This window comes from Chrysoperla carnea, chromosome 5 (assembly GCF_905475395.1).
Source record: "Chrysoperla carnea chromosome 5, inChrCarn1.1, whole genome shotgun sequence".
Taxonomy (NCBI): Eukaryota; Metazoa; Arthropoda; class Insecta; order Neuroptera; family Chrysopidae; genus Chrysoperla; species Chrysoperla carnea.
The window spans coordinates 18809979-18882067 of NC_058341.1; the positions used below are offsets into that span (position 1 = coordinate 18809979).

General features: G+C 28.4%; 6 protein-coding genes across 9 annotated transcripts; 5 read left to right on the plus strand and 1 right to left on the minus strand.

Moving 5' to 3' along the window:
* Window positions 1-12315: 12315 nt before the first annotated feature.
* On the plus strand, window positions 12316-29249 carry LOC123300614 (G-protein coupled receptor dmsr-1-like). Its single transcript, XM_044883209.1, has 4 exons — window positions 12316-12343; window positions 14691-15037; window positions 15119-15453; window positions 28511-29249. Exons 1-4 carry the CDS (start codon window positions 12316-12318, stop codon window positions 29247-29249), a joined length of 1449 nt encoding a protein of 482 aa, XP_044739144.1.
* An 888-nt stretch (window positions 29250-30137) lies between these two features.
* Window positions 30138-33141, minus strand: LOC123300615. Its single transcript, XM_044883210.1, has 3 exons — window positions 33001-33141; window positions 32257-32938; window positions 30138-30193 (listed from the first exon to the last, which is right to left on the minus strand). Exons 1-3 carry the CDS (start codon window positions 33139-33141, stop codon window positions 30138-30140), a joined length of 879 nt encoding a protein of 292 aa, XP_044739145.1.
* A 1327-nt stretch (window positions 33142-34468) lies between these two features.
* On the plus strand, window positions 34469-39462 carry LOC123299845 (cyclin-K-like). 2 transcript variants are annotated; one of them, XM_044882236.1, is made up of 4 exons: window positions 34469-34609; window positions 34970-35076; window positions 35800-35925; window positions 37867-39462. In XM_044882236.1, the coding sequence occupies exons 2-4, from the start codon at window positions 34971-34973 to the stop codon at window positions 38172-38174; spliced, it is 540 nt and encodes a 179-aa protein (XP_044738171.1). In that variant the 5' UTR covers window positions 34469-34609; window position 34970; the 3' UTR covers window positions 38175-39462. The 2 variants fall into 2 exon arrangements, with proteins under 2 accessions (XP_044738171.1, XP_044738170.1); XM_044882235.1 differs by lacking the exon at window positions 34469-34609 and adding an exon at window positions 34787-34900.
* Window positions 39463-43111: 3649 nt separating this feature from the next.
* On the plus strand, window positions 43112-45075 carry LOC123299848. The gene is made up of 3 exons (XM_044882239.1): window positions 43112-43377; window positions 44335-44472; window positions 44856-45075. The coding sequence occupies exons 1-3, from the start codon at window positions 43257-43259 to the stop codon at window positions 45026-45028; spliced, it is 432 nt and encodes a 143-aa protein (XP_044738174.1). The 5' UTR covers window positions 43112-43256; the 3' UTR covers window positions 45029-45075.
* Window positions 45076-49643: 4568 nt separating this feature from the next.
* Window positions 49644-52209, plus strand: LOC123299847. 2 transcript variants are annotated; one of them, XM_044882238.1, is made up of 4 exons: window positions 49644-49738; window positions 50485-50632; window positions 51002-51199; window positions 51517-52209. In XM_044882238.1, exons 2-4 carry the CDS (start codon window positions 50488-50490, stop codon window positions 51666-51668), a joined length of 495 nt encoding a protein of 164 aa, XP_044738173.1. In that variant the 5' UTR covers window positions 49644-49738; window positions 50485-50487; the 3' UTR covers window positions 51669-52209. The 2 variants fall into 2 exon arrangements, with proteins under 2 accessions (XP_044738173.1, XP_044738172.1); XM_044882237.1 differs by having other exon boundaries at window positions 49654-49738; window positions 50471-50632.
* A 16320-nt stretch (window positions 52210-68529) lies between these two features.
* Window positions 68530-71445, plus strand: LOC123300026. Of its 2 annotated transcripts, none has more exons than XM_044882484.1 (3): window positions 68530-68811; window positions 70517-70724; window positions 71265-71445. In XM_044882484.1, exons 1-3 carry the CDS (start codon window positions 68781-68783, stop codon window positions 71278-71280), a joined length of 255 nt encoding a protein of 84 aa, XP_044738419.1. In that variant the 5' UTR covers window positions 68530-68780; the 3' UTR covers window positions 71281-71445. The 2 variants fall into 2 exon arrangements, with proteins under 2 accessions (XP_044738419.1, XP_044738418.1); XM_044882483.1 differs by having other exon boundaries at window positions 68544-68811; window positions 70517-70720.
* The last annotated feature ends 644 nt before the right edge of the window (window positions 71446-72089 follow it).

Genomic DNA, 72089 nt, shown 5'->3' on the forward strand with positions numbered 1-72089 from the left:
CTCGGTCAATTGTTTGTTTTCGCTTGTTGGTTTTTTTTTTTTGGGCAAATTGTAAAACACTTAAAAAAAAGATTATTTGTGCTACAACATTTTTCTATAAATTGAATTGAGAGTATTTCAAGTACTAAAAAAAAAATCCACAAAATAATATGTAAATGAATCAAATTTCTATCGCCAGTATCTTGAAAACTAAGCAAAAAATTCTAGTACTATTCTATTTGAAAATCTAAATGCAAATCTTGACCACTGTAGAATTTATCCAATTTTTATTGAAAATTGCACTGTACTAATTTTAATTGCACTCATGTAAATAAATTGTTCTTTTTATTTTATGTTACATCTGTCATAAATGCAATGCAATAAAATAAACATTAATAGAGCATAAATAAATGATATGGGTGAATAGAAAGGCGTTGATATCACGGGGCATACACCCCCTCCAATAATCATCGATTTTGCTTATAAAAAAAAAAACATCAAAAACTGAAGAAAGTTATATAAATATTATCCTTGATGACTTGTCGATAATAACTCGATACCCCCTCAATAATTTCATTCTGATAGCGCCTCTGCTTGGCTATCAAATGCTTCTTAATCTGCTATAAAACTTATCAAGTGAATGTCATTTACATTAATTTTATAGTATATCTATAGTCGCAGAAACGAAACACTAAAAACGATAAAATGCTGTTTTCGGGATTCGATTCACTAGAATTTGCATAAATAATATGCATTTTATAATTGCATTTTAAATTAATCACAGACTAAATTCACAATTCGGTTAATAGTGATGTAAATGATTAAAAACTTGTTACTGGAGGATTTTTGAGGTCGCCGAACACGAATATCGGGACAAAATCGGGCACCACTTACCTGGAAAATCATTATCACCAGATCATAGTCGCGATATTCCTGATCAGTAACGAGTTTAGACCGGTTATATAACAAATTTCCAGAAAACTCGTTTACCCTGGACACTATGTATCTCGGAGACTAATTCTGTCGCGGTATTCATGTTCAACGACCCCAAGATGCGATTTGCATATTTTTAATTTCTTATAAATCAATTTTGGCCACAAAATTTCTTGCCGCTTGAACGAACCGAATGCCAAAAACCAACCGCCTTCAAATCCAACTAACTGTTCAAATTTTTCGAACTCCATTGCTTCGTTTCTGCGACTATTAGTATAACTTTACATACAGTTTTTAAAAACTTTTCAAAAGAGAAAGAAAAACGCCCTAAGATAAAATTTTCGTAAAACATTGTTCGACATAATGATTTTAAGAATTGAATATTATGTATACAATTTTTTTTTTAACAGTCTGTAACTTCCGGCGTACAATTCTTAATTAATTTCGTCACACGATGTTTTAGAAAAAATTTTTCTTCGGGCGTTTACGTTATTCTTATGAAAAGTTTTTTAAAACTGTATATAACTTTCTAATTATGATGAAAAAAATAAAACAGTTTTTTTTTTAAACTTAGATGCGATCTTTCCTTTTTTATCAAACTTTGCAATTTTTGTAAAAGTTATTTTTTTATTGGTAATTTTCAAAACGAGATATTTATAAAATGGCCCACTCTGAACATAAGTCAAAGTCAAAGCATTCTGTGTATCATTAAAAAACAGGCAAAAATAAAACACTCATAAAATTTTTATGATCGATTTAAAAAAATAAATTTTATTTTTAATATTTGGAACTTTATTATTTATAAATTCATAAAATTATGTTATGACGTAAGATTATAAGTGTCATTAGTAAAAATGATATGGTAAAAAAAAAAAACAGAATTATTTAATAATTTGTTTTACGATTAACATCCCATCATTCGCACCGTGCGTGAGTTTTGTTGGAGGCGTTTCCATGGTACCGATACACTACTTTAATTATAGAATTGTATGGACGCATATATAATTGTATGGATTGCATTTATGACTTATATTGAAAATTTAATATTATTGTCTCACAACTTGAAATAAATAATCATGATAATTTACATTTGAAAAATAATATTTGTGCAATTTGATTTCATTTTTAATGCATTTTAAGTTTAATTAGTTAGTGTTTTTCAATAATTTTACATTTCTATAACATTAACATGTAAAGAATTGCAAATTAGTCATACCAGCGTCCTTTATGTCCAAATTTTTTCACTGGAAGCGCTGGCATCGATTTTATTGACCCTACCATGACTACGCACACAACGAATAGAATGACTTTCTGACGATAGACGTATTTAAAATGAAGCGGTAAATAAATGATGAAATCAAATTCTTCACACTTGACAATTTTTGTATATTATCTTCACAAATATGGTGAAGATAGAATCCTTTATCATATTCAGAACATAATAATCCCTTCAGAGCATATTGAATTTAATGGGTAGTAGCGGAAATGACAGTTAGTCTGATGGAATAATTAAATATACTTCGTTATAATACGTACAAAACATTACTAAATACGTATTATTTATTAATTAAATACCTGCCCATAGTTAATTAATCGAGTGTATAGGTATAATAGTCATCATTGTAAATTATACAGGATGTATGGGTAATTCGATACAAAGATTAAAGGAGATTATACTATAGGGTTCATTTGCAAAATATTTTACCATTAAAACCGGCATGCAGTCGAAAATTTATGGTATTTGAGTTGATTTTTAATTTTTGTTCACTTTTCTATACTTAAAATTAAAGAGTTAAATTACCTAACTTACTTGAATCTTTGTGAGTGGTTTCCTTTTGACGAGCCTACCAAATTTCCTCTCTACGACTTTTTTGGAAAGTGTTGAGCTTTCGAATGAGCATGATATGATGATATTTGACACTTTGGGAAACACAATCCACACCCGATTTTAGCAAAAAGTAAGCGATTTATTTCATATTCCTAAATCTGTTACATCTTTGACTGTACTATATGTAAGTATTCAAAAGCTCTAAAACACTAATCTAAACAATTACATAGCTAGAAAATTGTATTGTTTAAGCCAGGAAGTAAAACAGTTATCCTTTAAATCTCAGTATCCCTGATATATTAGTTAAATTGAAGAAATCCTTTTATATATGTGTTTAAGTTGAATAGAGTTTTATTGAACTTGCAACATTCAAGGTATTAAAGTGTAGTTAATTTAAGCTACTACTGGACAATAAAACTGGACCCATTCCTTGTTATTTTAAGTTATTACAGGTTTGCCACGGATAATGGTATTTCCCATATTATCAATAAATAATATTATTTATTTTAAAAATTTATTAATTTAGCTGGCGAAATTTAATAACTTTTTACCACAAAATGGCACTGTTGTTCAAAAACCATGGAGTTTTCATGCAAATTAATTACTTTTGTCTAATTGCTTACGAATATTGGTATCTTTATATATTTGTATCGAATTACCAATTACTCTGTACATGTATTATATCAGAATTTAGTCCCGTTTAGAAATATTGAAATAAATTTTTGGTATATTCGTTGTGTGCGTAATCATGGTAGGGACAATAAAATCGATGCCAGCGCTTCCAGTGAAAAATTTTGGCAATAAAGGAGGCTAGGTTATGACTAATTTGCAATTCTTTACATGTTCATGTTATAGAAAATGTCAAATTAAAATTATTGAAAACACTAATTAATGAAACTTAATGCATTAAAAATTGTGAAAAATAGAAATCAAATTGCACAAATATTATTTTTCAAATGTAAATTATCATAATTATTTATTTAAATTTGTGAGACAATAATATTAAATTTTCAATGTAAGTCATAAATGCAATTCATACAATTATATATGCATCCATACAATTCTATAATTAAAGTAGTATATCGTTATGATGGAAACGCCTCCAATAAAACTCACGCACGGTGCGAATAGGTGTTCATCAAATCATCGATTATTCAATTTACGTTTGCCCGTTCGTCTGTGCGTATCTGTATTCAGCTATTATAGGTAAATCAATTAGGTCATGGATCCGTAGGATCCATATTTCGATACGTCAGTAAACTTTGTGTTTAGCTTGATTTCTAGAGTTGAACTATTTGGATTTTTTGTTTTTGTTAGAATTTGCTCGAGAAAACATGAAATACCTATAGTTTATCCGTTTAGGAGCCACGATACACAGATACACAGGCACGTTAAACTTATGACATACCTCTTTTAAGCCGTGGGTTAATAAAACGAGCATACAAAACTTTGGAAAGTATTTGTTTGTAGCTTACCTAAAAGCTTTGGAACATATATAGAGAGAAATAAAGTAATATTATGAAGTAGGAATAATTTTCATTAATTATATTTACGTCAGTGACGGCCCAATGAGACTGACGGCACATGACACTGAATGAAAATGAAATAAAATTATTTTTATGAATATGTATTTGAAACCTTTGTTGATAATTGTGTTACTAACAAACAAGGGCCATTAGGCACAAAGACTAATGAAAATAATCACAGACAATGTATAGAAGGTAATACTAACTGTACCTTGCTTGCTTCGCTTTTCCCTACCGCATTATACCATAAAATTGCATTATGCATTATTATAAAGCAAACGATTCATTGAGTATGCTGGCCGAACTGATTTTCGGGTATAGTTGAAAATATTAAATTGTTCATCCCCACTTTCATTCCCCACATTGCGCCGTGGATTAATAATAGATAAAAACAATCTTTAAATCGGGATGTACACAAACGCAACTATATCGAGTGTGGAAAAGGGCAGCACAATGCAAGCCTTAAAATTTACCAGGACCGCCCATGATTATCATTATTATTTTTCATTAATTCTTTATGACTTTTCTCTACATATGAATTTAAGTTTTCCATCATATTTTATCTTTGATTCTTAACTCAAACATATAGATTAACGAAAACTTTATCATTAAATCGTAATAAATGATAGACTATAGATATAAGGTGATCCATTTTTAATCTAGTCAGACATTTTCTTCTAAGGAGTATATTTTTTGTGAAATGTTTGTACTAAGCTTAGGTCATACTTTTCAAATTTGAGTTCAAAGTTAACCTGGGGTCATGGTCTCAAAATATAGAATAATGGTTAATGGTGGCGTAAAACTATCAACATAGATGAAAAACTTAACCCAAAATAAGTGGGTTTCAAAAAAAATTTCACTCAGATCGGATAAAATTTGGCTATGATATAAAAAAAAACGATTTTTTTAACTTAATGACGTCATCAAAATCCAAAAAATTTAATTTTGCTCTATCACATCGAAATGATATCCGATTTTAATAAACCGAGTATGTAATCCCACTAAGTATGGGTCATACTTTTCAAATTTGAGGTCAAAGTTCACCTACTTTTCATAAGTTACAAGATTGTAACGTCATCATCACAAAATAAAGCATAATGGTTAATGATGGCGCAAAACTATCAACGTAGATGAAAATATTGATCCAATATTAGTGGGTTTCAAAAAAAATTTCATTGTGATCGGATAAAATTTGGCTGTGATATCAAAAAAATTGTTTTTTTTGTATTTTATGATGTCATCAAAATCCAAAAAATTCAATTTTGCTCTATTACATCCAAATGATATCCGATTTTGATAATCCCAGTCTGTAATCCTACTAAGTTTGGGTCATACTTTTCAAATTTTTGGTCCAAGATAAGCAATTGACACAGGTTTCAAAAATGTGGGGTCCAGAACTCAAAATATTGCATAGAAGTTAATGGTAGCATAAAACTAACATCAATAGGGTATATTTAATGAAGGGGAAATATGTCCTTAATAACAGAGCCCCGTACCCACGAGTTATTGTATTATTCAAAGTGGAAAACTAACTTCAATTTATGTATTATTGTTTCTGTTGCATCGCAGCTGTTTTGTTTGTTTTTAATTACACCTAAAACGAACATAAATATTATACGTATAACACATGGATACATAATGCACTAACGGTGGTATTCATGACATTTAGGTGTCTGACTAATAACTTCAAGATAAAGCTTATTATTATATTCCTTCCGAAACTTCTCCAAGAATTTTTTAATTGGCGGGTTTTTCTTAAAAGTCTAGAATAATATATTTTAAAAATATCTCGACTGTGCTTAGTAAAATCTGGAAAGAAAGAAACAAATCAAGGAGTTTACATAGCTACTTTAACTGTCAGGATCCATTATTGGGAAGATATGAGCCGATATAGATTTAAATGGACCCGAATGTTAAAGTCGCTATGTTAATTACTGGACTTGTTTCTTGCTTTTCCGATTTTAGTTAACAAATGTATTAAAATAAAACAATTTAGTCTACCATGCTATTGAAAATAAAATATTCTTTCCTTTTGCTATTTCCAAGAAAAGCCGTATTTTTTAGAATGGTTTTCCGTACTGAATGCTAAAAATTACAACTCTTGTGTGTTTTTCAGGAAAAGCAGTTCCAAGAAAAAAGGTAGATATCTACATTCAAAGAGCTTTATAAAAGGTATATACTTTCTGCTATTCGTCGACAAATTACGTGTTTTTCAGATGAACTGGTTGATATTTTTCCATATAAAGTACCAATAAATGCATCATTCCCTAAGGGGTAATACATCGCTATAAGTATATTTATTTTATTGCGATTCTCGAGTTAGAGAAATGATTCTTTGTGTGTATACTCGGTTATGTTTTATTGATTTTTCATGAATGACTAGAATGATACCCACCCACTTCGCTGGGTTTTAAAGTAAAGATTGATAAAGATTGCTCTCGATTATTTCCTTTTTGTAACACTCGAAATAATGGTAAGGATTGTTTTACACAAGTAAAATATATGTATGGTTTTCTATTTTTTTAAATGTATAATAGCCGTAATTATTCATTGAGTATATCAGAAAAGATGGCCGTGAAATATTTTATATTGACTATTATTACAGAAATCTGTAATTTATGGTAATGTTAAATGACTACTTTTACAGAAATCTGTAATTTATGATAATATCAAACTAAATTAATTTTTAAATTTTTTTTTTTATTAATATATCTTTATAAATTATATCTCATGTGTTATTCTGAAGTATGAGCTATATTGCTGTACAATTTCAATAACAACCATTCGCTAGTTTTAACGTGAAAGCGAAACAAACAAATTAACAAACACGCTTACTTTCGCATTAATAATGTATAGAGATAGAAGGAAAATTAATAATTTAAAAATAAATAAAAAACTGTACCAAATAAACGCCTGTTACGAATTTTTTTAATCGTACAATGAAAATGATTCGACCTCTTTGCTAGTCGTCATACTGTAACAAATTATTCGGAAATGTATCAGTGTCTCCAAGTGTATCCCTATTTTTTTCAGGCTCAAAACTCTCATTGATATTTTATAACCACTTCTCATTAGTTAAAACTTTTCTGTGGTTTTTTTCTAATTAGTTTAATTAAAAAAATTATATACTCATCAAAAGTATTAAAGGAAAATTTATTTATCAAATGAAACGCAATAGCTCACTTGAAAACTTGGACATAGATTTCTCACTCTTTCAATCCTCGATACAAAGCGGCAGCGGATGATAAGTATGTTAAAATTTTAAATAAATTACACAAAATAGGAACCGGATAAAAAAAGGCCTAAAAAAAATTTTTTTTTACGTGTTTTAAAAACGAAAATTGGGAAATTGGAAAAATGTTTTCAAAAAAATCTGTAAGGGCTTAAAAGAAGGCCGTTGAAGTTTTCGAATGATATGAAACAAATTTTAGTACGATGATTATTTCAGAAAATACAGCATTTTAAATCGAGAAATATGTTTTTTAATTGGAAAACAAACATCTTAGTTTAAAAAGCTCGTACGAAAATTGTTTTATTTTATTTTTGTGCGAGTCGTCAAAACAGTTTTCAAATAAACTTAATATAAAATTTAAAGATAGCATTTATCATCTTTTCAACCCTTCGTACAAGGCACAAAAGACGATAAAATTATTTTTGAGCAATAGATTCCAAAACTAGAAAGTACAAATTTTTCAATAAACTATTGCTTTTCCAAATTCGATGATTTTTCACAGAGATACAGCCATTTTTAACCCCCGAACCAAAAAAAGGTGTTATAAATCTGACAGTCTGTCTGACTGTGGCATCGTAACTGCTAAACGGATGGACCGATTTTTTTTTTGTTTCGTTTGAAAGGTAATTTGATGGAGAGTGTTCTTAGCTATATGCTTCAAGTACGAGTTTAGAGTTCCGTACTCGAAACAACTAAAAAATAGGCGATCTTCAAAATCGGTTCAGTTTAGAGAAGGCTTTAAGAATAAAAGTAATTTAATAGAGAGTGTTCTTAGCAGGTTTCAAGTGTTAGGAAAGGTTTCCATTCCCGAAAAACTTGTTGAGGGTTTTTTTAATTTTGTAAATTTCACTTGTGGAAAAATTTGAAAGTTTTCCTTATTACTTTTGATGAGTATATTTAGATTTTTTATTACCGTAGGTATTATATTAAAAAAATGTATTTTTTGAAAAATTTTGTTTGATGTACATACTTTAATTAGGAGTGACATGGACAATTATAAAAAAAAATTTCGTCAAATAGCTAAAGGTTAAATCAAGTTTATTTTATTCATTTACCGACAGGGTTTTCGAAAAGATTAATATTTCATAAAATAATCATTTTTAAAAACGAGGCTTATTTTCGGGTGATTACCGCTTTTCGGAGAAGAAAATCCTACTTCTCTTTATAAATCACGTTTAGTAATATAAAAGTGAAAATGGATCAAATTTTTTTTCAAAGAAAATAGCCTTGCTGTTATTTTAAAGAAGCTTTCATTAATGAAATCACTTTTTATATAAAATTATCCCATATGTCTAAATAGTAAAATAATATTAATATCCTATACCGTTTTGTTTTTATTTCGAATGAAAAATGTATCTTATGTAACCAGCTCTTATTTATCTTTAAAGCTATTGTACTTTCTGTTAAGGTAGTATTTCAGCATGGAGTGTCCCAGTTAACAACTATTTTTTAAAGGACCTCGCAAGATCGCTTTCTGTGAAACTTTTTCAAACCTCTCACGGCGACAAAACTTTTGATCGGCTTGTTTTAAATTTGACATTAACTTAGTCTTTTCGATATTTATTCGATATTGCTATACTCATAGAGATATGAAGATAGAGAACGCTAGCCTGTTAGTGGATGCGATATGCGAAGCGAGAGACAAGACTGCCAGTAAGTTCCCCTGTGTCCTTGTCTAATACATTTACTAATACTTACAAACAGGGGAACTCACTGACAATCTTCTCTCTCATTCATCGTATCGCTTCCAATAGGGTATTCCACTTTTTTTGAAAAAGTACTTCAAAATGTTGATTTTGCTAATAAAAAGCCACCAAAAATTTATTTCGGAAAAATACACACGCTTTCTTGCCAGAAACTTAAATTAAATTTTAAAACTTTTTTAAACTGTTAAAAACGCGGGCATCTAATTTGATGACGTAATATGGGTATCACTATACAAAGTAACACAAATAAGTTTGACAGATATATTCATAGACATCTGATTATAATAAATATAAATACTTATTATCTATGTATGTATTATAAACAGTTGTTTACACTGAACTAACTGACGGTCTATGACTCATACTGCTATGACACCACAGCAGGACTTGTCCGCGTTTTAGGTCACGTGATATACAGTTTAAAAATTACGATTTTTAATTTTAATATTTTAAAAGAAAAAAGTGCTTTTATGACTCAGAAATCAGAATATTTAAGTATATTTTTACATAAATTTTAACTTTTTTCAAAATTCATGATTTATTTTTGACTAACGATAATACCCTATTACACGCTAACAGATCGCTCACATTCTCTATATATAATATTCTATGACTATACTACCTTAAATTCTCCGTCTACTGTTTTACAAATTCAGTTTAATACCATCATATATATTTATATATATTCTGAGTAGTAAGCATCATAAAGTAAACACAAAGTAGACACAATTCCCTAGTTAACCTTTTTGTATCATCACAAATGTATATAATATACAACAATATTAACTTTGATTAGAATAATTGAAGAAAATCCCCTATGGAATTTGTCTTATATCGTTAGAATAAACAAGCAAACGAACTGTATGTATGTATGTAATGACCAGACATACGTATACGAAAATAGATATACATATTGTTTCAATTAAGTTGAGACAAATAATATAATAGAGAATATTCATGTATTTTTTTTTTTAATATTTTTAATTCATTGCTTACACCATTATAACAAAGTAAAAAAATATAAATACCGCTTAAAAATGCTGTATTTAAGTGTAAAAAACTATTTAAAATACATTATAATTTTGAGATATTTAAACGCAGTTTTCTAGCGCTCTCTGTTGATGACGTATAAGTACGTGATCTGTCAATTGGTGGCAGTTCAATGTATAATTTACACTTTAAAAAAATGATTTTACAACACAGAATTTACACTCGTTATTATTAAATTTTCTAATAAAAAGCCGTAGAATAGTATAATTTAATGAAATACCATATAAAATGTAAGTAATTAATATCATACAGTATGTCAACAAATTTGACATGCCCGTACTATGATGTCACGGCCGTATAAAAATTTGAATTTCCGTTTTAGAAATTTTTAAATGCCCTCACTGAATTTATAATTTTATTAATTAATTTTTTTTTAAGCTCATACATCCTTAATTTTATGTCACACAAACTAAAATCATTATTAAGGAGATATTTAAAAGCGCAGCTTATTAAGGCTTTTTATTTTGTCACCACCAATTTTTATAATTTTTCTAAACAATTTATCTCAAACGCTAGAAAGAAGTTCATTATCAAGTTCCTGCCCCGGTTAAAAAAACATAAATACGGGACTGTGATTTATCGGCTGTCGTCCTGTATAACATACGAATTCAGATTCAGAATAAGAAAAGTAAAATTTATATTAATTTAATGAAAAAATAATGAAAATATGATCTGAAAATCTACTGGGAATTGTAATACGATATGTACATAATAAATATATATCCTGTTTAGTTCTGAATTCTTAGAAAAAAACATCTGTATATTTAAAATTGTATTTCTAAGTAATTTATTCCTTGACAAAGTTTTCTTAAGAATTATAAATTACATTGTAAATTCTAGTTCAAGTCTTAAATTATTTGAATTTATTTCTGTAATATTTTGTAGTTACTTTTTACTCGACTGTCAAGGACTGGTTATGTTTTTCGCACTGGTAATATATTAATTGAAAATTTGCACAAAGTAAAAAAAAAAAATTCAGTTCAGTACTTACTAAAAAAATGAAACACATATAAGTAACATGGAACAGACTTATGGTTAATGCATCGGCCTCTGAAATCAGTGTGCTGTGGTTCGAATCCAGTTGCCGATAAAATTTTTATTTTAAATACAATTTTGTGAAAAATTTTACGTTTTTTTTACTTTTATATATTGTCTCATTTGATTCAATACAATTATGTATACATCTTACTCTCTTATTCTAAATAACATCAAGTATGCATATGTCATAAATCAATCACTCTTCTATCATAAGGTAGGATGTGGTTATTAAAATATGTCATAAATCAATCATTCTTCTGTCATAAGGTAGGAGGTTATTAAAATATGTCATAAATCAATCACTCTTCTATCATAAGGTAGGAGGTGGTTATTAAAATATGTCATAAATCAATTATTCTTCTGGGTGGTTATCAAAATATGTCATAAATCAATCACTCTTCGGTCATTATGATGGTGGCTATAATTTTATAAATCTATCTCATTCTTTTATAATTATCATATTCTCCTATTACAAAATATTAAAATTTGTACTTAAAAAATGAAAAATTAATTTTTACTCTAACTACATGCTCTTAAAATTTTAACTGTTTAATGAAATTTTACAACATTTTGTAATAGGAGAATATGTTATTACAATTTTATCTACGTTAACATGTTCTCCTATTTCCAATTATGTATCATCGTTCAATCATCTTAGAAAATATGAACCCATTTATTTATTTAATATTCTAAGTCCGTGTAATGTATAAATTAATGAGTTTTTTTTAGCGACAAATTAAGCGTTTCAAATAATTTTTGCGACATTCAAAATGTTTCATTAAAAGCAGATTCGATTTTGAATTCATTGGTTACGCACTTTCAACGCCAAAGTATTAAAATCTATGGGGAATAAGATTTTTAGAAATTGGACTGAAACCAATAACTTACTTCTCTTGTTCTGTGTATTTTCGATTTCCGGCACTGAGATGCAAGTGAACCCCCTTGCATCTCCTTCCTGGCGCCCATATGTATACAATATATGATTTTAAACCATATTTTCAATCAATTATTTTCATTTCCTGAATGATTGCTAAAACTAACGATGAGATGAGTAAAAAATTTAAACAAAAGGAAATGTATATAAAAATAATAGTTGAAAGGTTTTTTATTAAACGATGATTTTAAATTCAAATTTCAAACGATATTTTCATGTAATCATTATTTTAAGTATTTTCCAATAAAAGTATATATTATACTCTTCCAGTGACTGATGATACACAAACTAACTAAAGTGAAAAGTTCACAAAAAAGACAATGTATTTATATATAAAAATAATAATTCAACTTTAATGTATTTTTTATGTATTTACATGAACGAAAACCTTGTCGAAATGTCAATGATAAATTTTATTTTTCATTTAAACTTTCTGTACTTTTATTGTACACGCATAGAAAAGCTCCTATAAAAGTTTTTTTTCAATCCAGATCTTTACACCTTTTAAAATAGGATGTTGGGACAAAGCCACTAAACCCTTCAATTTTATTTGAAAAAATATGTTTCCCAGGCCCGTGCAAACGGGAGGGAGCGGCTTTGGAGATCAATTCACCGCCATTTAGAATCTCTCCGCATCAGAAAATATTTTATTGTATCTATCTTATGTGAAAAAGAAGCTTTGTCTTGTATTTAATTCTTCTTGGTGGTTAGGCAAAGGCTAAATCACTTGTGTAATATAAGTTGCCTATATATTTATAGTAAAATTTACATCTTGCTCATACAAAATTTTCACATATTGGATTTTATAATAGTTATGAAAACTGGACATCGAACATCGAATAAATTACAAAATTATTTTTACAATAAGCACACAAAGAAAACGGAAATGTAGGTCAGTTTTATATACTTAACAGATTGGACAAAAGTACTATAAAATACAGATTTTAAAAATAATATTTTCTTTAATATTTCTCTATTCTTTTTCTATCTTTATCTAATATAAAAGAGTTATCTATACAAGTATATATTTATCTGCCAACTAGATAATGTTATAATATGAAACTTTATTTCTTTTAAATTTACTTTGTTAGTTCGGTAAAACAATGGATATAATAATAGTATTTTTAATAAGTTGATTCTTTTTTATTATGCAAAGTATTTCAGAATAATATGACACTGTTTTGAGATAAATTTAAAAAAATTATTGATTTTTCTATTTGTAAGTACACCACCATTTTTCTAGTTGTTATCCAAAATCGGTTCATCTGCTTAAGAGCTATGATGACACAGACACGTTAAACTTACAACAGCCCTCTTTTAAGCCTGGCATTAAAAACAAGAATTATAAAACTTGAAAGTTTTTTGTTTAAATACCCTGAAAAATTTTAATTTCTTTACAATCAATTTTGTAAAAGTGTTTTCGGCATTATAAAACAGAGTGGCCATCACCCAGCACCCCAAAAGTTTCAACTTTTGGTCTGCCAGACGACGGAAACTCAGTTTTAGACAGAACCGGGAAAACTTTTCCCAATAATTATTCGTATTGTGCATGAGTTTTATTGGAGACGTTTCCATGTTAACAATACATTATTTTGTTAATATAATTGTATGGATGGACATATAATTATGTAGATTGTATATATGGCTTATTTTCACAATTTCGCCAAAACTGAAAGCGCAGGCGTCGATTTTATTGTCCCTATAATGACTACGCACTCAAAAAGTTCAGACATGCATCTTTGTGTAAAAAAGCTAACCATCTGATAGTTGGTAAGTTGATAATTGATGGCAAGACAAGAGTCTTATTTCCTCTGAATTTGACTGAAAAATCAGGCGTTTTCGATATAAGGGGAAAATAAGAGTATTAAAAAGAAGCATTTACGCGAATATACCGTCGGGAATTAAGGGGTTTAACGGGTTTAACGGTTTATCCCATTTCTTATCAGTCTATTATCTATAAATATATAGGAGACTTTCTATAGATATAGATAGTCACTCATCACGATATCTCTGGAACTATAAGACCTAGAGACTTGAAATTTGGCAGGAATATTCCTTTTGCCAAGTAGAGGTCAGCTAAGAACGGATTTTACGAAATTCCTCCCACAACGGGGGTTGCGGGGGTGTTCATGAATAAAAAATTCATATTTTTCAATTATGGCTTTTAATAGTTCAAAACTTGGTCAGAATGTTTTAAATTACATTTAGAAATTTTTTTAACCTTCGGAGGGTAGAAAGGTGTAGCGAGAAAGTGGGAAGGAAATATCGAATTTTTACAAATATACCTAAGTGGGGTATCAAATAAAAGAGCATGACGTGTACATTACAAAACTGTTATCCAACGCAAGGAAATGTGGAGGGAGGGGTGCAAGTGGGGATGTTGCCCAGCAAAGCGGGTAGTTCCCAGCTAGTTGAGAAATAAAATTTACTAAACTATAATAATATAAAATTTCTTTGTTTTCAGGAAATATTCAACACCGTATCAAACTGGCCGTAATAAACAATAGATCAGTTACCATCTTATACGAAAATGAGGATTTATCCTCTGATTCAACATCACAACCTTCAACTACGCCCAGCACAAAAATATATGACAAAAATCGGTTAAATTTATTACTAAATCTATTATTAACAATAATGGGTTCTTCATCAACAACCACTTCAAATCATAACAATCAAAATGGTACAACAATAACAACCCATGTACAATATTTACCATCAATATTTAATCTATCCAATGATATCTTTAACTTGTCACGTGATGATTGGGAAACATTTATGAATAATATAACTACTTATAAATCACAAAAAGTTTATACCAATGAAATTACAACGGCTGCATCACGTCATACAAACACATATTGTAATTCAATTTATTTAGATTATGCAGATGATTATAAAAAAGATTTCCATGGATATATATCAATGATTATATGTATTTTTGGTACAATGGCAAATTTAGCAAATATGGCGGTGTTAACACGAAAAGATATGGTTGGTGCGCCAATAAATCGTGTGTTAACTGGTTTGGCTTTTGCCGATATGCTGGTAATGGTGGAATATATACCGTTTGTTTATTATCATAATATAATTTTTCAATCACGGCGTGATTTTACATATTTGGGTGCACTTTTCATTTTATTTCATATGAATTTCTCCAATATCTTGCATACGATATCGATCTGTTTAACGATTGCATTGGCTACATGGAGATATATTGCAATTAGGTAAGTTGATTTTCATATTTAGATATTATAGATTAGAATAAAGTACAATAAAAGATGTTACAAAAATCGGCTAATAAAGCTCAAAAAGCGGCTAACCTCATGGAATGTGTTTCTTAGGGATCAAATATCATTAGTAACGCATGAGTTTAGTGGCGCAAATGTTTTTATTTGTTAATAAATAATAAATTTTTAATTCAATGAAACGTTCAATGTTCGAGTTCATTAAAAAAAATTAATAATTAGGCAACTTGTATGACGTAAATGGTAAGTATTTGTCAAATAAACGAAAACTATTATACATGTATAACGTATATGTAATTCAAGTTGCCTATTTATTAATTTTATAAGTCAACTTGAACATTAACCGTTTCATTGAATTAACAATTTATTGTTTATTAACAAATAGAAATATTTGCACCACTCATGCGTTACTAATGATATTTGGATATTTGGCATCGAAGAAACACATTCCATGAGCTTTTCGTAAAATTCGAGCGATTTATTTCATTTTTCATTATTTATAACATCTGTAACTGTATACTAATAATACTATAGCTCTACCCATGGGGAATTCCGCCGTGCGGTTAAAACAGCCTAGAAAAATAATATATAGTACTTAATGCATTAATTATTTTACCTGCAATTCCAGTCAAAGTCGATATAAGGAATAAAAAGAAATTATAATTAATTAACAGTACATTTTTCTCATTACCTCTTTATAACAACATACATAAAGATAAAAGTACTATGCTTGCGGTGAAGGATCAAGGAATGAAAATTTCAAAAAACATTTCCTTATTTTTAATATTAATAAAGAGACACAGATAAAAGATAAAATTATGAAAAGTTACTGCTTTAAAACACAACATTCATTTATACAACAACCACGAATATATGAATAGCGTCGTTTGCTTCAAATTATCATTACTGGGAGAAACATGAAATAATAAATAAAATAAAACTTAACTGCATAAAATAAAACTTTCATATCAACTTACTAGACGAGGAAATTCAATACAAAAAACCGTCAAAAAACGGGAAAATTTCCGATGTAAGATGAATCGAGATGCGGTTTTTTATAACATGTATATATGTAATACAGTCAAACCTGGATAAGCGAGAGTTCAAGGGAACACAATCTCATTCTCGCTTATATAGAGGTTTCTCACTAACCCGAGTTTCTCGCTAATACAGATACATGGGTAGCGTTTCTCTCTTATAGAGGTACGCAGCAATAACAAGTCACAGCAAGTACGAATGTAGTAAATATGTAGCTATAATTTCTCCTAAATAATATAAATAAATAAAGCTCGACTGTCGCTTATAGAGGTTTAGATAAGTAGCAGTCTCTTACAGAGGTTTCTGTTTCTCGCTAATAGAGATTTTGGGAGCTTAAAATGACGGGTCCTGGCTATTACTCTCACTTATAGAGTTTTCTCACTTATCCAGTTCTCACTTACCCAAGTTTGACTGTATATATCAAGGTATACTAAGTTTAGTACCAAGTTTGTAACGCTTAAAAATATTGATGTTACGAAAAGAATTTTGGTATAGGTGTTCATAGAATCATCTAATTAGTCAATTTTTGGTTGTCCGTCCGCCCATCTGTGAACATGATAACTCAAAAACGAAAAAAGATATCAAGCTGAAATTTTTACAACGCACTCAGGACGTAAAAAGTAAGGTCGAGTTCGTAAATGAGCAACATAGTCAATTGAGTCATGCAATCAGTTAGAGATAGAACAAAAGTTTAAAAATTAACTCACTCAATTGTTTATTTTCACTTGTTCAGCGGCAATACTTAACCATGTAAGGAATTTTCCAATTGCCTCAAAAAATTTATCACAATAAATACATTTTTTCATGCACAAACGCAAACGTAGAAAATTATCTACCAATAATCTGCAATATTTACAAAGTTTATAAATACTTTATTCAACCTAATGCTAAAACCGCATCTCGATTCCTCTTACTTGGGAAATTTTATAGGTAAAATGCTAAATTCCCTCGTCTATAGATCAACACTCAGAATGAGGTTTATATGTTAAAAACCGTCCGTGTCGGTCAAGTGTGATTCGACCCTGAGTAGATTATGTTCCTTAGGCTTTTTCTAAAATAATGAGTATGGACATCTGTTTATTTCGATATATGAGTTTTTATGTCCAAATCAAATGGAAATTGTTACCATCTATAGATACGCCGTAAAACTGCATCTAATTTTATGTTTATAGGTATGAATGTAGATCATTCTAATCGGGTTTTCGATAATTACGTTCAAAAAAATTACCGAAGGAATTGAGTAACTAAAAAATAATTAACTTTTGAGTTTTTTCAAATTACTTTCCAAAGGGCTAGAACAAATTTTGGTCATAGCAACTTATCTGATGTGATTTTTCGAGATAAAACATTTTATTATATCTCAGTTTCTCTCCATTAAGAATGATGAAAATGGAAATACAATTTTTCGATATCTGCCTTGGTTTTCGAAATATCTAAAGCTAAATCTACCGTTTTCTAATAATTATTTCTTAAGCACTCAAACAAACAAATAATTGAGAAATATGAGGTTGAATATAATAATAGTTTTGTGCAATTATAATTAGAATAATTTTTTTATTAAAAAACTTTTAGTCATGGGCCCTTGAGTACCTCAGTAACCACGGTTCGTTTTGCTTTGATTTTAATAAAATAAATAAAAGTTATTCCTTTATATATCTATTGTACGAGAATGACAGAATTATTTCACAACTCAGTCCAACTTCACCCAATTCAACTTTTCAGTTTTATAAAATGCATTAAAATAAATTTTATTTTTGTTTGAAATTTTACATTAAAATCATTTGCATGTTTTGTAAATGAATTTATATTATTAATAAATAGTTTTAAAGTACAAAATGGGACAAGTACCTACTCACAAAATTATTTTATTACGAAATAGTTTTGCTATAAATTTTAGTGGCCGACCGAATAAAAATACAATTTTTCGATATCTGCCTTGGTTTTCGAAATATTGAAAGCTACATAATAAAACAAAGTTTTCAATTTTCGATACATTGAAAATTACTCCAGATATCGAAAAATTTTATTCTGACTTTTCGTAACATAATTCACCATCAAAATTGGAAATATATATACATATGTTAAAGTTGTGTCCCGTCTACCGTGCTCATACTCATACATCCTTAATTAGTCGACACAACTTTTTTGTTTCAATAATTTGTTAAGGCTTTAACTTTAATTTAAATAGTTTTTTTTTAATTTCCACTAACTAATAAGTAGAAATTGTATCATCCAATAAAAAACATTGGTAAATTAAAAACGTTTTAAGAAATAATAAGCTCTAATTTAACATTAACTGCTTTCCGTCATTTAAATTTAAAAGTAGGTAAATAGTTGAAATGCTATTTATTTATAACAACTAATAGAGACAAGCGGGCTTGTTTAAACTTTTAAAACTTTTCTATAAAACATTAAGCTCGTTTTGATTTGTAAATTAGCTTTCGATATTTCGAAAACCAAGCCAAATATCGAAAAATATTATTCGTGTTTTTCGTATACATTCATGAAGTTATAACAAAATTAATCATCAAAGTTGAAAATAACTTCAACCCTAAATCTAAAATTGCTTTAGCTCTCGTTTTATCTCAAAGTTTTGTTATATCTCAAACGGTTTACAAGATGGGTCCTACGAACCAGAGACTTTGACCTCTATGCCTTATTTACGAATTCAAACTCACGTTTTACGTCCGGAGCACGCTTTCAAAATTTCAGCTTGATAACTTTTTTCGTTTTTGACTTATCGTGACGGATGGACAACCGGAAATGGACTAATTAGGTGATTTTATGAACACCTATACCAAAAACTTGTTCGTATCGCCAACTAAGCGTTGCAAAACTTGGCACTAAAATTAGTATACCTTGATATATATTTCAGGTTAAAAAAAATCTTTCGTAGTTTATATGTTGTACATTTTGCTGCATTCAGATATTTATTGCTGAATTTTCAATTTTTAAAAAAAGTAAGAAAGTTTAAATAGTGAAGGATTCATGAAATATTGTTATCGAAATTGGAGCATGTTAGTATACGTATATAATTCTTTTATCCATAAATAATACTATAGTAATAAGCGGAAGCAATTGTAGGTAAATTGTGTTGCATATCTATATCCAAAATCAGTTTCTTGGCACGGAATTATGTGTCATTAATAAAAATAAAAAAAATATGGGATACTAAAGAAGTAATAAAAAATATACAGAATGTTCGATTTACATCTAGGTATATAAATATCACGAGTATGACTGAGAATACATGCGTTAAGCAATGCATCCAAGTGAGAGGTATTATATACATGTGTTGAAGCTTCGATATGCGTTGAGATAGTTGTAAGACGCTTAGAGAGTGAGTTTCTTAGTTAAATAGATGAACTACAACAGATAAGCCACGATACAAGTCACTTTTTCAATTTCATATAACATCTATAATACCTCTTACTTAGATGCATTGCTTAACGCATGTCCTTTGTTATACTTGTGATATTTATATGCCTAGATGTAAATCGAACATTCTGTATAGCACGAGTATAATAAACTTTTTCCATTCAAAGAGTGTTATTTTATTATAAAATACTATTTATAAAGTAATATCATAAACGGCTACAGTTAAAGAGCGTAGGTTTGGTCTTCAAATGAGCGCAAACATAGTATTTATTGGCTTGGAGGTTGCGGGTTCGAATCCAGGCAGCGGCTTTCCACCACATTTTTCGTGATATATAAAGGTGAAAACTTTTTTAATAATCACACTGATTGATATATAAATGTATCTTGTGCACATATAACAACCTGAAATCGTATAAATAATTTAACTTTGTTCTTAAATTACATTTTCTAACAAAAAGATTTCATAGAATTATGGTTTCATTATGATGAAAAAACTTGTTGTTGAGAATAGTATCATTATTTAGCAATAAATAGAATTAAAAGGTTTTATATCTCTCTATAAACGTCTAAACTAAAAGATAAAATAGAAACCTATCAATGTTACAATATTATTTTTTAAATAAAGTTATAAATTAATCAAATCTGACAACAGACACAACTTTATAAACTAAAACCTGAAAAGTACAGTTCCCAATACACAGAGTGTTCTATTATTGACTGCACAACTGATTCGCTTCCTGAATAAGCTGAGAAAAAAAAGAAGAAAATGTGCCCTATCAAATTTGGATCTGAGGGCTTATTTACGAAATAATTCACCTACTCTTAAATTAATAAAAAATACATTCATCAAAATAAAATTCATCCAATAATACTACTTATTGCGGAATGTGATGATCGACTTGTTTCTGATTTGAAGAATGTTGCACGCCTACATGCAAGCCAACTTACTGTAGATATTTTTGAAATCTAGGATTAACAATATAGGGCCTAAATTATTGACCATTTATACCGATAGGCACCTACACTCAATATAATTGAACCATTCAATACAAACCTTTATTATCATTTCAAATTCGTAATTACCTTACGTTTTGTATTACACTTAATTGGCATTAAAATAAATTTGAATTTTCCTAGAGTAAAATATTGAAAATATAATAGTTTCCTGTTTCCAGAATAAATAATATATAATATATAATTTAGCAAATTTCTATTTCTATATTTAGAAAACGGAATGCAAAATGAAAAATCATGAAATCCCACATCGGCTCATAGTATAAGAGGAATAAAAACACAGTTTTTTGATTCGGAACGCCGTCATGCTCAAACAGCGGTCCAAATTTACTTTTTAATGAAATTACATATTTATTTTCGTAACAGAACTGCTACTTCCGTAGCAGCTTATTGATCTATCCCGAAAGAACAACTATCTTGTAAAAAAATTTCAGTACATGATTTTACGCCTTTTTAAGGCTAAAAAGTGTGAGAATGATAAAGGAAAAATAATTTTCAAATAGAAGTTCCATTTTTTTGCTTCAAAAGACAATAATTTGTTACAAAAAAATACACAAGGACTTAAGATAAAAATTTCAGTGCAATGATTAGCTCGTATACGCGATTTTCTTATGAAAAAAAAATAAAAAACTTTCGATCTTCACTTCAAATCTGCATATCCAATTTAAAGGGATAACATTTCTCGACCGTTCAACCCTTAGCAAAAAGTGGCAAAGGATGGTAAAAATAAACGACAGTTTAGCAAATTCTAAAAACTGTTGTGTTTTTTAAATGTAATACTATTGATGAATGTATTAGCAGTATGAAATAAAGTTAATTAATGTAATTAGTATCAGCTTTATTAATCGAGATTATATTATGCAAAACTAAAATATCTACTATACTACGGTAATATTTAGGTCAAGTGGTATCCAAGGCAAAGGAACATTGAAAGAAAAGATGCTAATTTATGTAAAGTTTTTATTGAAAATAAAAGAAATAAGAAATTATGAGTTTAAAAAATTTTTAGTCCCTCAAAAATGTAGAAATTTTGCAACGGCTAGAGATTACGTTAGTCACACAGATTACGCTAGCCGGAAAGCATTTTATACCATAATTTCCAATGTTGATTTGAATACCATAATCTGCCATTCGTCATTCGAACAGTACCAACCAAAGTCGGACTTGATACAAATACTAAACCTCCGTATGATTAATACTTCGCCAATTACCGAGACTCCGCTGATAGATCATTTAGATAACAATCTTGTACTATCAGCAACCTGCGTTTAATTGAGAATCCATTCAACTGGCAAGTCTACATTCAATGACCCCTCTAATTTCAACTTGATATTTGTACCAGCATCCGCCTGTCTTTGACTCCATCCAAAGGCCAAGATTTGGCTAATAGATTCTTTTGATATCACCTTAAGATACGAGTATTAGGTTGATTGAAAATTCGTCTAAATGTCAAGACTAGGTTGATGGACTATTCTGATACAATTGATGTTTCTCGTCTGAAAAATCTGTCTGATACTAACTCGACTCTATATTACAAGCATGTCGAGATTCGGCTAGCAGAACGTTTTAATATAGTAAACTATATTAAAATTCCTTCAAACATTTTACAAATCGACTTTCTTATGGATCACTTGTTTGTAGATTGTTTTTTGAATGTACGACAAAACACTTTTCTCGAATTCCTCATGAGGTATAAATTCTATTAAGAAACAATGCTAATATAAGTAATAATAGAGGTTTACAGCTACTCGACTATGAAAACGGCCTAGTTTATTTATAGCTATTTTATTTTATTCTTTTCATTAAATTTATCTGTTATAAATTTGAAATGAAAGCACTTGTCAACATTGGCTCGAAAACGACAGATACAGAGAGCCGTCACAAATTTCAGAAAAGTTGTTTGATATTTTTTGAGTGGTAACTTTTTTTGGAAATGGAAACATTTCAAACAAGAAATGAAAATGTTCGAAATCACGGAAGCTACAACATTTGTCTGAAGTTTTTTTTTTATACATCACATATTTTCACAACTTCAAGTTGCTTGGACCAAACTTATGCGGTTTGACACCGTCTGAAAGGATTAAAAAAATTCCTGAAATGTAATAAAAAATCTAAAGTATTTTGCTTCATTAGCTACTAGAATGCTAGAATGAAATATGTAGGTACACACTACTCTTCAGGGTATTAGTTTTCAAAGATGTTGTCGCATACAGCGGTAACTGCAGGTGACAGTAACAGCTATGTGCATCTTAAGGTACGTAATGCATAGACTAGCACGAAACGGTGTGTGAGTTCGGAATATAAAAATGTGAATAATTTTCCAAGTCTATTTATTGATTTTTGAATTAAGAAATTTTGGAAACAATTCGAACAATCATATCAACAAGTAAAATTTAAAAAATTTTAAAAACCCCCGACAAATGCGATTTATTGCTTGTAAACAGATTTTTGGAAAATTTGCTATAAAATGTTCTCAATCGAGTCGGTTCGACCGTTTAGGGGTACGATGCCACTGAGAAACACACAGACGCACAGATAAACACTTTAAACTTATAACACTCCTTCTTAAATCAATATCAAAGAGATGGTCAAGGACATCAGATGAAATGAAAAGGATACTTAGAGAGCTATCATTTTTTAGGACAAATTTTTGGAAATATTTTAATTGAAATTGAAATATTTGAGTTGACTTTGTTCTTTAAAATTATTGTTTTGAATTACTTAATTATTTTATCATTTCACTTTTCGAAATGAATTGAACCAGATTTATTTGACCACTCATTTCCATAGAAATGATTTATGTCATGCCTTTTCCAAATTGAATCGATTTTGAAGATCATCGCAAATTTTTTAGTTTTTTCGGGTACGGACACATAAGCTCGCACTTGAAACATAGCTAAGAACACCAAAAAAATTCAAATCGGTTCAATCGTTCAGGCGCTATGATGCCACAGACAGACAAACACACAGACACACACATAGCGGTCAAACTTATAACACCCCTTTTTTTAGTTCGGAGGTTAAAATTACTACACAGTGAAACATAACACGAAATTTTGGCTTACATGCAGAATGTGGTATGAGAGAAACTTTTTGGTCTGTGCCTGCACACTATTTCACTGTGCCCCGACTATTGTTTTATTGTACTCCAGGCCTAGAGTCAAAATTTGTTACCAAGGAAGTTTTACTCGTTCGCTATCATGTCCTGGATTAAATACAGATGGTGTAACTTAAGAACCTATTAAAATAAATAAACAAACAAGAATATACTTTATCCGTTCATTTCGATACTAAATATAACTTTGTTTACTTTCGTCAAACACGAAGAAAATTATTTTACCTTACCTACTTCGAATAGTTTAAAATAACCTACTTCGAATAGTTTAGAATAATAATTAATAGCAGCAGCAGCTGACTTGAGCTAAGTGTACAAAACTAATTATAATATTTTAATTAACTCGTTTTATGTGTCTACCTATTCGTTACTGCTCGAATGGGAAAAAGAGTGGAAAATCGCAGAAGTTGTGTAAATTGATTGGCAATACAAAATACTATGACATATAAATTTATAAATATTTCGCAGCCAAGTAGCTTAATTAACCAACCGTTCAATGAACAGCTTTTACTAAACGGTGCCTGAACGATATTCAGCAGTACAATTTCTCAAAACTCAGTGGGAAATCTACCAATTTTCACTTGTCGGCCAGTGGAGTGGCGATCATAGAACTAAGTGCACTGGGGCCTAGAACAAGAAAACCTCGGCTGCCCACAAGAATTTTTTTTTATTTTGTTAAGTGAGCGGTAAGAATTACAGAACTCTGAATTGAAGACTTCCAAGCCAAGCGTCTTTGATAAACATGTGCTATCTTAACTTGAACTTCATCGAAAGGTATAAAGATTGTTTTTTTAAACTCAAGTTTGAATTGACAAATGAGCTATTATAGAATTTATAATATCTCAATATGAACTGATATTGATTTTAACTACGATAGACAAGTGAAATTTACAAAATTTAAAAAGCCCCCACAAATTTTTCGTATACGGAATCCTAAGCTTACACTTGAAACATATCTTCCAAACTGAGCCGACTTTGAAGATCATCGCCAATTTTTTAGTTTTTTTCGGTTCGGAACACCAAACTCGCACTTAAAACATAGTTAAGAAAACTCTCCATTAAACTACCTTTCAAACGAAACAAAAAAAATCTAAATTGGTGCATCCGTTAGGCGCTACGATACCACAGACAGATAGACACACACATAGCGGTCAACTAATAACACCCCTTTTTTTAGTTCGGGGGTTAAAAACGAGGCCGAATCAAACTTAAATTTGAGTGCAGTTAGACGTTTTTATAGACGAATTTTCAAAAGTTAAAGCACGCAAGAGCTTTTGAATTTGACTGAGAATTTTTTCATGTACATCGTTGTTTGGTACATGAAAAGACGGGATGGGGGCGTGCTTTTTAGCTCTATTTACAGCGGGGCCCTTGCCCACCTAGCTACGGCACTCCATGTCGCTTACTGACTTTCAATTCAACCCGATCAGCGTCTACTTTAATGGTATAATTTGTTAACATAATATTATTATTAAAGTTTTGTTACCTACTCAGTTAAAATAGTTTATGCACGTATCAAATACTTTACCTACCTCAAGGCATACTTTTACATGTCTTATAATTTATACAGTTTGTTCAGCAGTACAGTAAAATATGAATGAAACCGCTCGCATTTTACTAAAACCTCATGGAATGTATTTCAAAGGTTTCAAATATCGTTAGTAAAGCATGAGTTAGTGGTGGAAATGTTTCTATTTGTTAATAAACAATAAATTTTTAATTCTATAAAAACGATCAATGTTCACTTAAAAAATTAATAATTAGGCAACTTGTATGACGTAAATGTTAAGTTTTAGTCAAATAATCGAAATCTATTATACGTGTATAACGTACTTGTAATTCAAGTTGCCTATTTATTAATTTTGTAAGTCAACTTTAACATTGATCGTTTCATTGAATTTCACAATTTATTGTTTATTAACAAATAGAAACATTTTAACACCTAACTCATGCCTTACTAATGATATCTTGGCATCTAAGAATCACATTCCATGAGATTTTAGCAAAATACGAGCGATTTCTTTCATTTTCCTTTATTTGTAATATCTTTTACTGTACTAATAGTAAAGCGAACAATAACGGTTTGTTCCATGCAACAGCTTCTGTTACCCGTAGGCGGATTTTTGATGAAAGCTCACAATCGTTATAAATTTAAGAAGTGGAAAAATTTTAAATTAAAAAACTTTTTTTTTTAATAAGAACTTCCTTTATACAACACATAAATTAAACTTTATAATATAATTTAAATTTCAACTTTAATAAGAAATATTTTATTTTTAATTAAAAATAGGAACTTTGTGTTTTCTCTTTAAAAATTCATCTATGACCACATCATAGTTCAGATCTTTAAATAGATCTCTTTCAATACTCACCACTTGTTTTATTGCGGGGCCCTTAATAAATAAGTAGCAAAATAAATGGTTTTAGCGAAAAAAAAGCACATTCAAAAAATGATCGATTTATCCAATTTAATTGTTTCTAAGCTCCAATGGACCTTTTTAATTATCCTTATTTGCAACTTTTTTTAACGAGCATAGATAGAAACGGAAAACAACATAGTAAATTTTTATAAATAAATGAAATTCTACTTCATATTTCCGATTCCGATAGCAATTTTTTACTATACAAATGTCAGTATAATTAAATAAAGTCACTTTATCTACGTCTTCAAATAATTAAATCTTGTATGCCACAAGCAAAAGTATACATTAGACAATACAACAATGGAATTATTTTACTTTAAAAGCATTTTGAAACAGGATGATTTTTTTTAAATTTTCCACCCTTGTCGGTTCATTCAGTTCATAATCAAACAGGAGTTAACTTTACTTTTTTTTAAGTGGAACTACATATTTTTTAGCGAATTTTCGAAGGAAATGGAGCTATTTCTTTTGTACTGATGGTGGAATTTACCTAATAGATGTCAAAAATGGCCCTAGTTAATATTTATGTATATACATATATATAAAATATAAATATAGATATATATTTTAATTTTTCGAGAGTTTTTATTTCGAAAACTAAGCGCCTAGAGAAAAAATCACGAGAGTACTTTTTTGCTTCAAACTGACAAAAAACACAAAATTCGATTTTAAGAAAAATATGTTATTTTTTCAATCTCTAAGGAAATTTGTAGTCGCTGAACATGAATCCGATGTCAAAAAAAATCGTCGAAGTGACTATCTATCTTTACTTGCATATTGTAAAAACAATCGACTGCGTAATCAACACTGTCTATACATGATAAATCAACAATTAATTCAATCAATTGTTTGTTTTGACTTGTTAAAGACTAAAAATCCATTCTGTTTTTAAAACACAAGGGCTGAAACTTTTTTAAAAATCATCGTGTATATTGTATACGCTTATATTATGATGCAATTCTCAACTGGCTGACATGTCATAGCTGCTACCTAGATACTTTTAATATACCTTGAATTCTACAATAATATTAACTTCTCATGTTTATAATAAGAACGTACTGGAAATCTAATCAAAAATATGCCAATAATATTACAAAAACCTATTCATTCTCTTCTTATAAATTATCCACCGGATATACACCCATCGTACTATGCAGAATATTTCTAAAAGTTATGTACCAGAATCCAATTCTTTAGGACCATGACAAGAATAAATCGTTTATGTATTTTAAATCAAAACGTTTATGTATTTTAAATCCAAAATCAATGAAACGGTTAATGTCAAAGTTGATTTACAAAATTAATAAATAGGCAACTTGAGCTACATATACGTTATACATGTATAATAGTTTGTGATTATTTGACAAACACTTAACATTTACGTCAGACAAGTTGCCTATTTACTAATATTTTAAGTGAACATTGATCATTTCATTGAATTAAAAATTTATTGTTTATTAACGAATACAAACATTTGCAACACTAATGATATTTGATACCTAAGAAATACATTTCATGAGGTTTTAGCAAAATGCGGTGATTTCTTTCATTTTCTTTCATTAGCCGATTTTTTTAACATATAAAAAAAGGCACGTTCCACGTTGACACATTAAGTTTCGCCACCGCTGCTATTCGCACCGTGCGCGAGTTTCGTTTTCATGACAACGATACACTACTTTAATTATAGAATTGTATGGATGCATATATAATTGTATGGATTGCAGTTATGACTTACATTGAAAATTTAATATTATTGTCTCACAAATTTAAATAAATAATTATGATAATTTATATTTGAAAAATAATATTTATGCAATTTGATTTCTTATTTTCACAATTTTGAATGCATTAAATTTAATTAATTAGTATTTTTTAATAATTTTAATTTGACATTTTCTATAAGATTAACATGTAAAGAACTGAAAATTAGTCATAACAGCGTCCTTTGTAGCCAAAATTTTTCACTGGAAGCGCTGGCATCGATTTTATTGTCCCTACCATGACTATGCACGCAACGAATAAGAAGACAAACATATTAATAATGTTATTAATTTTTTTTTTGTTACAGGTATCCACATAAGAATCACGTATTATGTTCGGATCGACGTTGTACCCATGCAATAACCGCATCATATTTATTACCCGTATTTTTATGTATACCATATTATATAACATTTAATGTAACATCCAAACAAATAATTGAAAATAATGAAAATGTAACGTTATACATTGTAGATATCAGTGATTTAGCACGTAAGAATAATGATCGTTTATTTATCGCAAGTTTTTGGTTATATAGTGTGATTTTTAAATTATTACCATGTTGTATATTAACTGTAATTAGTATTTATTTAATAAAAGCATTGTATAAAGCAAAACAGAGAAAACAAATCTTACGTACGGGTTACGATTTAAATGCACATGATGCAAAAGCAGCACTGTCATTTATTGAGAAAAAAGGACCAAGTAAAAGTGAACGACGTGCTGATCGAACAACACGTATGTTGGTTGCTGTGCTATTATTATTTTTAATTACGGAATTACCACAGGGTATTATGGGTTTATTAAGTGTATTATTAGGTAAAGATTTCTTTGTAAGTTGTTATAATAAATTTGGTGAGATTATGGATGTTTTAGCACTGTTAAATGGTGCGATTAATTTTATTTTATATTGTTGTATGAGTCGACAGTTTCGTACAACATTTGGGAATATGTTTAAGCCACGTATATCAAGATGGACGACAAATTTTACGTCAACGCAACAAATTGCACAACAACAGACGTCTGTACAAAATACATTTGTATAATATATTTTTTTTTATATTAATTTTTCTGTAAATAAAATAATTGAAATGAATATGGTAGGTAAAAGGTATCATCGCCAAATGGTTAACAGCGATAGATTAAAGCCGTTAGCAAAAGAGTAATTGTCCTTTATCCTCCTAGGACAATTTGTGGCCTAGGTCTTCCCGGTAATATCATTAGTTAGTTGCACAAATGTTTCTATTTGTTAATATATAATAAATTGTTACTTAATTAAATGAAATGGTCCGTATAAAGTTGAATTAAAAAAATTAATAAATAGGCAACTTGTATTACGTTTATGTTATACATTTATAAAGGTTTTTCGATTATTTGACAAACAGTCAGCCATGAAAAATACCAATCTTCAACATGTATAACATTTATGCAATACAAGTTGCCTATTTATTAATTTTTAAGCCATCTTTATATGGACCAATTCGTTTATTTAACAATTTATTGTTTATTAACAAATAGAAACATAAGTTTAGCAAAAAGTGGAAAGAAAAGACTTTTGAACTGTTGGCAACTTTTTCGTTTATGACTATTAATCAGTGGGAATTAATTACAATATTGTTGATCATCAGGCCATAATTAGCTCCTGTATTAAGAAATGTTTTTAAAATAATTTTATAACGATGTAATACTTTTTGTTTGTTAATTTTATGATGATAATAACGTTCTCTATAATATATTTGTATATTTCATAGTTTAAAATTCTATCACTAGATAGCATAAATAAATAACAATTGTATAATTCTTTAAGGAAAATTTATAAAGCTTTCCCGGCTTTTTTTATAAAAATATTTTTGATATAAAAACATAAATGTTTAATTAATATTTATTGGATTTTCCGTCCCATCTATCAGACTCTACCCTATAATATGTCTCTCTTAAAAATGTGGAGAAATTTCTAAATGATACATCTGCTCTTGATATAACGCAGCGTCTAAAAACAATAACAAATTTCATAGAAAAGTGGTAAACAAAATCAGAAGTTCTTAAACTAGTATTAGGACAACATATTTTAAAAATATTTTATGGTATTGTTGTCAGATCGAGACACATGAGATGAATAAAATATGATGTTTTATCTTTGTGAATTTTCTATTGTATTTAAAAATAGAAAATCACGGTGGAACGTTTTTATTTATCTTCTGTTGTACAGTGCTGCTATGTGAGTTTAATTTAGCGTTTCCAAGGAGTAAATTTTCTCCACATTTTTATTATACATTCCTTTAAGCTTTTGCGTACGAAATAAATTTTAATTTGTTTAAATGCTAATTGTAAACAAAATACAACGAACATATAAATTTAAGTTGCTTTTAATCTATGTAAATGAAAAACTTCTTAAAAATGTATCTTTATTATTAAATAAAAAGAAACCTTGTGTATTTATATGTGAAAAATAATCTTGTTAATTCTTAAAAATTTTATCTTGAGAATAAAACTTATAATACATAAAAAGTTTTTAAAAATTAAATTACAACGTCAATTAAAAACAAATTGCTTCAGAATATTTCATGTGCATGTTTATAAAATTTCAAAAAAAAAGTTTTCAATTGCTTGTTACAAAATTAGAATAAATGTGAAAGTTCTGTTTCGTTAACAAACATTTGCTCTATTTTTTTTTAAACACTATTTCGGAGAATTGCTTTAAAAAAATAACAACTTTATGAAAATACAAAAATCAATGTTAAATCATTGATTTAGGTCCAAATTATACCTTTAAATCGAGTAATAATTCGTACTAATGAAACATTAAGTGGGTTCATTTTCAGTAGTTTCAATTAAGACTACTAGATGGCAGTACACGCGCGCCCATTTTCAAAGGCCAATAAAAATATTCAAATTCAAATCAAATAAACCCTGCCTACTGGTCATAATAATTCGTACTAATTAAAATGAGTATCAGACTATTTACAAATTATCAATACAATCATATTTTTGTAAAAAACGGTCTGTTTCGATTTGATTATTTTCCAAAACGGTTCACCACAATCTTGTTTTGTCTAATCTTTCTAATAGTTAAAGGTATAATTTATTTAAATCTATTTATCAGTATTAAAAATAAAATATTCAAGAATTTTTAGCTGAAAGTTTTAATTTTTTATGCATCAGAGATTGAACAAATATGAATTTTTATAATAAATTAAAAAACCTTTGGTATATATATATTCATAAATTTTTATATATTTTCGTTATGGTTAAAATTTAATATAATTTATTGTGAATACTGGATTTTAAAATTGAAATACATTGAGCCCTACGTATTTTAATTTTAGAATTCATTAAAAAAATAAATAATAAATTGTTTAATGGTTGTGAATATAAGAACGTGTATTTTCTATTAAATAAATTTGGAAATAAATATATTTGTCTTTTTTTATTAAATTACACATAAAAATTTCAAAAAAAAAAATCACGAATAAAGATTAATCCGTATCGGGACCGCTCTATGTGATTCATCGTTCCAAAAATAACGTCAAAGTTCGAGTCCCAGTAAATATACTAATCCCAGAGCCCAACAGAAACATTGCACGAAGGTCCTATTATTTTGACTAGATATTTTTATTTATCCAATGAAACTAAGATTTTTGTTCCAGGAAAATTAAATCTTTTTAGGCCACTGGCCGATACTATAAGTCTACTTATGCCGAACCCTCGAGATTAGAAGAAAATTTTCGATCGATTTCAAATTGTATGTGTAGGCATAGTATTGAAAAAAAGAGCTTTCAAAGGATAATTCTAAATAAACCTTTAAAAACTTAAATATATCTGAAATAAATACTATTACTGGTATCGAAAAATCAATAGACAAAGAAATAATTCGAATAAAATATATTTTGATTGTAAAATTAAATTAACAAAAACAATTAGTCGATAATTAAGACTAGGCATAATACAGATAAACGTTTAATACAGATATAACAAAATAAACCGTGAATTCTAAAAATAAAAAACAATCCATTTTTTACTTTTTTTTTCTCATCAAAATGTCGAATGCATTACGTTTCATTTGAACTGTCGGAATTATATTTTTCTGTACTAAATCACTTCTAACGAATATTTTACCCATTAATGGCTGTAATTCATTTCGATTTGCTGACACCTCATCCAAATTTTCTTTATTTTTAATAATTTCATCCTGATCCACTGTCATATTATTTTTTATAAATTCATCTTGATCTATCATTGTTTTAATTTTATTTTCATTCTGATCTGCTGACTTTTTTGCTATTTTATCCATAAAATTATCCTTTATCATAAAATATCTACTTATATCCGTTGGCTTAGATGGTCTTTCCATAACAGGTGAAGCGACGGGATTGTATCCTTTGAGATTACCAAAAGAATTCTGCTTTTCTTGGAAAAACTTTAAATCGCCACGGAAATTATAGTCGAAAGCATTTGTAATTTGCCTCATAATCGTTGCAAATGTACTTTGATTCATTCGATTTTCAGATCGTCTAATAATATTTAATAAGTTTTCAAATTTTTCTGGACCAATTTCAGTTAAATAAAATTGTCTTTCGACGGTATGCAAGATTGTCTTTAAAAGCCTATATATATCGGGTTCATTTCCAAATTCAATTGATACATTCGATATTGAACATGAAACTGCATCAACGAGAAGTGTGAGAAAGTAACATAAATCGAAATTAATTAAAAGTTTCTCTGATACGATTTTATTCTAAAAATATAATAATGATATATTAAAAATAAAGGATTTCATATTCATATATAAAATCTTACTAGCACTGTGTAAGCTTGTTTCGCATTTAATGGTGTAAATAATGAAATTATTGGATATTCATTTTTAATTGCATAATCAATACTCATACGATCAATATTTATGTAATTTTCTTCATAAGTTTTAAGTAATTCCTCTGTCATTGTTATTTATTTTGTAACTTCGTAATAGTTTTTTGAGGTTCTAGTCTAACACTTTCATAATAGTCAAGTTGAATCGCGCCAAAAGTAAATTATAGAGAATATACAGCTTCCATAGACTTCAATATTTAATAGACAAATATAATTAACAAAAAAAATAATAGACTGAACATACTCGTAAAAGTAAATTGTCAAATAGTTCTGAAGCAAATTTTCATGCATATTTACTTCCATTAGTTTGAATCATTTTCGTTTCTCGTTTGAATCATCCGTAAGGCTCTTCTTGCTTCGATAATAGGTACATATAAGATTCATTACTGACACATTCTGATGATCTGATTACATATTATGATCTTTAAATAAACTTATAATCTGTGGTAAAATAACATCAATTAAATCTATCAATAATCATTGATTAGTAAAAATCAAATTTATGTGACTAAATAGTGCTAGTTCAACAAAAACAAAGCCATATTTATCAACTAATTTGGATTTAGTATACTTGCATGCCCATCTAGTTCGCGCAGTCTTGAACCCTGATCATGAAGGTTATAAAGAAGGAGAACGATCGCTACGTGTTAAAGCATTAGCGCGTCTGTCCCTGAAAATTTGTAAAATTTATAGTTCATTTTTCAGCCACCAGCCGCGCTGTCATCAAGAAGTAGTATCTGCGAAGTTAGCTGTTTATGAGTACAAGTAGATGAAGTTAGTTGCATAATGTACAAATTGATATATCATTTCAAATTAGCGCACAACAGCCCGCTTTTATTGATACTACTTAGCGGTCGCAGCGCCTCACTTATTTTATCCATATTTCGGGGACAATATTTTCTATAGCGATCGTTTTCCTTCTTATAACCTTCATGACCCTGATTGACTAAAAAACGAGCCTGCCACTATTGCGTAGTGGCTATGTTTATCCAAAAAAGTACACAAGAGAAAGTGGCCACCGAACGTATCACATGTTTTCTATCTTAGATTTTCTTTACTTGAATAGTTTTTTGACAACGGTCTGAAACAAAAGCAAATTGATGAAAAGGTCTATTATTATTATAGTACTTTTATATCTCCCCGATATCTCGAAAACTAAGTGAAGAATATTATTTTATTTTGTCGAATTTTTGTCATCACATTAAGATTGCGGTCCAAAACAAACAAACAAACTTCGAAATAATTCTTAATAAGATTTTAATAAGTACGTATCAAGATTGCATCATATAAAAAAATAATTATTATTGGTAGAGGGGTAATGGGAATTACAAATGTGTTAATAAACACACAGAAAGCATATTAATTAATCATTAATAATAATGGTGATTTCTGATTACTCATATAAAGAGGCTACATGATAAATCTATGCATTTCTAATTAAGTGTTTATTGGTTATATAAATTTATTAAGTATGTAAATAAAAGTTAAAATTTATTGAAGAAACTAGTACTTTACGAATTTTCTTAATTACATAATTAAGGTATGTGAAAGCTATAAATTTATGCAAGATATTTTGATAAGTGACTAATTGGAAAATTATTGGAAAACTCTTTGACGTTTAATGTGCGTGACGTCATACGGGATAATAGTGTCATAATAAGATAATTTTCTTAAATAATATTTTAAAAAATAATTTATATTTCAAATACAAATCACAATGACATTCTGTGACTTTCAGAATCCTTTTTTTTGACGATAAATAATATAATAACCTTAAAATAAAATTCTTTTGTGATTAAATTGTATACAAGTTCCACATGATATTTTATATGTAATATTTTCATATCATAGTTTAAAAATATTATAGTTTAATCAAAAAATATTAATTATTTTATTATAGTATGGATGGAATCGTGGGTTTGGTTATGTTTGTGACTGTTGTATTTCTAATTTGCTCACTTTGTGGATGGTGTTGTCACAGAAAACAAAAAGGGGTTGTTTTTTCACGTAAGTAATTGTTATTCGATCTATTAATAGCAGATAATAATCTTCAGCAGATCTTTTCATGAATAGTAATACCTTCACTTGTTGTATCTAAACTATGGGTATCTGTAACCTTTAAAACAGTTAAAATTTGATTTATTTTCAAAACAAACATTCAAGAGAATGATTCAAACTAATTAAAGTACACATGAATGCAGATTTGCTGTTGAATTATTTGACAACCATCTCCCAGAAACGTTGAAGAATCCCTTCAACCAAAATTTCTCTCAAACACATTATAACGTTTAAGTTTTCGTTTAACACTCGCTGAGATAAGTTTGTTAAATTTTTTGATTGTTTACAGACGAATAATATTATTTTTAATAGCCAATCCAACATTTTTCAATTTAACACCAATCGACCCAAAAAAATCAATCGAATCGAATTGAGTTTGTTTCACAAGGCCTGTCTTTTTTGTGTAAAAAACCTACTTAAATTTATCGCAAAAAATAGTTGTTTTGTTTTCTTTTTCCAAAAAATTGGAATATCTGGACCTTCATGTATTTGTCTAGGTTATTTTAACTGAATTATGATAAGTGGTGCTCTAAAATTATCGATATCTTTAAGGTCTTAAAAAAAAAACCTTCCTCAAAATATCAAAAAATACACTAGAGTAAAAAAATGTGGTCAATTTCGTCTATTTTTTAAGATATTGCAAAAATGTGTAATAAATTGTTAATATTTTAGGTCCTGGTGATAATATTACAAATCCATATGATCCAAATTATGGACAAGTTAATCCCTATCCAACACAATCGATAGGACCTGCTGGAACTGCTCAACATGTGCCGGTGCAACATCAGCCACCGCCTGGTACGTATCTATTTTTATAAATTTGATAACAGTTTTCATTCACAGGAAATCGTTTATCTGTTTCACAGCTATGATGTCAATTTTTATTTGTTTGAATAAACATATTATTTATTTCACGTTTTGTGTTAAAATTCTTTTCAAGCTTTGCAATGTGTTTGCAAAAACAATGTTTTTTTTAAAACAGAGCTATTTTTCTTTTATTCGCTGATACATGATGGCCTTTAAGAAAGATTGAGCTTGTCATAAAAGATATTTTTGAAGAAAAGCGACAAATGGGTTTTGTTGAAAATGATTTATAGAATTAAAAACTATTAGATTTAAATTTAGTTGATTTGTGAACATGATATGATATTTAATAACTACTCAGGGACGGATTTAGAAAGGGGCCAACGGGGTTGGAGTTTCAGGATCCCCACCAATTGGACAAAAATCACAAAACTTTCTTATTTCTTAGTCAATTCGCTTTTTAATCCGACAGGAACAAAATTTTTTAATCGAAAGATAGTATGGTTGTTGTCTTGGGATCTTTATACCACATTAAACTTTCCCGAGCGTGTTAATCAGTAGTTTACTTTTTGTTAATTTTGAAGTTATGTTTCAAGAAACGTCTTTTTCTACTATAGCATCCGCTAAAATGTTTATTAAGTTTCTACATAAAGTTAAGAATAAACGTTTAAAATGTATCATACTTGTGATCCAGCTTGATTTTACTTGTATCTACAAAGATTAAATGCCTTCCACTAAATATTGGCTCCAGAGCCTCTGAATTTTTCATTTTCAAACAATTTTTACCCGATGTAATGGTATTCTATACATAACAGGATACTTTATGATTTATGAATCATCAAAAAAAATCTGTGTTTCCTCTATTAAAAATACATTTTCGTGAATTTTGAGACACACTTTATTAGTTGCACAGATTGGGCTAATATAATAATAATGCTTCATATTGGAAGTTTTACAAATACCGATAAACCAAGGATTATATAAATAATTGTAGCTAATTTAATTTAATTACAGCTAATTAGTTAAATATAATTAATCTGTAGCTATTTTCAATTTTATTTCATAATTTTTAAAATGAGCTTCTTTTTGTTGTTTTGTAAAGCTTATCCAAGACAACAATATCATCCACCAGTTGGTTATGGTACGTTGTTCATACCCCATTTTACTGTTTACGTAATCGTAATCTCAAAGATTGAAAATAACACAAGCCTTAATAAGATAAATTATGCTTTTTCATGTCAAATTAACGAGGAATAAACTTAGTAATTTTAGATTGAATCTTTTAGACGATCGACTCTTTAAAATCTTGAATTTGGATTTTCTCAATGATCTTCCACGAACTTTAGAACATTAAGAACTAAGCTTGTGAAATTTTGAATGTTTCCAGAATTTCTTTTATAATACATATTTAAAGATATTTAAAAACCAACTTCACTTTTTTAATCGCGCAGTGAAAATTCTTGTGGAAGATTCAATTCAAAATCACCTTTATTTGAATAATTTCTTTCTATCTTCTATTTTCTGAGGTATTACACTTAAAAATATGCATAAATTATTATCTTTGCACTTACGCTTTTTGTTGTTAGCACTTTATTTCTGAATAAGTAAACTTGTCTATCCTTCATTCCTTGTTAATTTTGACAAGAAAATAACCAAATTGAAGATAATTTGTTTTCAACCTTTGTGAATTTATTAAAAGAATGGCTGGTTTTAATTTTTGTACAATTTGAGCTTTATTCTTTAAAATTCTTATTTTGTTTGGGAATATAAATTTTAATATTAAAAAAAAAAGCTTTATTAAACCAAATTTCTGCAAGGTAAATGTATAAACCAGTACACACAAGTTCTTCGATTTATCTGCTAAATACTTTTGCTCTAAGTAGTTTAAAACTTGAATTAATTTTTGTAGATGTTAATTAAATTTGTTTGATTTAGGTATGGCACCATATCAACCAACATCGTATCCAGCAGGAGCAGGTCCTTATTCAAGTTATATACCTCCAACGAATACAGTACCACCGTACCCTATGGTTGGACCAGCGGGATCAGCTCCACCATTAATACCTCCATCGACAAGTCTGCCTTATCCACCTGGACCGACGTATCCCAGTGCGGTACCGGTTGGTACTGCTCCAAAACTACCCACCTACCAAGAAGCTACGGGAGATGCTACTAGTGGCAATACGTCTGTAACCAACGAATTGTACACTAAACAAGCACCTTATAATCCTAATTTTAATTAAATTTAAGTTAAATAATTTAAGATAATAAGAGTCGCATTACTTAATTATTAATATTTTGTCTGAATAATGATTTATTTTTTGATGATTTTTATCAAAATTTTTTTTAAAATCTCTCTAGAGAGTATACGAAATTGCTCGAAAAACGTTTCTTTGATATGAAACGTTAAAAAATTTTCTACGTAAAGACTTTCTCATTTTGTATTATAATTTATATTTCAGGGTTGCTAATTTTAAATTTGCATAATATAATTGTTCGATTAACCTTAGATCTTCTGAAAAAGGCAATCTTGTGTATTTGACCTAGTCATATTAGTTTAAGAGGTATCAATGTCAGGGCTGTCTTAACTGTATTGAACGTCGCGATGCGAAAATCAAACAGCACTCCCCTTACCAACCAAAACAAAATTAAACTTCATTTTTGTTGTTGGTTTGAAATCTACTTTCGATTCGATACTTATTATGGCCCATTTCTCAATTTGTCAATCTCTCTTGGGTCATGGTTGATCGCAAGTAGTTTTTTGATTAATTTAAATTTCGAAAAGGACCTTTCCCCTTCTCCTCGTAATTAATTAATTAAAATCTTTTTCGGAGGCGTATACGAACACTTTTGCCACTTAATTCTGAATCAAACAACAATTGTTCAAATGGCATTGTATAAGGCGATCGGCTGGCGCATGCAAGATCATGCACCTGGGTACCACGAACCCCTTGCACCTCCAAATAAAGACGGCCCAGATCACTGAGAATAAAGTCCTTTATAACAAATGCAAATATTGTGCTTTTATAAATTTTACGTAAAATGACAAAACCTTACGTAATCGAGTATGTTATAAATGGGCTTTAAGGCCATATTTTTATAACTTATATATTTTTTTAAATTAATTAATAAAGATAAATACAAATTGATAGTTCCAAATGTGTTTTAAGACGAAAACATGTACCTAAGAATTTTTTTACGATTAAAAGATATTTTTATTAAAATTTTTTTTGCTATATCATTTTTAAATTTATGCATTGAGTAGAAAGAGATCTAGAAAATAAATGAAGTAGAAGAATTAGATTTTTTATTTGCATCATTTGAAACAAATTCTAACTTCATTGTACATCAGCGCAAACTGAGATGATAAACTGAGATAAGTTTAAAAGTAATGTAATAATAGTGGAATTTGTTAAAATAATGACAAGTTAAAAGGTCTGACCACTATTTTTAGCTAAATTTAGAAAAATTGACTAAATATGAAGTAAAAAATGTAAACAAAAAGAAAATTTAGTAATAATTTCTGCAATAATTTTAATTTATTTCTGTTTATGTTTGTTTTATTAAATTTTTTCAATTAGTGACTGACGGATCTTCGACGAATTAGGCAGAAGGCAATAACAATATCGGTTAGGTTGTCGTAAATTGTGTAAAAGTATGTGCTTCACAACCATTTTCAAAACTGTTCGGTTTTATCTTTTGAAATGTTTTTGACATGATTGAAACATGGCCATTACCTTTGTAAAATAAAGTGCTTTTTACAAAATAAAATTTTGAAATAATAAATAAAAATGGAGTTAGACAAAATATAGCTCTCTACAATACGCAGCAATCAAGCAATTAAAGATTTTTCGGGATCCACCAAGGTTTGCAACAAATCTTTCGATGCTATGTAAGAAGCGGCAATAATTGAAAATGAGTTAGTTTTTTTAAAATTGAGTAATAGAACTTGTCTTGTCGCTGCGGTTAAAAATTACGTATCAATATTTTTTAAATCAATACATAAGTGGGAATAAAATCAATTCCTATAATTTAAATCGTGATGTTTATTTTAGTGGACAGGCCAATTATATAGTAGGTATATAAACCCCATTTTAGCATTCCATTTTTTTTGGTGCTAAATATAATACCAATAAAATAACTATAAATTAATGTAAATATGTGAATAAATACCAATTTTACAACAATTTTATGGCTGAACGCTAATAAAATTATTTAAAAATTTGTTTCCTGACTAAAGTGTATATTTTTTATTATATAAACTAAAAATAAATAATAAATTTTTGATTAAAAAAAAAAGTTGTTTTTATTCCAATGCTTTACCTCTAAAGTCAACATAGAGCTTTCATCGGAAGTTCTGGTTTTGCGGTTATCTTTGGTGCCAAATTTATCAAAAATACTCTCCTGATTAACTTTTGTCTTGCGTGGATGTGAAGAAATCTTTAGCGAATATGAAATATCCCTGGTATTCTCAATTCCATCAATTTTTTTTTTTTAGAAATGAGGAGTTAGAAGTTAGATCAGATTTAAGTTAGGAGTAAGTCTTTCTTGAGTTAGGAGTAGATCTTTTGAACTGCGGCCAATTTGATTTCTTATATCTCCTTTAATTCAAAGATGCTCTAGAAGCCCTTCAGCTTTAAAAAATTTAGGATATTCCTAGATGACACTGCATTAATTTCACTTGAGTGGGGATCAGTCCAAGTGATGATCTCGTATGAAAGAGAGGCTTTCACATTCAAACAGAATGTGTATTCCGGTTTCAATCCCTGTGGCATTGCAGATTTTGTGCAGATGTTTGTTGAGTTTGCAATAGGCAGTAAGCAGGCCAACATGTATACCCAAATGATTTTTCAACAGTTACAAACGCTCTGTTTGTCTAGTAATGGTTGAATTCATGTAACATCGATTACTTTGTTTTTATTCTTATTGTGCTTTTTGGTACCCCGAGAAATGGTTCTGGGTCGTTTAACGAAGTGCATGCACTCATATTGGTTAATTTATAAGCCTCTTCGATTCCTGAGTGAGCGGGAACGCAGCCAATAATGACTTTGTTATGTTTACCCAAATTTTTTAGTGATTCGATGCACTGCAAAACAGCTTTGAAGTTTTTTCAGGCGAATTGAATATGTATCAAACAGTTCCGATACTAAATATTATTAAAATTATCAATAATTCAAAAATTACTTTTTAAATGGATTTTCTGGTTGGCGACGACCTTGATCGATAGTTACAAAACGTCGTAATTCTATTGTTCGGTATATTAATTGAGTAGCTATGACGAATTATTTTGATAATAAAAGTTTTATCGGAAGGTTATTTCAGGTCATGATGTTTCACAGCCTCCTGCATATGCGCAATTTTAATTTACGTATGATCTATAAATTGCCTATAAGTAAAACAAAACTTCAATAAATTAAGAAAAAAAAGATTGAGCCAAATTAAGTTCATGAAAATATTTGAATGTTTCTAAAAAAGATATATCTTTTGTTCAATATTTTTTTAGTGAAAATTTGTATGTTGAATAAAAGAGTAATTATAGGTTTTTGAAATTGATTTAATGTTCTTGGATATCTTGACTTGAACTATCATTTAAAAATAAAAATTTGGATATTTTTAAAACTTCTAATCAAGTCTATAATAACTTAAGGGGGTATAATGATTTTGTATTATCAAAAAAGTCATTTATCATTTTAAAAACGACTCCTCCTTATCATAGCATAGGAGGATCGTCGATTGGTAGGAAACGTCTAGACAAATATTTTGGTATAGGGTACATTGGCGTTCATGTACCTAGAAAACATGGCACATTATTTTTGGATACAGATCAAAAGAAGCAAACTTCAAATTACAAAAATGTTTTTCATAAAATTCGAAGATTTGTTTTTCGAACGGAAGCGTTTCCGTACTCTTGCTCTTTATACCAAAATGCTTGTTTTGTATCTTAGTATCCCCTTGAACTATGATCCTATGGGCATTCATTCAAATGACGAGTTTTTCGATAAGAACAGGAAGACTAAAAAGAGATTTCAAGTTTCACATTCTACAACATACTTTGGTTTTTAGAGAATTCCGAATACGTATAGAAATATCTTTATCAAAAGTCGCATCAAGCATCTGGAACGATAATATCCCCTTAATATGTTACTATCATATAAAATATTTTCCCCGTATATGGCTTTTATTTATAGGGTAAGATGTAGTACCTAGAGTCGAATGTACCTTGAATTTTTCTGTGTTTCCCGAAAAATATTGATGTTAACTAAACAGCGTTTGTATATTGAAATGAGGACATTCTATTAGAATGCAGGTAGACTGAAGACTGGTTGGTAATGTTGGCCCTTTGAATAATTTCGAAATTTCCAAAAATTTGTGTTGTTGCTGATTTTAATGAAAAACAATTTTTAGGGTTATTTTGACCCAAAAATCACATTCATTTATCCGCTAGATAAAAGGATTTCGAGATATTGGATCTTCAATTCCTCGGAGTTGGAATCCCAGAGCTATGAGAGTGATATTTTTAAAACCGTTAATCGGATCGTATTTTAAACACTGGCATCTTTTTCGCGGTGCCCAAATTAGCCTAAAAACATGTTTTGATCATAATCAGAGATAAATAAATTGTTTCGAATTTTTGCTATTTTTTTAAGGGGTACCCCTTTGAATAATTTCGAAATTTGGGAAAAAATTTTATTGTGCCCAATTTCAATGAAAAACATTTTTTTTGGATTATTTTGACCCAAAAATAACTAAAATCGCATTAATTTATTCGCTAGAGAAAAGGATTTCGAGATATTTTTTTCTTTAATTCCTCGGATTTGGAATCCCAGATCTATGAGAGTGATATATTTAAAACCGTTGATCAGAGCGTATTTTAACGCACCTAGCATCTTTTTCACCGTGTCCAAATTAGTCTAAAACCACGTTTTTATCTTATTCGGAGACAATTTCCATTGTGATATTATATAATCCATTGCTTTAAAAAAACACATATATGTAAATTTTGATTCTAGGTCCTACACGTTCCCCTCATGATATTATCATATAATATTATAGTTTCTCATTGAACTTAAGTTATCAGTTATCTACTTTTTCAGCTTATCACTAAAATAACAACAAATAATTATTAATAAAATGTAATTGAAAAAAAATTTTAATAAATTCATAAACATATGCCAATTACAGAAAATATTACTTTAAAAAGTGCAACAATAATTTTATGTGAAATTATTACGTGAAATACTTTGAGTTATTCTTTTTTGTTTTGTGAATTTTATTTGTATTTTGTATTTGTATTCTAAAAAGGGACGAAAAGCAACAATTTTACAATGAATATATATTATAGTCCCGATTTATTGTTTTTGTTATTTTTTATATTGTCCGGAATATTAATTGTTTATGCAATAATTACCGCTTGTTGCTGTCAATATGAAGAGGGGACTGTACATAGTAAGTGTTAATTTTTTATTTAAATTGTGTACCTTTATATACTGACTATAAAGTAAGTAATCTGTAAACATAACCGATTTATCAAACAAAATAATCAATTTCAATAATGATATCCAACGGTTTTGGTGTTTTTATTAAAGGTATAACGATTTCGGTTGTGTTTACTCAAATAAAACGCTTTTCGGAACCTATTTTTAACGTGCAATTACTCCAGTCTCGCTACCAAAGGCATGAGGATATTAACAAAAGATTCAGATTATTTCGCATGTCAAAAAAAATGGCAAATGATCTGAATCTCTTGTTAATTTCTTCATGCCCACAGAAACCTTGCTAGTGACTGGAAGACTTTTAACTTCATGCTCAAAGAAGTCTCACCGAAATTCGATTTCAATTTCGGTTCTGTTAGAATCTCTGCTAATAACTTTTAATGAAACATTTTTCTTTATTTTACTTTAAGAACTTAATTCGATAATAGTACACTTAAATATGTAACAGATTAACGAAAATGAAATAAACCGCTAATTTTTTGCTAAAACCTGGTGGAATGTGTTTATTAAAGAGCCAAATATATAATATAGGCAACTTGTATAATCTATACGTTATACAAGTTGCCTATTTATTAATCCTATATATTAATTTTTTAAGTCAACTTTATAAAGACCGTTTCATTTAATAAACAATTTATTGTTTATTAATATATTATTGTTTGTTTGCCGATTTTTCTGACATCTTTTACTGTACTATAATCTGTAAACAAAGGTACGTAGCTGAGAATTTTCATATGTAATATGTGTGAAAATTTAATATGACTAATCGGTTTACAAAACCTTTGACATCCGATGATAATTACATGAGATTGCGATTTTAAAAAATGAGCAGATAAAACATATTTTACTTTGTACATTTGAGTTTATTTTCGACTCTTTATCATTTTTAATTTAGAATTTTTATTTATAGGAAATATATATACTGAACGAACACATATATCTGCTTCGAATCCAAACTTTCGGACTCAACAAGTTCCTGGATATTATGCCACATCATCTTTAGGAATTTATACAAATTTACCAGAAACATACAGCGCATACACACAAGGTAATAAATATACAATCAATCAGGCCACATACCCAATCAGAATAAATTTTGGATGATTAAATTATGACTGCTCCACATTAATTAAGGAAGGAGTTTAAGGAAGTACGGACAGGATATACAAAAAGGGTTGAAATTTGATTATGAAACGTTCAACTTTTTTTTCCTAAAAAATTAAAAGAATAAATGATAAGTATTTGTGACACAATTCGGAGAATTTCTTTTAATATAATGACAATCTATTTGAGCATAAATAAGGCCTTATCACATAAAAAGTCGTTTGCTATAAATAGAAATAAACAATTAAGATGATTAAAAATTAATTTTAAATAGTGATAAAGTTTAATTTATTTATTAATTTTGCTTATTTTGTTTTATTTAAATAGTGCCAAATACGCCGCAAGTACATCAGTCATATCCAAATTATCAACCTATAGTTCATCAAGTTCAATCTACAGCCGAGCAAAGACCTCCAACATATCAAGAAGTTACAAGGACTGCAACAGAGCATTTACAAAAACAAGCACCATATAATCCTTACAATCCTTATTTTTCGTAGGTTTAGGTAGAATTATTGTTTGTTTTTCAATCGAATATTTGCCACTTTAGAAGCACAAATGTTTCTATTTGTTAATAAACAATTAATTGTTAATTCAATGGAACGGTTCATATTAAAATTGACTTACAAAATTAATAAATAGGCAATTTGAATTACGTATACATTATACATGTATGATAGTTTTCGATTATTTGACAAATACTTAACATTTACGTCATACAAGTTGCCTAACTACTAATTTTTTAAGTGAACTTTAAGTGATTCTATTAGTAATTATTTGATTTTATTTGTTCTGTGATTTTAATTAGTATAAATAAATTGGTATTGATTGTTTGTAAAACTAATGAGTCATTATCAAAGAATATAATTTAAGAGAATAAATTTACATTTTAGGGGAGGTTTTTCAGATCTTAAAAGCGATAATATTTTCGTATAATTAACAAAATTATTCATACATATTACCCTTAGAAATTATTCGAATATATACGAATGAATTTTTGGTTACTTCAAGTTGAGATATAGTTATTGAAATAAATACCACGATACTTATAAATTCTATATTTAGATTGCAACGCAACCATCATCAGTAGCTAAATTTATTCATATTACAGTAACATTTACAAAAAGAAAATAAAAAAATATTATCACTAAATAATTACACTACTGACGATGATTGCGTTGCAATCGAAATATCGAAATGTCAGTCGGTTGTATGTTTTTAATTAGATATTTTAAATAGACCTTCTTAATTTTAACAATTTTATTTCAAGTATTGTGGTATTTATTTCAATAACTTGTTTTAATTTAGGATTTTATGAAAGTTTTATCGAGCTATATAAAAGCATATGTTGTAGACAATACAATCATTATTTTGGCCGGTTTCTGAAAATTTTGGATGTAATCTCTTGTCACATAAATTTGGAATTGAAATTTAAAAGACGTAATAAATAATAAAAAAATACTTCTCCAAAGTATTTTTTAGCTCTCTCGAATAATTTTAAAAAAACAATTGAACTTGTATTTTGTTTAAAAATTAAATAACATATGCCATTTTTGTAATAACACTTTTTTTTAAATTAAATATTTAAAAATTTGTGAAATTTATCATATTATACAGATAACATTATCAAAAACTTATTATTTTTTAAAAATGTTTTTATTAAATAAATTTTATAAAAGAAAAATATATTTTACCAATAAAAAATATATAGTTTATTATAAAAATAAACTTTTTTATTTAAATAATCTGTTTTTTCTTTTTTTTTTACTAATAAATTTTATTTATGTCAAGGTAAAATCTAATTAGTAATGTTTATCAACAACAGATCTACAAGATGTGTTGTAAATTTTTAGGAATAATGCGTAAAATTATCTATTTTTTATCAATATATTCTACTGACTTGGATTTATTATCCATATTTGATTTCACGTTAAAATTACTCGGGAATTTTTTTTTTTTGAAAATATTTGAAGAAAGGTTAATATTTAAATATTTTTTTGAATCACATCCATGAAACCCCATAAGGGAGTTTACCTCCGTAAACTATGTGGTTCAGTTCCAGCCACTTTGGAATACCTCCATCCCTCCATGTAGTCTACCGTAACTATGATCTCCCCCGAATTGAATATAGTTTTTTTTTATTATCAAATCAAGAAGACATTTTGTATTTTCTGAAACACTGGCATTATGGCATCATTGTGCCAAAAAATATATATATCGGGAAAATAGATATAAAACCACGTTTCTTACATCAGATTTTGCGTGTAGTCAAATGACATACTTCATATAGACACACCTCTATACATAATCTTTATATTCACATACTGTAAGATGACTTATTTACAGTCGGATACACCTCGATATGTATTTAACAAGTGAAAACAAACAATTGACTGAGTTAATTGTTGAAATACCATGTAAAGACAGTGTTGATTACACTGTCACATTACACATACATACATGTCACTCATATATAACTGATATAGCCATAACAGGGATGTTTACGAAAAAATGTTTCAAACAAAAGTTGCTTATTTTTTTATAAGGAAAATTTTTTATTTTTAAGCTTTTCTTCTATCTCTAACGGTTTAACAAGATGGGTCCTACGAACCCAAGACCCAATTGACATATGTTGCTCATTTTCGAACTTGATCTCACTTTTTACGTCCTTAGCACGCTATAAAAATTTCAGCTTGATATCTCTTTTCTTTTTTGAGTAATCGTGATGACAGACGGACAGACGACAGACGACAGACGATAGACGATAGACGAGAGACGACAGACGCCAGACAGATAACCGAAAATGGACTAATTAGTTGATTTTATGAACACCTATATCCAAATTTTGTTTATAGTATCAATATTTTTAAGCGTTACAAACTTGAGACTAAACTTAGTATACCTTGGCATATTTCATATACATGGTATAAAAAGTGTGTAATTACAAATGCTATTCTTATATATTTTACAATTATTATAAATCATGAATCAGGAAGATTAGAATTTAAAATGGTAGCAAATATTGAAGGCATTAAATTACTTTACCAATTATCTGGTCTACTTGTAACAATAGTTAGCTAGTACCTATTTATTACAATTAGTAATTTATTGTATTACATACCTCGCAATGAATGATGAATTCCTTACGAGCGCCATTTAACCTAATGACTAATCACTAATAAATTGAAATGAACTTATTTAGTTTTTAAATTGGATGAAAAGTACAGTTACGTTCAAACAAGATTTCTTAAAAGTTTATAATTATTCATGCGCTTAAAGTAGAATTTCACTCATATAAACCATTGAATTTTTTGTGTTAGAAAAATGATGTGATTTTCAAATCAAGGAAAAGCATTTTAAAAACACGATTCCATCCATTTAGCCAGAAAAAAGGACAGTTTAATTCACGACAAGCAACACACATATCCATATATGCCCAAAAGCAATAAGTAGAGATTGTAGGCTTTTTCAACAATTGGTAATTATCCCTTTTTTTAGCGATAAACTTTACCACAAAAATCGTTAAAAAACATATATATGTAGTTACTTTAAACTTTGATGATGAATTTTGTTATAACTTCATGAATGTAGACGAAAAATAAGAAAAACAATTACAATTTAGTACTAGTTTTGGAGAAATCTATGAAAACATATCATCCATCTACTGTTGTCTCAAAAGACCAGAGTTAAATATGTCTACTTTTGAAATCATTTATTTATTTAAATAATCGGACAACCCCTCCCCCCTCCTAGAATTTTCAGAATTGAATTAGACTTAGTCCAACTTTGTATACAAAAAATCTAGCCTTTTATCCAAAATTGCCCTGGCGCTCAAACCTTTTTAACTTACTTTAAACATTCCAAAAACGACATAATCATTAATCTGCTCACATCTCTTTCATTTTTCACACGCATGAAAACAATGCATGATGCCATTAAAAAAAGAACAAACTAATTATGACAAAAAATGTGGAGGGATTCAATATATGAAAGAAATTATTGTAAATCGACTGTATACTAACTAAAAAAAAAATCATCACAATTGTTACCATTATTAGGGGAGAGTGTCGTACTTTGGAACACAATTATATGGTTTTTAAAGTCAGTTTTTAAACACTGGAAATAGTATCTTTATAAAGCATCATTATTTCTATAGGCATTGTACAATGTCATAATGTACTATAGATCACTCCCTCATGTATGTAAGATCACCCCATCGATGAGATTTTTAAACGCTCTGTTCAACATGTAATCTTTACAATTTACTCCAGGAAAGTATCGTATAATGTACTAGAGTGATACCCACCCGCTTCGCTGGGTTTAAAAGTAAAGATTGATAAAGATTGCTCTCGCTTATCCCCTTTCTATAACACTCGAAATAATCGTAAGGATTGTTTTACACAGGTAAAATATATGTTTTGTTTTCAATTTTTTTAATTTCTTATAAATCAATTTATGTCACAAAATTTCCTGACGCTCTAACGAATCGAATGCAGAAAACCTCATTCACACCCGTCTTACTATTCTAATGTTCAAATTTTCGAACTTTAGTGCTTCGTTTCTGCGACTAATATGGACAATCAATCATTTTCTTAGTTGTTGGTCTTCTAGTAAAATATACTTTGTAGAATCCATCTATTTTTATGTATCAATGGTACAGTACGTTGTTTGATTAAAGGTACATGACTGTTTTCTATTTTGCATGAAAACGAGTGTACATGGACAATCATTGTTTTAGTTGTTTGTCATGTGGTAAATAGTCTTTGTAAGGGCAATCTTAGGTACTTAATTGTCTCTCAGGTCCAACATTTTACCCTACTATTATGAATTACCTTTTGTAACATGGTACGCGAACATTACACATAAATGAACTAAACACACTCAGCTGGTCTGGTAATGAGCGAGAAAGGTATTATTTAGTCATATATGTTGTATTACTGAAATACTGACTTGTTTCCCGACAAAATAATAGTGGCCTTCAAACATTGAATAATAATGAATATAAAAAATGTTTTTTCTCTATAGTGTTGTGATTTGAATTAGTATTCAGTTGAAATAATCACAAAAATAAAAAATAAAGTTATTTTTGGTGTCTTTTTTTATTTGGTTTTTGCGTGCCAAAATACAAACATTATTTAGGATGAAGCAAAAATAATCAATTGTTTAATAACAATATACTTTCTCTCGAAAAAAACGCAATTAAATTAATTGTAAGTACGCACTTTTACTTTTTTGTTTACAATAATTTTTATTTAGGTAAGTTATTTGATTATTTAATTAATTTAGTATTTGATTAAAACAAAATTAACTTTAGTACACGTCAGTTAAATTCCTTACTTTGTTGATAATTCTTCAAAATTTTCAAAATATTGTAAAGTGGCAGTATGTGATTCTAAAACATGTATGTAGAGACACCTATTATGATCTACACGAAGTTATTATAGTGATCATAGAAAGTGATATAAAGACCCCAAAAATACAGTTTTTCACTTTATTTATAAATTGGAAAATTGTAAGCTAGCAAAATTAACATAATTAATGAAGGTAATTCTTCTTCAAATGTTTCTGGCAGAAAGGCTGGCTTTTTTGTTAGCAAGGATCAAAATAATATCATTTTTCATGAACCAAATATTATAAAACAAGTTTTGCTCTCGGTTTTGCCGCAATTTTTCTAAAATCTATCAAAAAATAAAGCCCTAAGTCTTAATTTACAACATATCTAGAAATTACAGCGATTTTTTTTACCAGGGTCGATAATCCCATGTTACCGGCGAAGGGTTATATATTATTCAGTAGTAAAGAATAAATTATTTTAAAAATTTGATGGACAGGGTCATGTGTTGTAGTTCAACATTGCCACATAAACCTTTTGCACGCAAATTTCTATTTGTCTGACCTTTATTAACTGCGCTGTCTATGACGATAAATTACAATAAATATAGTTTGTTTTTTTTAGAAAATGGATTACCAACGGGATTATCAAACAAATCGATTCGATGCGGGTACTTTTATTATTACAGCGATTCTTTTATTAGTTTTTGTAATTATGGTTGTGTGTTTTTTACGAGCGTTCATACGATTTTTACAAAATCATTATGTTAGCAGTAAGTATTATTAATCGATATAAAATTTATTCGGTCCATGAAGAAAAGAAAATAATTTTTATTTGAAATATTTGTGAATTGTAAACTTAGATAAATGTTTTTCCATCTTTCGAGTAAACGCCTTGGTCGGTTATCCAATATTTTTGCATATATGTAATAAAAGTTGCCTATATGAAAATATTAAAGTTTAAAATGACATCATCAGAAAACTATAAGAAAATCTTATGTATAAAGATAAAACTCAGAAAAGTAAAAATTTATTTTATAGTATGGACTCCAATTAACAGTTTCCTTGTGAGCCATTACACTTTTAAGAGTTTTTGGTAATTTTTTAGTTTATTTATTTAATTTTCTTAATTCAATTTGTAGAAGATCATATGCCAGAACGTTATGAGTCAAATAGTGGAATCAATGGGACTCCAAGAGAACGAAAGATACCTCCAGTTGCACGTGGTTCAAATACGTCCTTACATTCAGTTCGAAGCTCACGACAAAATGTGCAACCTGTACGACAATATTCGAAGTATAAAATAACTACATCAATTGATACAGTCGATCAATCTTCAGGTAAAAGCAAATTTTTTTTAAACTTGGAAGACTGAAGGTTTATCAGAGAGGGTCTAAAAATGCGAAAAAGAAAAGGAGGAACAGACTTATTTGCCACTTTGCACCAAATTTTGCCCACTTGATAGCTCACGTGGTGCTAATTGGTCAATAGATCGATCGCTACCTATCTATCCATGTTTCCGATGTGGCTATATCGAAAAGGTGAAAATGGCAGATAGGACAATATCTCTGACCTGCATTAAAAGTTTGTTGTCTCTCGGAGCTTTAGACTCTCTTTTTTTTTTTCGAAAATTATTTATAGATAATTTTTTTTATAGCGTCTGAAGCTTTATTACGAAATGATGGTAACTTCTTGAGTGCCAATGATGCTGTTATTGTTCCAACTGCACGACCTCCATCGTATCAAGAGGCAATGGCATCGTCACGTGAAAATTTAACAGATTTGTGCGACGTATTAAGTCGAAAATAAAATATAGCGCAAATATTTATTTATGCACGTCTTATCTAATATTCACATACTGAATATTTATTCACCCACCGTAAAATGACTAATTTATTCAATGCCGTAGGCGAAACAAATTAAGTTTACATTCGTTCTGGAAAAGTAGAATTTGTTATAAAGTACTTTTCTACTTCCCTTTAGCAGTGTATGCGTGGAACAGCATCAATCAGCGTGAAAAAGTACGTAATTCAATTTGATTAAAGGTTTGGCGATGTGAGTATGAAATCTGCCTGATCCATTTTTTGGGCCGCTGACCGTTTGCATACTCCAGGAAAAATCTCTAACTACGCCAATGTTCGTTATTTTAACACTAGATCTATATGATAGTTTTAGTTTGCCTAGTTACCACTAGAATGCGTATTGTTTCGCCTCTGGCTGCTTCAATAATAAAAAAGCTTTTATAGTACAGAGCATAAAAGTTAGTTGCATGATGATGCAATCCTGTATATATACACAAAAAATTTCAAAGTATTCCGTCCTCGTCGATTCAAAAAAGAATTTTGTAATTGATTTTTTTCATCAATTCTGTTATAAGATGATGTATTTAAATCAATCAATATAATCTAATGCCAAAGTTTCATACAAATAAACCTACTTATTTATAAAAAAATGTCTCTCATAATTATTATGTTGTCAATTATTTTATAGTATTTTTTTTTTGTTAAATAAAATTTAAAAAAAAAATCAAAGAGGTATTTTTGAATTAAAAACCTATCACTATAGCGGTCCTTTTTCATTAACCCAACGGTGAGGTAAATCTAGAAATATTTACGATATGCTTGGAAGTTTTTTTTCTCCGCTTCTAACGCATTTTTAAACGGCAAGACACTATACTTCAATTTAAGCTAGAAAAATAGCCCCACTTAATACTTAAATTGGGGCACTGATCTGTTTTCGTTAAGTAAAAGTACATAAAAGGATTTGTGACTTGGAATTTAAATGAAAAACACAAGTGATTTTCAACTATAAATGTTATTACATATTTGAATTACAAGTTGCCTATATAAATATAAGTTACATTATTTACATACTATACCTACTTAAAAATAATTTTTACAAAGTTTTCACTTTTCTTTGAAGGACATCAACAATGTTTCTTGTCAACAATTCCCTAAGTTCAATAAACTCTCGAAACTGTTGCCAGCTCTAGTATCAAACAGACTAAGCTACATAAAAGCGTTTAAATAAAATTAGCTAATCAATTTTAATAAGGATTTCTATAATATGACGAATACTGTTGCTTATGAGGGACAGCTGAATATCTTAAAACACTATATCGTTGATTTCCCGTCGTAACTACCGAATCACCATCAGCATTTAGAACTGCATCCGTATTTTGCTGTTGTTCAATTAAATTTCGTATACTTCGAATAATTATATCCAAAAATAATAAAATCGCATCATTTACAGCACTTAAAATACCACTGAAATTTGTATTATTGCGTTGTAAACTTGTTACAACCGATCCAGTTAAATGATTTACTTGTAGTAGAACCTCTTGAAAACGATCAGCAAATCCACGAAATAGGGCGGTTTTAAATTGAGCGGTGGCTTTAATTATGTCTAATGTGTCAGCTGTTGAACGGAGCAATGATGTGGTTGTACAATGGGCGTTTGGTGTAAGGCAGAATGCGATAAAAACCTTAAAAAAATTATTAACTAAGATTAGACAAAAGATAATTGAATTTTGGAAATTGGTTTTTAATGATGCAAAATAATATCTTTTTAATAATGCAAAGTAAAATTAAAAAAGAGCGAAAAATATATCTCCCAAAAATATAACAAAAAACATTAACTTGCAAAAATATCACCGAAACATAGTTCGAATATATTGAACTATTTACCCAACAAAAATAAAGAAAAATATTTGGCTATAATACTTAATAAATTTCTTCGATAATTTTGTGACTGTTCCAGCCCAGAATTAATTATACTATAAAGTATAACTTACCATTAGAAATATTTTTATCAACAATGCACTGGAAAAATTAACCATTTTGAAATTGTTTTAAATTCACTTATTAATTACTCCTTAATATCTCAAGTTTCAACTATTTTATAAATAATCCTTACAAATCCTTTTATATATAAGTACAATAATCCTTTACGCCAATGACTTTCCGGTTAATTAGGATACTTTAATTATTTTTAAAGTTTACTACAGAGGTGTACTTAATTAATTTTGGGGTTTCATCCACTTTCGTAAATAGTAAAATATGGCTTATAAATAATATGCTATTGGTTTTCTTTGTAATAAAAAGATCTAAGGCATTAAGCCTTGAGTAATGTTAATCAATGGGATCTGAGATTATATAATAAGTTTAGAAGAAGACTTTTTTGTGCCATTTTTAAAATAGTTTTTCATTTATTAATTAATTAAGACATTAAAACAAATACATTAATACCTATATAATATATTAATAAATATAACAGGTTTTCCTAAGGTACAAGGGTTGTTTTTTATATTAAAAGTCCTTAATTTTAAAATATACAATATACGGTTATATGGAATAGCCAGTCGAATAAAACTCCAAGGTTTTGCTGGCGCATGTGAATTTTTTTGTCACACTTTTCTTCGACCATTTTGTATAAATGTGGCTTAATTTTATTGACTCAGCTTTAAATTTGCTAGTAAAGCTTTAGATTTCGAAGTAAAAATCTAACGGTGTTAAATCACATAATTTTGGCTGTCAATTGTAATCTATATTTTCGGATTTTATTTAAAATTTACACTTTCACATTAGATGAAGATAAGTTACAATTCCAATCAAAGTTTGCATGAAAATTGCGTGCTTTTGATGCTAGACCTTGAATATTAATAAAACTACACTCAACAGTGAAAAAACATTGTGCTTTCGTGTAGCCCACCATTTAAAAAAAACTGAAACTGTCAGTTGTGACGAAATTTTGATTATAATATTCTTTTAATACGTCTCTGTAAATACAAAATTGTTCAATTATCATTAAAGTAGTGAATTTTTCATTAAAATTTGTTCAATACTTTCACTAATCTGTTGTCATTAATTCTTAATCGATTTTAAAAAGTCGGAAATTGTATTAATATTACAAAATATACCAAAATTCCACCATGTAACTGAAACAATTAAAATGTCAAATTGCTCAAAAATTTACTATGAAATCCAATTCTACTTCGTTGTAATTTTTCGACAACAAGTCAATTTACTTACGTATTGAAATAATTGCATATTCAATTTAAACCAGCCGCAAGCATTTAAATCAACTTTTTGATATTGCAATTGCAGACAAAAAGTTTCAATCTAGAAAAAAAAAACATCATCAAAATATGATGGAAGCTATTGGAACTGGAAGGAAGAAGATTTACCTCATCATGAATTTCCGGTTCAATAGTATTTAAGTAAATCCATCGATTTAACAACGTTGTTTTTTCGGCCTGAAAATCAAATTTAATTAACATAAATATATATTCTCAAAAATGGAAATTTTTCTTGAAATATTTATAATTTTAAATTAATATTTTAATTCGATATTCACAATAAAAATCAGTCCAACGTAACACAAGTTAATTCTGTTGGCATAGAAATTGGGTGCTTGGGGATACAATGAAGTCGACGAAGGTCGATTTTTGCCTGGCTATGATTGCCAAAGGTTCTACCGGTGAAAAAGTTATCGAAGTGCTTGAAAATGTGATAATCGGTTGGCAAGAGATTTGGGGAGTATGTTGGGTGAGGCAGAACTTCGACGCTCAATTCGCTTAAATTTCGGACTTTGATTTGTGAAACGTGCGTACAAGCGTTGTCGTGCAAGAGGATCAAAACTCTGCTGTTGACCAGTGCCGACTTCTACTGACGCAATTTTCTGTACTTTTCGTCGATTTCCTCTCAATGGGACTCTTATACTTACTTCGATTCGTGTATCCTCAGAGAATTGTAAAACCATTAACGTTTTCAATGTAATCAATAAATACCATACAAAATTATCATATTTATCAAAAAATTGTGATGAAATATAAATACGATATAAAATTACCGTTAATTGTACAAATGCAATACCAATTAAAATTAATATTGGTATTTGAAAGATACGATTAAAATTCATTAATATATCACATAATTCTGAATAAATCATTTTAATTTGACGATATTTATTAATTTTATATGATATTAAATATTTATTAAATTCATTTTTTATATTAATTATTTGTAAATTTTTATTATTAATCGTATTATTTTCATTAAAAAATAAATTATATAATAATTTATTTAATATGAAAAATCGTTGTTTTATTAAATAAATAAATATTGCAAATTGTGAAAAAATTAATGTGCTCATTACAAATGGATAAATGTAAAACATTAATGGTACTAAACGTGTATTGATTTTTACTCCATGTATATGCATACCTAGAAAAAGTTCAGGAAAATATTGACAAAATTAAATTTGCATTATAGGTTTAAAATAGGCCAAAATTCTCGAAACTGTTTTATCTAAAGAAAATAATTTTTTTATTTTTTATACAAGTTTGTAGTAAAACAAGTGAAATTTACAAAATTTAAAAAATCACGACAAATGCGATTTATTTTTTGTAAACCGATTTTTGGAAACTTAGCTATAAAAATTTTATAGCTAAGCTTAAAATATTTATATAGCTTATTTATTAATTTTATGTTCTCAATCAAGTCGGTACGACCGTTTAAGAGCTATGATGCCACTGAGAAACACACAGACGCCCAGATAAACATTTTAAACTTATAACACTCCTTCTTAAATCAATATCAAAGTGATGGTCAAGGACATCAGATGAGATGAAAAGGATACTTAGAGAGCTATCATTTTTTGAAAAAAATTTTTGGAAATATTTTAATTGAAATTGAAATATTTGAGTTGACTTTGTTCTTTAAAATTATTGTTTTGAATTACCTAATTATTTTACCATTTCACTTTTCCAAATGAATTGAGTCAGGTTTATTTGACCATTCATTTCCATAGTAATTATTAATATGTTACAATTATATGTCATGCCTTTTCAAAAAGCTCTAAGCTCGCATATGATACATACCTAGGAACACTCTTCGTTAAATAACTTTTCAAATGAAACCAAAAAAATTCAAATCGGTTCATCCGTTTAGGCGCTACGATGCCACAGACAGACAAACACACAAACGCACACACATAGCGGTGAAACTTACAACACCCCTTTTTTTTAGTTCGGGGATTAAATAACGAACAAATTAAATTGAATATGTTGTTTTTTTTCTGCTGGTGTTTATTTTTAAGTAGACATATGCTTGAAACTCGTCGATATTTCATATCTTTTAATGAAATCCGTACGCATGGAAAACTATTTGATTTCGTGAGCTTTGACCTATTTTAAACCTATAAACAAATATAAAGTTTCTTTTGAGTTAAAGTCTATACCTATTTCATTTAATGCACAATAACTAAAAATAACAATTAATTGTATATAAATAATATAACGAATGATTTTATACGATTCACATAAATTATATTTTAAATTAATTTTTTTATCAATATCAATTAATTTATTTAATGTTTGTACACATAATTTTTGATAATTAATACCGATTAAATATAAACAAAATGGCATAATAAATGTATTTTGAAAATTTAGTAAACTATCATAGAAGATAGTAACATTAATTTTTTTACGATGCATTATAATCATTGGTGTAAATTTTATTGTCATACATGTTGTCGGTATTATTAACAAAATTAAATGAATTAAATTTAATAATGTTAAACGTTTATATTTATATTTTTGATTTTCGATTCGGTATAGAGTTAAACCGAATATTTTTGTGGTTAAATATAATGGATACATTGCATCATGTATATTTTTTAAGGACATTTTTCTTTGTTAATCGAACTTGGAGCAGGATGTTAATAGCAATGGTTTAAAAAAAACACCTTTTTTTATTTATTTATCGTGTATTCATTTATACAATTTTCTGGAATGTCCTCTTTCCAGAAATATTAGAAAAATTCTCAAGGCTTAAACTTACATTGTCTATTGCTCCCCATATCGATTGACATATCTTTCCTGTAAGTTTATTTAATAAGCACTTCGATGGAAAATTTCTGTAACGATAAAATATATGTAAATAAAAATAATTTTTATTTACATACTCATAAATAGAATGCCTTAATAAATTCATTGTATTGGTACTTCGTAAGAACCTCTTCAAACATCAAATATGAAACTTTGAAGAAGTATAGAAAAAAGGTGAGTAAAAGGTATGTATATAACATTATTGATAAGTATTATATGTCAAAGGTGGTGTAGTGGTTATGTTACCCGACTTCTATTTCGGAGTACGTGGGTTCGTATCTAGCAATAACCCGATTAATTTTTAATTAAATAAATTATTATGCCGAGATAATTTCATTTTTTTAGGTAATTGTTATGTGAACCAAAAGCGACAAATAAGTAAGAGAGCAAGGTATATTTTATGTTATTTTAATTCCCACCCCCTGATAGAAGATTGATTTATGACATGAGTAGGAAGGTAATTCCCACCTCCTGACAGAATAGTGATTTATGACATATGCATAACTGGCGTTATTTATAACAAGAGGGCGGGTTAAATAGATAATTTAAACTATAAAAAGAGTGGAAAATATTTAACATAAGGAAAAATTCGTTTAATATTAAAGTAAAAATGTTAACACCACCATGGTACGAACCAGCGTACCTTGGTGTCATAGACAAGTGCTATACCCACACAGCTACCCGGATTATGTATAATCATATAATTAACTTAATACTTACCTTTATGAATAATTAATTAGTTAATAATTTTGTTCTGAAAGGAAAAATGGGATAGAAAAAAATCAAAGAAAATTTAAAATATATAACGATTTTTATTTATTTATAATAATTTTTATTAATTTAGAAAAAATGAAAAAATTGTTATCCCGAAAATTGATTTTATACTGTATAAAATAATCATTATTATTCATTCATATTTATTTTAGGTGAAATATGTAGAAATATATATAATAAAATATCCTTTTAATCAATTTTTCTGGTTTAATTATTAATATTCAATATTATACCTACCCTTATATTTTATCCTTTACATCAATTTCAGGAATATCAAACAGAACCTACATTTGTAACAAAATATTAATACAATTATTCATTTATAGGGAGTAAAAAGACCTTAAAAGTAGCTTAAAATCAAATTTATATCTAAATAATTGACAAATGATTTGTTTCGAAATTTTTCGATTTCCATAAAAGGGCTTTCCCATTGGAAATATAACAATGTGTCGCATTTAAGACAAAGACACCCTCATATTTTCGTTATTTATAAGAATATCGATTTGAAAATCTTTATTCAAAATTTCAAATGGATATTCCAATAAATAATGAAAATATGAGGGTGTCTTCATCTTAAATGCTACACACTGTACTCTTGATAGATACTCTCCAGATAAAATTTATTTAATGTATATGATGTGTCTAGGAAAAATACACTTTTTACTAAATCTATTTTATACTCTTATGTGGTGACATTTTTAAATGTAATTTAAAATGTTTGTACCAATTTTAATTTAAACTGCTATGACGTAATAAATAATTTAAATTGATAAATATCACATATATATATGATTTGTTGTTGTTGACTCAATGAATTTAATAATGATAATATAATAATAATATTTGATCATATGATCATATGATTGACTGAGTAAGCAATAACTATTATCATGGAATGGAAATAATTTTGCTTTTTGCTAAATATTATTTTAATTTTTGCTATCCGATTTTAAATATATAGATAGGCTCTTTCGCGGAGACTGGAGAGACCAAAACTTGGTTCAGTTAATTAATATACTCAGTGTTAAAGTAATTTTAGACATTTTAACAAAACCGAAAGGTGTCTTGAGACACCCGGTAGGAACTATATTCCTTTCGTACCTTGGTGCATTATATGTGTACTGCTTCTAAGTTTACCGGTTTATGGTTTTCTCATGGATGCAAAATGAAATGGGACCACATGGGAAGCACCAGCTTTCACATAGATAAAGAATCATCAAAATCGGTTCACCCAGTCTAAAGTTCTGAGGTAACACACATAAAAAAAAAAACAAAAATTCAGTCGAATTGATAACCTCCTCCGTTTTTATTTGAAGTCGGTTAAAAATAGCATATGCAAATGATAAATTCGTTAAAAAAATGTCATATCAATTTGTAAATATACAAATATTTTATATAATAATTATTACCGCTTATTATTATTTATTTATTGACGATTTGCATTTTAAATAAATAAATATTATTAATAAATAAATTATAATTTTCTGGATGTCATTTTATAATAAATTGTTATGCACTTACATAAGTCAGACATAATAAATTATCTATTAATATAAAATTTTTATTTTTATTTTTTTTGGTCATATTAATCCCTATTTTTAATATAGACTTATTACTTTTTTGGTATCTCCGAAGGCATCCTTTAGTTCGGATACATGTATAGGATTGTTTACTATTGATAACTGGGATTTGAAACCCGACAACTAGCGATAATAATTCGTACTAATTAATGGAAAAAGTAGGCCTGATTTCAGTAGTTTCAATTTAGACTACCAAAAGGCAGTACTTGTACTTACCATTTTTAAAAGCCAATCAAAATATTGAAATTCTAAATCAGATAAATCCCGCCAATTGCTGATAAAATTTCGTACTAAATAAAACAGGAAATGGGTCACTTTTTCAGTAGTTCCAATTAAGACAAACATGTTACTTACTTGTTAGAAATCTGGAGTTCAGAGCGTCGTTTTTGTGAGGGTTTTCAAGATCTCTGCAGATTAAGTAAAAGGGTTGAAAATTGATACGTTAGTTGGTTTGTTTCTGCTTCAAACATGTACTTTTTGTAGAAATTTTCAAACCTTCAATTCCTATTTCATCTCCCGGCTTAAAAGAGGGTTTTCATTTTTAGTTTAACCTGTGAATCTGTGTGTTAGTTTATGGAGCGTTGCTCCTAAGTGGCTGAACCGATTTTTGTTATAAATTGACATTATAAAACCAAATGTAAGAATAAAATTGGAGTAGTTTTCAAAATATCGAAAATTGAATGAAAGAAATTATAAAGAAATTCATCATAAAAATTGAAAATAAGGTAAAAATAATTTTAATCCTAAATCTAAAATTTCCATGGTAAATAAGGGGGGGGGGCATATGACTTAAGTAATGGAACTCAACTGCTCACAAGTTTTTATTTATATAAATATAAAATTAATTTATTAGGTACTTTGTAATTGATTTTAAATTATATTTTATTATTATTTGTTATTTAGGGTGGTCTGTCGGCTGGCCTGATCATTTTAATTAAAAATAATGTATTTCATTTTATTTATTATTAAATCATATTTTATTTTTCTCTAATTGATTCGAATTCATTCTAAATTGTATCAGTTTTTGACGGTCAACGCAATTTTTAACTATGAAAAGCCTTGTTTTCTTGCTGTTGTTCGATGGTATTAAGGTAGTACTATCGGTAATAGACTTTGCATTCAGAATTTTAATGAAACTTGGCATAGTTGTCCATTATTATATCATAATTAACCAGTTAAATTTTTAGAGGCCTTCAGAGAACTGAAAAAAAAGATATTTTAAAGATATTTTAACATTGATCCTTATGAGAAATCACAGATTTAATTTAATTTCACAAAACTGGACGTTCACATTTTCAGTTCTCCGAAGGTCCCTAAAAATTTACCTGGTTAATAATGATATAATTATGGACAACTATGCCAAGTTTCATTAAAATTCTGAATGTAAAATCTATTACCGATAGTACTACCTTATATCACCAATTTTCCATTAAATTTTTCAAATTTATTTATATATAATTTTTTTTAATTATTAATTAATTATTTTTGTACTTAAATAATTAACTCAATTGAACTGTATATTTTATTTATTTTTATAAAATTTGTTAATTTTCTTTAGACGCCACTATAATTAATATTTTAATTAGTTTCATATTATTTATTAATAATTATCCTATTCTATAAATAACATACAAAAAATTCTTTACAATTAAGAATAATAAATAAATGTTTAAAGGAAATAATTGCAATAAATTTGTTTGTTTAGTTTGTTTATTTATAATTATTTTTTAGCGATTTTTTATTCACAAATATAAATTATAAATAAATGAAAAACAAATTTAAAACAATTTGGTGACAAATTTTAATTATGATTTATTATTATTTTTATCATTTAAGTAATTTTTATTAAAATATTTTTATCGATCCTTAATTTTATTGAATCGTAATTTTTAATACATTATTGTTAAAAATAAGTTCTTTTCGAGCGTGAGGGCAATTTTCGAAAGGGCAATTTTCGGTAAATGGATTATATGTTTTCATAGGTTTCTCCAAAACTAGTGGGTGGAAATTAAAGTAAAACTATTTAAATTAAAGTTTAAACCCCAATAAATTATTAAAAAAAAAAAAAAAAAAAAAACGCCGGCCCGACTTTAACGGTAATGGGGGCACAAATTTAAAAAAATATATATTTTCAATTATGATGGTGAATTATGTTATTACTTGACAAAATAAGACGAAAAGTAAGGATAAAATTTTTCGATATCTGGAGTAATTTTTAAAATATTGAAAATTCAAAATTTTGTTTAATTATTTAGCTTCCGATATTTCGAAAAACAAGGCAGGTATCCAAAAATTTTATTCGTATTTTTCGTATATATTCATGAAGTTATAACTAAATTTATCCTCTAAGTTGTAAATAAGGTACAAATAATTTCAACCACAAGTCTAAACTTGCCTTGGCACTTGTACTGCGGGTTAAAAATTGATACGTAAATTGAGCTAAGGACCAAAAGAAACATAAATTGGATAAAATGATTTTATTTAAAAAAAAGTTAAAAATAAAAGTGAAATAATCCATTGATTTATTTTATGAGTATTTTAATTAGGTATTATATACTAAGCATTGTTTGTTTATAAACATTTAAATTACTTTTTTCAGTAATTTTATACAACATTTCTTAGAAATTATGTTTATAATTAACAATTGTGACATAGACAAGGTTGTACAAAACATGTTGATGAAATATTATGCGAAAAAATTTACGGTAAAATGCAAAAGCGTAAAAATTGATATTAGATTATTTCATATTACGTTCTAGACCATGCGAGATGTTTTATCAAAAATAACTTGTCTTCATAAAACACATAATAAAAAAGTTTTCCATATGGGGACGACTTTATTTGACACACTGTATATTTCTGCTCATTTGAAACACCTGTTTCAAGGTCATGGAATTAATTTATATGTATTAATTATTACTTGTTAAGTCTTTGTTTGGGTATAAATATAATTATTACAGGGCTAACCAATATAAGAACTGTAAAGAGCTGTCAGTCTTTACAGAAAATTTTAATGTAAATTGAATCGCGTATTTACCTAACGAACTAGGGCTTTTGCCTAGAAAGAAAAATGTATGACTGGTCATATATTTGTAGCTCACTATAACGACCTTCCTACAAAAAATGATTAATACAAAAGTTGCTAAATTCGATGATTTTGTCCATACTAAGAGATGGAAACAGAACTTTTCCAACCCCTGCTGCTTTATGTACTATATGGTGAAGTATTTGAATTTATTGATTGAAAAAAATATATTCTCAGATTTAATTTTCTGACAAGCAAATCAAAAATTGAAATGTAGTTAGTTAACTTTAGCAAAAAATTAAACAGGGTTATTTTAAAATATTAAAATGGAAAAATATTTGACAAAAATTTAAAATTATATTCGAAATATATTTCTCCGCCTGGTAGCAAAAAAGATACTATTGTAACTAATGCAAACTGAAAACACACGTGTCTGGGAAATTCCAGGCGTCCAATAAAACTTTTCCAAAGAGAACAATTGAAAATAATTTAATTATACAGTGCAACCTCGATATAACGAATCTGAAGGGAACCAGTAAATATTCGTTATATCAAGTAATTCGTTAAACTGAGGTTTGTTATATTGAGGTTAAGTTGGTCTAAAATTCGTTATAAAGAGGAAAAAAGTTTCGGAACCTCTCGCGACATGAATTACATACTATGGAGTATACTAACTGTCATATATTGGTGGGACTTTATACGTTATATAAAGGTTTTGAATTGACGAATTTCGTTATATAGAGGTATTTAAATTTTTTATGTAGTTGAAAATTCGTTATATAGAGGCTGTTCGCAAAAAATATTCGTAATGTAGAGGTATATTTTATATTGACTCTTATGGACAATTCAAGGGGATTGCGAAAAATTCGTTAAATCGAGGAATTCGTTATATTGAGGTTCGTTATATTAAGGTTGCACTGTAGTATTTCCTTCCAATAAAACTATGAAAAAATATTATTAAAAACATTGTTTATATGAATGGCGTAATTAGTTATTATTATACCATAAATATATGTTATATATATCAAGATATACTAAGTTTAGTCCCACGAACAAAATGTTGGTATAGGGGTTCACAAAATCACCTAATTAGTCCATTTCCGTCTATGCTCAGGGCGTAAAAAATAAGATCTAGTTCGTAAATGAGCAACATGGGTCAGTTGGGTTTTGGTTCCGTAAGACCCATCTTATAAACCGTTAGAGATAGAACAAAAGTTTAAAAGTAAAAAATGTCCATTAAAGAAAAATAAACAAATTATGTATTAAACATTTTTTCGTAAAAATGACTGTTTACCCGTGAGGGTGCAAATAAGGCGCAAAATGTATAGTATGTATTATATGGGAATATCAGTTATGTATGTATGACATGCAGGTATGTGTAATGTGTCAATGTAATCAACACTGTCTATACATAGTATTTGAACAATTAACTCAGTCAATTGTTTTTTTTCACTTGTTTGTTTAAAAACTTATTGCACTTTCAACTACATTGGTTATTTGCGCAAAATTACATAGATTAGTAATTAAATTTACCTAGTTCCTTTGATACAAAAATAAAAAAATAATTGAAGCATTCAAAGATATATCCGGTCATTATTTTATTTATTATATTATTATTATTTGTTTATAATTATTTTGTTCTATTATTGTAAATACGCATGCGGAAACATAACCGTGATGTCTATATGTAATTTTGTTTTAAATAAGGTAACAAATGAAATAAATAATTAAAAAACTAGTTAGAAGCAGAGCTCCATCACTAAATATCTCCCTTCCATCATGTTTCTACCTCATTATACATTTCTTATTGAGGGAAAAAAAATGTAGATTCTGGATCAAAAAGAACATTCTTGACTTTAATACAAATAACACACCATCTTTCAACCCTCTAGTGCCTCTAGCTTAATTTGAAGTGGCTGTACAAGCAGAGGATTTGGAGATTTTCATCTCCAAAAGCCACATTTTTCACACAAACCCAACCTTCACACTAATGTTCAACCATCTAGCTTAAAATTTGGAAAGGCTGTACTAATCTTCAAAGTTTCAAAGCCATAAAAATGTTGAGGTTTCTTTCTTGAAAGTCCTTCTCAAATAGTTGAAATCCTTCCGTGATTTAATAACATCTGCCTAGTAAACAACACTATATACCAAATTTTAATTAAAGGGATCCGCTGGATATGCCTAGAAGTAGCAGAAAAAACACCTCCACAATCCCATAAATTGTGTTGTACCATGCATGTAACGGAAAAATTAATATTCCATGACTAACTGTGAAATTTTGGTTTATCTGAGTTTGATTGGGGCTTGATCAAGGCTTTACAAACTAAAACTTAATATATTAGCTTTGATAAAGGTTTGGAGAAAAATTGAAAAACCCATACTTAAGAATGGAAAAGAATGGAAAACGGCTCGCAAACCAAAACTTAATTGCAATTTGAGAGAAAACTGGAAAATCAAGATTCTATTCATTGTATTTCGTTGAGGCAAGTACATGAAAAATCAAGAATGGATTGTTCAATTCTGGCTCAGCCTCAATTCTTTCGTCAAGCTTAACAGTTTTAACCATTTGGGAAATAGAGGTAAAATTAAATTTCATATTCATTAAAATTTAACTTCTAAAGCAAAATCATTTTGTATTTAGCAGTGGCGTAGCTCGCCTTGGAGGGGTCCTATATCAAAATTGGTTGGGGGGGCCCATTGAGCTTCGGACCCCTTTCGTTTTTAAAATAAGTTATTTTATAATAGGGTCATAATTAGATATAAATCTCTCCAAACTGTAATTTTACTATTGATTTCACTTTGCAATAAAATATCGATGGTATTTTCTTGTAACCAAATATTATAAGATAGGGATGCATTAATATGCTGCTGTGAGTTTACATGGTTAAATATATATTGTGTAAATTGTTAGTCTGGGGGCCTCTGTACCCCAGGGGCCCCGTATCATTGATACGGCTGATACGGCGGTAGTTACGCCCCTGGTATTTAGCTATAACACTCGATGTTTTGTATTTGTTTATTTGTATTATTTTGATAATATATAACACAATTTAAGATAAATTAGGTGTCATACTGGTATGTCACAGTGTCACACTCTCTATATGTGTTACATTACATGCACACACGGATATATTAAATTGTTTTTGTAGGCGATTTTATTATGATGTGGTTGTTTTTTTTTGTTGTTGTTGTTGTTGTTGATTTGTTAATTTGATCTGATAATGATCTTGTTGTTCGATTTAATTTATATTAACAATTTTTTTTTCTATTCAGTTGAAAGCAGATTCGCTAATTTAAATTAATATACATAAATTTGTACGCTCTAAGACACAAAAATGTTTTCTGGAAATAATGCTGTAGAAATAGAAGTGGAAATTTTTGGATATACATTTATCATATTTACTCATAGTGCTGGGAAAGACCACGAATAGGATCGAAATACTTGGCCTTGCACATTTGCCTAGTTTTTAACTTGATGTTGGTCTTCTCGCAGGAATATTCATGGAAGAAGACAAAAACTTCCACCATCTCTATCTTACACACTTTGCCCTTTCTCTTCGCGGCGCACTACAAATCCTTAAAACGTCAACTTCATTTTAGCAAATTTTGATTTGTAAATCTTAAATATGAAATCTTGAATATGAGATTCTGAAGTTATAAAGACTTTGCACTTTGCATTTTCCACTATCAAATCAGAAAAAAGGCTTTAAAAGCTTATAATGAGTTCTTAAGCTGGTCTTATTTACAGCGGCTCATTGAAATCTTCAAGATATATATCAATCCGTCATAATGACGTCGTCTTGTTTGCTGGGTAATCTGTGGTCTTCTTGGCTTCATCGTAAATGTTGAATTTTGTTCCAACCACTTCATTTATTTTTCATAATCTATTTCAGCAAGAAAATACTTTAAATTCCCCCTTCAAAATTTTTAATTTTAAAGGACCTAGAATTTTCTATTTGTAAGGCATTCTTCATAATGAATTATTTGTTTGTTACTGTTAATTAAAAACATATTTAAATTGTTTTTCTAAAAATTAGATACACGAATCCAAACAATACTCTTACCAGATCTTTGTAAAATTTTTAAATTACATCACTTTTACTGGTTGTAACCATGCTATTCTAGTACATTTAATAAATTTGATTTACATTAAATGTAATGAGGTTATTTAAATTATGTTTGGGTTGATCATACAAACGTATTTATTCATATAACTTGTTTTAAATTACAGTGAAAACGATTCTTAGCCATTTTAGGGAACCTGACAACTCGCATTTATCGCATTTACAACTGTTATGGTTCGTAGGCGTATTTTTGGTGGAGGCCTACTCAAGCAGAGGAGAACTTGAGATGGTTTACATTGCCGTTTTTTCAACTTAGGCTATCTTAAGTGTAAATTAGGTATAGTTTTTTTTGATAATGAATGTTTTTCTTTAGATTGATGTACATAGGCTTTTATTACCATTAACACAAACAGTAAAAAATGTAAAAATCAGTTCGATTCAAAAATGTGCGTTTTTTATTAAAACGTACACAGTTAGCTATAGGAAAGTTGATGGTATTTGATAGTTAACAGTTGCAATTTACATTTGCTATTGCCATAAGCCTTGGGTTTATTAAACAAGTTTTAACGTTAATTAATTGTAAAACAAGTTATTATCGTTTAAAACTTGTAATTCTTAGTATAAATCAATCGATTAGTATGGCTTCAAGTTCAATTTGACTTGAAAAACTGATATAAGCTTTGAGAAATTATACGTTAAAATTGCTGCTATAATTTCAGAAAATACAGATGATTTCGAAAACCGTGAAGTTTAAGTGAGATAAACCTGGATGAAAGACACCTTATATTGATCGTAGAACCAGAAAATGAAATAATAAACAATGTGTTCCATTTAAAAAAATACAATTTTGATACATTCCGCGCTTCCGTTCACCCTGCATATTACGAAAATAATAAAAAATGTATAGCCAATAACCTTTCAGGCACTCCTGAAAGAAAATTTGCTTAAAATCAAGCCGTTTAGTCATAATCTTCCGTGTCGTCATTAGGCAAAAACATTTATTGTTCTAGGCATTATTTGATTTTCGTGTGTTTACCAGACTTTCATGGTTATTTACAATCGAGGTTTTTCTGGCTGAGCAGAAAATGTTTAACATTTGTAGAGGCCACTTTGAATATGGTAACTTGCTTGCGTACTACTTGCGTGGACATTACATGTTTCCAAATTTGTATCCTTGTATCTGTCATGATGGTGACACCATAGACAGTTTTTACTGTATATGATCTAAATTATGGCGATACGGCTTTACAAACACCTTTACAAAAATTTATTATTAAATCTAAATCATTCATTCAACTTATCCATCACAATTTCAATTTATTAACACAAGATTTACCGGTAAAATCTACTCTCCCATCTATCTCTATATACGAATTGTTTTTTATTCTCGAACAGCTAATATAACAACACCACGGTGTTGACCGATCACCACATAGGACGAACCTCTCTCTATATAAGCCCCATATAAAGGTGTGCATAAGGTCAAATCATATTCATTAGTTGAGTCATTGAGAGATTGAGTTGTATATTTTAAAATAAAATATAAAAAATTGTTATTATTTATTGTTGTTAAATTAATATAGTGATATGCGTTTTGCAATTGCATTGTTTTTAGTTGGTAAGTTAAAAAATTTTTAAAATTTAATCATTAAAAAAATTTTAATAAAAAATACTTTTTTAAAGATAAGCTTTTATTGTACTAAAAAGTCGAAAATACTTTTTTTTTATTAGTCACATGACAATATGTAAGAGTTATATCCTCTCAGTTTTAAAATATCAAGTATGATTTGGAGCGCCTCAAGCTTTTACGAATCAAATAATGAATGAGTGATTCATAAGATAAAATTATTTTCTACTTTTTAGTGCAATAAAAGCTGCGGTACCAGAAAAAGTATTTTTTATTTAAGGTAGTACTATCGAAAATAGACTTTGCATTTAGAATTTAATGAAACTTAGCATAGTTGTCCATTATTATATCATAATTAACCAGTTAAATTTTTAGGGGCCTTCAGAGAACTGAAAAAAAAGATTTTAAAGATGTTTTAACATTGATCCTTATGGGAAATCATAGATTTTATTTTATTGCACAAAACTGGACGATCAAATTTTCAGTTCTCTGAAGGCCCCTAAAAATTTAACTGGTTAATTATGATATAATAATGGACAACTATGCCCAGTTTCATGAAATTCTGAATGCAAAGTCTATTACCGATAGTACTACCTTAAATTAATAATTTATAACTAAAAAAACAACGCATGTTTATCAAATATGGTGGAAGCGATGGGAAAATTAAGTCATACTTGGGTCAAATTGAACTTGCATTACAAACACCGGGAAAATAAAATTAAATAAAAGCTTGTAAAAAATAGATTTCCCTTGATATCATGATTATTTTTTTTTTTTTAATTCATGTTTTTTACTGTTTTATTGTATTTGACAAAACGTAGGATTTGTAGGTTCTTAAAAATGTCCAATTTCGTCCAAAACATTTAGCTCTTCTCATTATTGGATTAGTATATTTTCGTATTATACATACAATCAAAATTCTTAACAAGTCAAAAGTACTTTTAACGTGGTCAAAATCAGTCAAAAACCTTTTTGTACCGAGTTGTTTGAACCGGAATTGTTTTGGCACCGGGTTGTGCCGAGCTTTACCAGAACTTAAATCATCAAGTTGTTTTGACCAGAGTTATTAAATATCGATTTTTTCATGACAATTCCTCTTTAGCGATTAAAGCTAGTGTTGACCAGAAACGTATTATCAAAATCACTTTTGACCATAAATTTACAGTCAAAAGCTCTATTAACCAATGATTTTCAGGCGAAACTACTATAGACCAACCTGTGCAGTCAAAAGTACTTGGGTAGTTTTTATATAAAACTCAACGGCCTCTTTTTTCCTAGGTATAATCATTACAATTTTGTATTTAATGATACTAAAACAGAAAGACATTCAGGGCTAAATTTTGAGTTGGATTTAGTATCAAAACGTGATTTCAAATTCGTGAGGAAATAGACTTGGTTTATAAGTATATACTTAATACAACCTAAACAATCTATGCATTTTTGTTAATTAAATAATTAAGGATACCTTAATTAACAAAAAGGTTCCACACGAAAGTAAATATTTAATTTATATGCGAAGGGCAATTTTTTACACACAAATTTTAGAATTTTGATTGCTAAGATACTTTCTTTTTTTTAACTAAGATACTTTAAAATAACAATAGGTCAAATTTGACTTAACTGAACAATAAACTATTACCATATTTAAGACCTTATATTTACGTTGTTTTAATAATTATGTTTTTTATCTTTACAGCAGCATTAGCTGTGACTGTTTTGTCGGCACCTCCAGAAAAAAAAGATTTAAAACAAATCAAAGAGGAAGCACGTCAAAAACAAAAATGTGTAAAAAGCTGTGATGAAAAAACGGAAGCGATCTGTGCTGGAGTTGATGGTGAAAAACCTTTATCGTTCGGTAGTCAATGTGTTTTGGATAATTACAATTGTGAAAATGGCAAAAGTAAGTTTTAAAAGTTCTTTATAAACCAGAAGATGGTGGTATATTTGATTTGTCGATTTTCTCGCTTACAAAGAGGCGTAGATATAAAAGTAAAAACGATCATCATGTCCAAAGTTCTGTTTGTTTCATACACCAACTTATAAAGAATATCTTTGAGATTTTATCGCTGTTGCCTCAACTATGGAAGTAGTGGAAATCGATGAACATGGGGCCCTAATAGTGAACAATGTGTTGAAATTATTTTGTTTGTTCTACTATTTAGACTCTTACAAGCTATGATGCATCGGTTTTTCTTGCTTTTGTTTATTCTAGAAGTTAATTAAAGCAAGAGGAACTCCCAATAAAATTGATTTGGCTTCCCTATTGATGTATAAAATTAGAAATGAAATTAAATGGCCACGTGGCGATTCCTTACATTTTTCTCCAATATTACTAGTTTTTATATACCTTTCTCTCAAGCCTAAGCGATAAAATCGTCGACTGAAACTATTTCCAACAGGATAAAATAAGCAAAATTATAATTATATTTTTTTTTTCGTTGCAGAATTAAAGAAAATTAGTGATGGAGAATGTCCAGGAGGTGGTGGAATTCGTTTATCATAAATGTTTTTCAAATAATTTTTAATTTAAAAAAATATTTTTTTAATTGGTTTTACGATGTGATGCCCTGCTATTAATTCTTATATTAAGTAATAAAAATAATAAAATATATTATTTTCAAATAATTTTCTTCTATTTTTCATTGAATTATTTTACCCACCCCTTTAATAAAAAATAATTAAAATAAATAAATAAATATTTATTAAATATTAATAAACAAAAAAAAAATTAATTCTTTTTTTTACATGTGTAAAGGATTTGTTTTTGTTCAAAAAAGAAACAAATGTCCAATAAATAAAATTTATTACATTTAAAAATTACTATAAATATACAAACAAATTATTTTTGTATTATTATTTTTTTTCAATTTTATTATTACTATTTAACAATAAATTTGATTAATATTTTATTGGAATAAAAAGAAGTCTGGTCTTTATTGTTCTACTCTACAATTTTGTTCACTTAATAAAACTACTCTTGAATATTTCTACTTCAATTTATACTTCTAGATAATTCTACTTAACAAAACATTGATATTTTTCTATTCTAAAATATTTCTACTTTAAAAAATGTATACATTCATAAATTCATACTTTTAAATATTTTTGCTTTTAAAGATATCTAATTAAATCAAATTAAATTCGTGCACAAGAAACCTGAAGGTAATAATATAGTCTGGTTAGATACCGATATCGATTTGCATTATTTTATGTTCCCCGTTAAAATTTCATTCCAAGATTATGATAATTTGGGAATGAAGTTTTAATGA

Excerpts from the sequence above, each read along its gene's own strand:
- LOC123299848 (XM_044882239.1), top strand. The coding sequence starts at position 43,257 with ATGAATATATATTATAGTCCCGATTTATTGTTTTTGTTATTTTTTATA. Across the intron at positions 43,378-44,334 it reads TGAAGAGGGGACTGTACATA|GAAATATATATACTGAACGA; the intron begins GTAAGTGTTAAT and ends TTTTATTTATAG. Across the intron at positions 44,473-44,855 it reads ATACAGCGCATACACACAAG|TGCCAAATACGCCGCAAGTA; the intron begins GTAATAAATATA and ends TTATTTAAATAG.
- LOC123300614 (XM_044883209.1), top strand. The coding sequence starts at position 12,316 with ATGATTGCTAAAACTAACGATGAGATGA. Across the intron at positions 12,344-14,690 it reads TAAAACTAACGATGAGATGA|GAAATATTCAACACCGTATC; the intron begins GTAAAAAATTTA and ends CTTTGTTTTCAG. Across the intron at positions 15,454-28,510 it reads TGGAGATATATTGCAATTAG|GTATCCACATAAGAATCACG; the intron begins GTAAGTTGATTT and ends TTTTTGTTACAG.
- LOC123300026 (XM_044882483.1), top strand. The coding sequence starts at position 68,781 with ATGCGTTTTGCAATTGCATTGTTTTTAGTTG. Across the intron at positions 68,812-70,516 it reads AATTGCATTGTTTTTAGTTG|CAGCATTAGCTGTGACTGTT; the intron begins GTAAGTTAAAAA and ends TTATCTTTACAG. Across the intron at positions 70,721-71,264 it reads CAATTGTGAAAATGGCAAAA|AATTAAAGAAAATTAGTGAT; the intron begins GTAAGTTTTAAA and ends TTTTCGTTGCAG.
- LOC123300615 (XM_044883210.1), bottom strand. The coding sequence starts at position 33,141 with ATGACAGAGGAATTACTTAAAACTTATGAAGAAAATTACATAAATATT. Across the intron at positions 32,939-33,000 it reads AACAAGCTTACACAGTGCTA|AATAAAATCGTATCAGAGAA; the intron begins GTAAGATTTTAT and ends TTATATTTTTAG. Across the intron at positions 30,194-32,256 it reads TCCGACAGTTCAAATGAAAC|ACGCTGCGTTATATCAAGAG; the intron begins GTAATGCATTCG and ends TATTGTTTTTAG.
- LOC123299845 (XM_044882235.1), top strand. Across the intron at positions 35,077-35,799 it reads AAAAGGGGTTGTTTTTTCAC|GTCCTGGTGATAATATTACA; the intron begins GTAAGTAATTGT and ends TTAATATTTTAG. Across the intron at positions 35,926-37,866 it reads GCAACATCAGCCACCGCCTG|GTATGGCACCATATCAACCA; the intron begins GTACGTATCTAT and ends TGTTTGATTTAG.
- LOC123299847 (XM_044882238.1), top strand. The coding sequence starts at position 50,488 with ATGGATTACCAACGGGATTATCAAACAAATCGATTCGATGCGGGTACT. Across the intron at positions 50,633-51,001 it reads ACAAAATCATTATGTTAGCA|AAGATCATATGCCAGAACGT; the intron begins GTAAGTATTATT and ends TTCAATTTGTAG. Across the intron at positions 51,200-51,516 it reads TACAGTCGATCAATCTTCAG|CGTCTGAAGCTTTATTACGA; the intron begins GTAAAAGCAAAT and ends TTTTTTTTATAG.